Genomic DNA, 72089 nt, shown 5'->3' on the forward strand with positions numbered 1-72089 from the left:
TTTGGTAGAACTGGAAACATATTCTGGCCTGCCATTCGAGCTGATAAATATTTGTGGAAAAAGCTGCTTGAAATTTAATCTTCCGTTCGGCGCAGTCTTCGGTGCTTGGCAGTGTTAGGAAATGCGGAGGCCTATACTACATATCGAAAATAGATAGATGTAACTTTATTAGGGAAAGGGCTTGCTCAGAGGCCCATGAAGGTAGTCGGGCGGGCAAGGAGGGGGTTAAATTAAGTGCGGCTCAGAATATCAGGCTCGCAGGCGAAGTCCCAGAGGGAACGCGGGGCTCGGGCTGCGTGCGTGTGCTGTGCTGGCGAGATCTAGTACTCGTACGTCGGAACTTGGGGGCGATGGCGCGCGCGAATAGATTGAAAATAAAGTGTAGGCTTCACGAGGGGTTCGAGTTTAGGGTATGCGTGCGGGAGCACTGCCAGGTCATGTGGTAGAATGTGCAGGGCTGGGGAGAGAACTTGGAGGTGATAGAGTAAGAGGTGGGGAAGATGACATGGAGGGGGTGCCACGCTAGTATGTGTTCATTAGAAGGCGGCGGTGGGTCGCGGCTTCTTCTTTGGTCAGCTTGGCGTGGGGCGGTGGTAGAGTGCAGCGTCCGAAGCTGTTCTTGTAGTGTATGCTTATACGCCTCAGGCGCACCGCAGTCTTGTGAATCCAACGGCAGGGCGCTGGGAAGCAATGCTCATAGATATGCGTATGGGCAGCTGTATTAGCCACCGTATTCCCCTCCATAGACACGTGTCCCGGGGTGAGTTTAGATAATTGAAAGTTCAGGGAAGTTGGGGATAGATTGTGGGATGAGGTGTGTACGAGTGGAATGCGGTCGGTGGCATAATTCAGACATTCAACTTGAGAATCCTTCACAATGTTGAGAACGTATTGTGCTACAGCGGCTGCTAGGCCAATGGCGCGTTTGTGTTCGGTTGTAAATTCATTGCCGATGACCGCTGCGTAGGTCAGTTCGTTTTCTCGTCCGTCTGGGGGAGGGGGTTGGCAACTGTGAAGGCCGGGCTAATGGGAATTCTGGCTTCGTTGACGTGGTGGAAGTCTTGGGCGTAAACTAGAAGAATCTTGCGAAGCGCTCGGATGGGAGCTTGTCGGCGGCGTTGGTCTAGTACGTGGTGAATTCTCTTGGAGTTCGGAGTTGGAGCGGTATGACCTGGCGGGAGTTCCATTTATCCGGAATTTGGCAGTAGAGGTGACTGAGGAGATGGCAGTGTTTGTCAGCTTGAGCCGTTCAATCTGGTTACATGAAGGGCTTCGTAAAGTTCGTTTTAGGTTTCAGTAATTAGCCTCTGAAGATATTTGACAGTGGTGGTTGGTGGGGAAACACCCACAGGTAATTCTAGACTTGGCGGATAATGATGTAGAGTCTCTGGATTTACTTTTTGAGTGCCAGGTATGGTGTTCCCCACGTGACGCAACAGTCTAGTAGGGATTGATAGAGGTGTGTGAAGTCCTTTTCCCTGGGTTCTTGTCGACGATGAGCACTGCGCTTGATGAGGCATTGGATGTGTAATGGTGACATGCATGTGATAGATATGAATGCCTGGGCCGTTAAATTTATTTGGGAGGCCAAGAACTTGGATAGTAGGGGAGGTCAAGATGGGAGTATCACTTAGAGTTAATTCAGGGAATGGGAAAGAATGTCGTTTACCGTCTTGTGTGCGTTTATCTAGCGCAAAAGTGGCACATTTTTTTGGTTCCGCTGCTAACGACTGAGTGGTTATCGGAGGTGTCATTTCTTTATTGGAGGGCGTATTGTTCACCCCAAATGAACAATGCGGTGATTCAAACAGTGCGACCACCTGTGTGAATTGAATGTTGTATATGTCGAATTTGGTGTAGATATGGCAGAAGTTTACACTTGGTGGGATAACAGGAGCGGGGAAATGGTGGGAGCGGTCGGGGGGTAGGAGGGTACCACCAAGCTGCACACGAAAGGAGGTGGATCCAATGGAGCCCAAGTTGGCGGTTGCGGTGTAATTAGTGAGTTTTGTTTATAATATATTGTTTGTATTGCAGGGCAATGCAATCTAAAAAATCTACGCCATCCCCCACTGCGAAAGTGGGTGTCCAGCACAGCTGTTGTAAATTACTACCCATGCTGATTGGAGGGGGGGGGGGGGGGCGTATGAAATATTCCCTGTTGTCTAGGCTTGCTTGTGGCTTGCACTAGCTCTAGCCCTCTAGCCCTGCTCTAGCCCTCGAATAACATCCCCCGCCCTCCCCTTTCGAGAGCAGCTGCGAACCTAATCTCTACCAGAACACATAGAAGGGAGATTCCCATTGTCCACTGGCGCCTTATCATTCTTCCTGCGGTTTCTATGTTTGTTTTGTGGTTTTTCCTTTACACGAGTGTTGAGTTCTATGCTGCACGCCTGATTAGAGTGACGCATGCGCTCGGCGTCTTGGGAAAGAACTGCTGGGTACTGTCTGTGTTTTTTGTTTACGACAAAATTTTACAACCAATGAGGGGCTACCAGGTATACTGTAAGAATGGAACCTAATGCGCCGTTATGTATTGGAGAGCTGCGAGTATTTCCTTTGGTATATATTGAGAAAGGCTCGTTTATAACCAGTACTAATATTGCGCGTTTTGTTTTCGAGCTGGGTGGTGGGGCGACTTCCTTTTTTTTCGGTGTAGCAGGATGTATTGTGGTGATATAAGTTCGTGCGGATGGCAAACATGGTGCGAGATAGTAAGCTACGGTTTTAGAGTTCCGGTTTAAGCTGATTGGTAACTAGTGTTCATTTACCTTGCCGACACACGATGCTAGACAGTCGGGGTGATAATTTTCGAGGGTTCTGGCTTGGCGGAGTTGAGAATGAGTGTACTTTAGCTGTGTTTCCATTTAAGGGGTACGTGATTGGTTTTCCAGCAATGATTGAAGTAGTCAAGCAGTCGGCTCGCTTTTGGTGTCGAGTTTACCGACAAGATCGATGAATATACAGTCTCTGCCTAGTGGAGTGTAAGGAGCGATGTAGAGGAGGGTGAAGTCGAGTGCAGCGAGGGGAAGGATGCAGTAAGTTCCGGGTTTTCTTTTCCTTGGAAGGCGAAGCGGCGTAGTGTGGGTGGTTGCGTCTTTTTTGTCCATGTGCCCTTTGTGGAGTTGTTCATGGGCAGGTGTTTCACGGATGGGTGACTGTGCATTATGTGGTGGATGGTGCGGACCGTGTCTCCTCTGCTGGGCTTAGTAGCCAGCAGAGAGCGGAGGATGTTCCATTCGGATTTAGTGCTGAGACTGCCTTGAAGGCGGTCGCAGAGTAGTATGTAGTTTTAAAGTGCAGAGCACTTTTGTGGCTCGCCTTGTCGTCGTAGCCCATTCACTGTCACGCTGCTCGATGTCACGCAGCTGCCGGAATCAGGCGGCGCAGTGAGATAACGGACCCAAGCAGAGCACCACGGCATACCGTAAGACCGCAACACTGAGGCTTGGAAAAACAACTGGTTCGTATGGTCATAACCGTTCACAAAACTACTGAACCGCTGCTGCTTTTCACACATCTCCCCGGTAGTTAGTGAAAAGAAAACTGCACGTACATGTGAGGGAAAATCTGTGTATATAACCGGCAGTCCCCGTGACCATTGAGTTCGTTCGGAAGGTTTGCACTATACTAACCGAAAAAAGTGCACCCCGAAGGAAAGTTTGACATCCACCTCAATGCAGCAGTACAAGTACATTTACTAGACCAGGGTTCGAATCATGGAGATGGAGAGCTATTCAAGACGGTTCGAGTTCCGCAAACTCCACTTTCCAGCTGCTTTGTTTATGAAAGTAGCGATAGAGTAGCATTCGATACACCTGGAGCGAAACCACCAGAATCGCTCACAGCACGCCTGGCATATTCAGCGCGCTGTATTGGGACCACTTACCTTCAAATAGTAAAGCTTGTGCTATCTTCCGCATGTAGCCCCATCTGAAATCCCTCTGAAATGCTCATTCCCCAGCATAAACTAGCTAACCCCGCTGCTACTTTGATATCGCCAGCCTGCCTGTTGGCCACACCCGGCAGCGGAGGGTCCGTTTTAAATGCAAAGCATCTCTTGCTCGGAGCTATGTCCGTCGGTGTCCGTCCGCACCTTTGCCCCTCTCATCACCAGCTGTGGGATAACGCCGCTCTCCTTCTCACACCCTCTCTCCAGCAGCTGTGGGATAGCGCGCGCTGCTCCTGCACCCCTTCTTTCCGCGCGCCGCTCCCTCAATTGCTGCTTGTCCGTAAAACTGAATGGACGAGCCGCTGCGAAACATCGACGTCGCGCAGCGGATGCCAAACTTCGAGAAAGTGAAGCCGCATCAAAACGCCAGCGTCGAGCAGAGGATCCCACACTGCGAGAAAGCGAAGCCGCTTCGGCACGCCAACGTCGCCACGCGGATCCGGATACCGCTCCCCAGGCCCCATAGAAAATGTGTCCCAAGACCAGCCCGTCTATCGCCGCTTTCTGGCATGTCCGGCCAGCATCCAGGTTCTGGCAGCCACTGATCATACGATGAGCGGCCAACATTCGGCAACCGGCGCTTGGGTATTTCTCCGACCGCCCGTTTTTAGGCCCACAACAGCAGCTACCCTGCTGCCATATATTCAGTTCACTTTCGGCTGCTGATGTTGAGAAAGAGAACGGCGGAAGTACGGCTTCAGGGCATCCGTTTTTCCTTCGGGAAGTGGTGTTCAACCAAAGCACTGCAAAAGACTGGCCACTAAATATCCATTTCTTGTGGCAGTTGGTGTTCGAAAGGAGACCGGCGGGAGCGTGGGTGCCTCGCATTCGCTCTTTCAACGGCGAACCGCGCGTCCGGTGGCAGAATATTCGTATTCTTCAGGCAACCGCTGTAATACAGGAGACCGGCCGACGCATGCCCCCAGAATGTACATTTCTCATCCGGTTAGCGGTCGTCGGCAGAATTACGGCAAGCGAACGGCCGCAGAATTTTTGGCAACCGGTGTGCAAGAGGCGACCAGCCTACGCAAGGTCTCAGGTTATACGTCATTCATTCGGTAAACGGCGTACAGCCGAACAACAGCACGGGTCTGGCGCCGCGAATTCATGCACAGACGTGTTTGGCAGGAGACCCGCAGGTGTAGCACCAGTTTCTCCGTGGATGAAGACATAGCCGTTAGGGAGGCGAGTGACGCAGACACGTTTTTTTATCCGCTCGGTGTTTCTACGTTTTAAATGGACGAACTCGTTCGTCAAACAGTAATGAGTGTTCTAGGTGAACGGGCAAGGTGCAAGGACTCACTGGACACTGCCAGGGAACCTTTTAGGCCATTGGAATGTCATTTATTGCCACAAGAAGACTGTGCCACACCGACGGATGAGCTAAGCCTCGGGAGTCATAGGCGCTACCACGCCTCGCCCGCCGACGTCTTCGACGCATCAGCTCGAGGATATTCGCCCCCTCAAAAAATGGAGACCATTGGAGACATCGACCCGGAAGAGCTGTTTGAACCAAGGTGGCGGTGCTTCACCAAAATAAGTGGCCTTAAAGGGTGTCGAGAAAGCGGCCGCCACGCAGGAGATCAACCGGCGCCAACTATCCCCACCAAAAACAGGCAATGGCGCGCAAAAGCCCAAGTTTGCAGCTATTCTTCTTAAATAATACTGCGAAAAATGGTGGTGCACTATTTTGCTGGTGATAAACGTAGAAGAGGCTAAGCTTGTGCATTGGCAGGCTTAACGTCGGGCCCTGCTTCCCGGGAGTTTGGGACTGTCTATTTAGAAACACGTGTTATTTTAAATTTGCTATAACAACAGAGCCTTGTGAACGATGAAGCATGGCTTAGAGCACTGCACGGGCCCGGGCCGGGCCGCCCAAAGTCGATTATCAGCGGGCCCGGGCCGGGCCCGGGCTCAGTGCCGCGGGCCCGGGCCGGGCTAGGGCTCTGTGCCGCGGGCCCAGGGTGGGCTCGGGCTCGACGCCATGGGCTCGGGGGACGAGCTCGGGCTTGAACTCATAGGCTCTGCCGTAATAGTTCCGACGTGTAGTGTAGAAAGGAGCATAAAAATGAATATTCTGAGTTTACTTTTACGGGCTTCTTAATGTTAGTTGTACACATTGTTTTAAAAACGTGTTTTGCTAGGCCCGATAGTCACATACTGTAATTTTAATAGCATTTCATCTACTGCATCAAGATTTTATATTTGGTGTATAACATATAAAAGATACGGTTACGAGGAATGGCCTAGCGGGGAAGGAATTAAATAAGACACCCTGGAGCTGTGCACCTATGTCTGTGTACGTGTGTTTTAGATGTCGAACCAATCTAAATGCGGCTGTCATGGGTTGAAATCAAACTCGCGTGCTAGAGAAGCGCCACCGCTTAACAACCACGGCAGGGAAACTATTTCAACGCACGCACATACTCATGGATTCAAACGGGGAACCAGAAATTTCAGGAATACGAACTTGTAGAAGAACGGACAGTTGGGCTAGTTGGTATGTGTCTTCGTCTTCCTTCGTCCCTGTTTTTGAGCGCTTTTGTTTTCCACAAAGATGACCAACTTGTGACTGAGACAACCCCGTGAAGTTGCCAAGAGTCTGATTCTAAAAGGTGATGGTGTCTCTCGTGTAAGAACACGAGCTATTATTACGCCGATGTGGCGTGAACTGTAGACGGTGTGAGCGAAACTACGTGCACGTTTAAACCTTTATTTTTTGCGTTTCAATTCAGGACGTGCTTGTACAGACTAGATGCTCCGTCTGATTTCCCGCTACGAAGGCAATGGACCAAATATAATAAACAAATTTTCTTCAGCGTCTAAGACCGGGCATGATCCCACGCATGCGGGCCCTCCGTAGGCTCAAAAATAAATGACCGGGCCCGGGCCGGGCCCGGGCTAGGCTCCTTTATGAAAGCTCGGGCACGGGTAGGGCTCGGGCTTCACAAAGCGCGCTCGGGCCGGGCTCGGGTCTTAAAATCAGGCCCGTGCAGTGCTCTAGCCTGGATGTTAATTTAGTGGCGCTGCTTGAAGGTGAGCTCAGCTACACTTCGGAAATGACTCCTTTGTTTAACTATAATCGCCAGCATCCTAGCAAACACGGATTTCGTCGGGTTTTTCTTGCTCAACGCAGCTTATTGAGTTCTCGCACGATTTGGCCCTAGCAATAGATAGGCGTAAACTAATTGACTGTATTCTCTTGTACTGCAAAAAAGCATATGAAGGTGTCCCATATCAGCTTCTTGTTAGTACGTTGCGGGCAATCAACTGAATAAATCGGTTGTTGCATGGATAGCCGAGTATATATCTCTAAGACAGCAGTCGGTCGCTCTCAATGGTTGTTCGTCCGGATACGTTCCCGTGACCTCAGGAATTCCCCAACGATCAGTTGCGGGCCCTCTTTTGTTTCTGTTATATGTAAATATTCGTACTATTGGCCTCAAAACTTTGTTCAAATAATGCGCGAATGACTATGTAGTTTACAGGACTAAAGCGAATGAACGTGATTCCGAATACCTGCAGCATGATTCTAATTTAATAACATCCTGGCGTGCCGATTCAGAAAAGTCGTTTTATGTTAAAACGTGTGTTAACGTCACCTTTTCAAAAAATTCCCCGCATTTCCCCGAGGGGAAGAATGTGAAAGTGCGAATGCACGAGTTCAATTTGCGCGGTTCGGTAATGTTCGCGAAAGAGAGATCACACACACACACACAACTACAAAGAAAGAAAGATGCATTTATTCACAGACAGCTATTTGTGTTGTCGTTGTACTTGATTGCTAGAGCGGATCTCAGCTTTGAAATTTCGTGTCAGTACTCCTTTAAGCAGGTGCATTAGCCCTTCTCACGCCCGATTCTTGGCCAATCCCCCACGTGGGTATGTGCCATGTCAGCGGCCAGGCAGCGCGCGCCCATCTCCCCCCGTTGCCAAGGAAGACGAGGAGATTCCTGGCCAATCCCCCACGTGGGTATGTGCCATGTCAGCGGCCAGGCTGCGCGCGCCCATCTCCACGTGCGCGGACATCGCCGGTGGACGCAGGTTCAGGGTCGCTTAAGAAGTGCATTCGCACTTAAAAAAACCTTCATTTTATTGAATACGTGTAGCATAAATTACGATGCTTTAAAAATGGCCGGGGAGTATAAATAACTAGTAGTTTATTTAATGAGAGTTTAGAGGTTAAATATGCGCGTTCACAACACAAAAGCTACGGCTGCACGTGTTTTTGGCTTAGTGAGAGCAAATTTTAGCCAACCTCCGTCTACCTTAAAAGAACAACCTTGTTTTACTCATCTGCGCCTAATGTTGAAGTACACATGTGTTTTTTGGGATCCCTACAACAATGAGCTGGTTGATACGCTGGAAAACATACAGAATTGGGTAGTGTGATTCGTATTTGGTAATTGGCACTGTCAACTTAGCATGAGAGAAAGGAAAAGTAAACTTGAATGGTAAGAAGAAAAGGATCAGAGTCGAAACCTCCGGTTGAAATTTTGTCGTAATATCTATCATTCGAAGACTGGCATAGAAGGGGAGAAGTATATCCAAGCGCCATTCTACAAATCCCAAAGTGGGACCGCTGGTTTAAAGCAAATTATTAACTTTGCTTTAGAGGTGACGCCTTGCGCGATTTATTTTAGGCCGTAGCTAGAGTGTCGTCGGACGGTATTATAAGCACTCCACTATATCGACGTCCACCGGTGTTTCCTAACAAAATATCCGCGGCTGGCACTACAACGCTCTAGATAACGCAAAGCAAGCAAACCTAACCTAAACATAGGATAGCATGACCTAAACGCACACAACGAAAGCATTTAAAACACCCAAACTACCCTAAGCCATAAAAATTATACTTTAAGGTAAAGATAAACTAACAATTAAATCAGAAGCCCGTCTCGAACCACCGTCTTTGGGATCAAGAAGCTAAGACGAATCCTCTACACTACTGTGAGAGGCGCTTCAGCGAGTGCTAGTTTACTCTTAAATATTCGAATGTCGTCGGACGGCACTCTACCCATGCCTGTAGCCATCAGCTCTAGAGTGCCGTCGGACGGCACCCTAGATACTGGGTTCGTTTTTATCTCCGATAAATACGAGAGTGTAATTATCTTCCACGTAGGATTGTGCAAACTGTTTAAAATGACAATTTTCACCGCACTTTGTGGAAATATTTTGTTATTTGGTCACATATTTGATGCTCAGTGTTATGCATCTGTCTGCTGTAATGCATGCAAAGGCAACCGGTATCAAGTAAAAATATAAATAAATAAATAAATAAATAAATAAATAAATAAATAAATAAATAAATAAATAAATAAATGAACTGGTGGAGCCGCAACTCGCCTCCGAAGTGTTGAGAACCTTGTGCATTCAAACTTGACCAATGAAATATTTATTGCTTTATTCGTTGCAGTGTGAAAGGTTTGCTGTATGAATACTACCATTGCTATGCTATTGGTTTTAAATTAGTAACGATACTCTAGTCTTACGCCTTCCCTTGCGTGAACACAGAGAAATACAACTGCAGCCACTTAAAGCAAGGCCTTATTCGCAACACGTCTAGAATTTTTTACCGTAGTACGACATCAGAGGAAAATTAAGTTCTTTTGGAATAATAAGTGGTGTGCACGTAACTAATGAAAACAACATAAAAATACACTGCAAATGAAAGCACTTGTTCGATGTCTCCTAGTATCAGCCCTGTGAAAGATCATCAGAAAAGTTGATCCAGTAGAAAATTTCTTTGCAAGAAAAAGGGCAAATACTGGACATACTGTTTGTGTGAAGAAAATTATATTAATGCTCCTCAGTTTTTGTGGAGTACCAAAACGCTTCGTAAAGGCATCGCGATGATTTTATATACAACAAAACTGGTCAAGCAACTGTTGTAAAAACAGTTGATTTAGTCAGACCATGAAAGTGCTCAGGAAGATTGTCCTAAATGAAATTGACTAAAAGAGACACTTTCATCTTTGTGAAATTCAACAGCCTTCCGCACCCCCACTCCTCCTTCCCCGTTCATTGCAGGTAAGCCGCCCCACAGAAGATATGACGACATGGACACTACATCTATTACAGTTCTACAAAGAACTGAATATTTTCTGTATCCGACATGAGGCACAGCAATTAAAGGAACGAAGATTTGTAAGCACTGTTAATTAAATGAATTTTTGTGTCAACTGACGCTGGTAATTAAACAAGGCTCCGCTGAAGCCTGGACGGCTGGTGGTTGCGTGCGGGCTCACTTTGATGTGGCTGCATTGGACCCAAAATGCTGGGTTTGTGCTCCTGCACAGCGCGACTGAGTCATCTGCTTGCGCGACATGCAGTGACCGGCCTCAGTACAGTTAACGTACTGTGGCTGAACTCCAATGCCCGTAGCATGGCCGTATTTCCGGTAGCATTAGTCCAGCTGGAGTTCGACGACCGCATCTCGGCTGTCCTCCGGTGGCCGTACTTCGGCCGTACACGGGTGGCTTTGTAATGGCCGGAGCCCTACGGCTGGAATATGGCCGTATGAACGTAAGCCGGCCGACTGGCCGACGGACACGGGCCGTTGGACAGGCATGGGAGTACGGCTGTATACCGCCAAAAGGCCCATATTTGGACACGGGCCGAACATGGCTGCCGGAAAAAGGCCGGACAGAAAATCACCGGCCAAAATACACCGGCTTCATTTAAGCCGTACAATCCTGTGCTCCCAGGCAGCACCCCACACAGCACAGGACAGTTCAGCCTAACTAAAATCGGTGTACTTCGGCCGGTCATTTTCTGTCCGGCCATTTTCTGGCAACCACGTTCGGCCCGTGTCCAAATGTGGGCATTTTGGTCGTATACGGCCGTACTCCCATCGCTGTCCGACTGCCAGTGTCCGTCGCCCAGTCGACCGGCTTACGTTCATACGGCCAGATTCCAGGCGTAGGGCTCCGGCCATCCCAAACCCACCCGTGTGCGGCCGAAGTACGGCCACCGCAGGACAGCCGAGATGCGGTCGTCGGACTCCAGCCGGACTAAAGCTGCCGGAAATTCGGCCGTGCTGCGGGCTATCGAATTCAGCCACAGTACGTTAACTGTACTGAGGCCGGTGGACGACCACTGCAAGCAGCGCCAGCCGATGACTCCATCGCGCTGTGCAGCAGCACAAATAAAGCATTTTGAGTCCACTGCACCCACATCAAAGTGAGCCCGTGCGCAACCACCAGCCGTCCAGCCTTCAGCGCAACCTTGCTTAATTAACCGCGTCAGTTGGCACAAAAATAATTTATTAAACAGTGGTCACAAATGGTCGTTCCTTTATTTGCTGTGCCTCTTCTACTGTCGAATACAAAAAATATTCATTTCTTTGCCGAGCTATGTCCAGGTCCTATTATCTTCTCTGGGGCAGCTTACCTGTAGTAAAAAAGGAAGGAGGGGTGTGTGACGGAAGGTGCGCACTTTACTAAGTTGAATTAAACAAAGATAAAAGTGCTGCTTTTAGGCAATTTCTTTTAAGACAATCTTCCTGAACACTTTAATGCCATGTATAAATCAACTATTTTTACAACATCTGCTTCACCAGTTTTTTTGTATATAAAACTGGCGCGAATGGCTTTACAAAGCGTTTTGGTACTCCGCAAATTACTCAGCAGCATTCAATATAATTTTCTTCACACAAAAAGTATGTCTACTTTTTGCCCATTTTTCTTTCAAATAAATTTTCCATTCGATCAACTTTTCTGATGATCTTTCACGGGGCTGATCCAAGGAGAGATCGAACAAGTACTTTCATTTTTAATCTATTTTTATGTTGTTTTCATGAGCTTCGTGCACAGCACATAATAGTAAAAAAGAACTTACTTTTCTTCTAAAGTCGTACTAAGATAAAAAATTCTAGACGCGTTCGTTGCGAATGACGCCATGCTTCTGGTGGCTGCAGTTGTATTCCTGTGGGGTCACGCAAGGAAAGGCGTAATACCATAGTTTCATATTATCTTTCAAACCAATAACATAGCAATGGCAGTATGCATACAGCAAACCTTGCATACTGCAACGAATAAAACAATAAATATTTCATTGATCAAGTTTCAATGCTTAAGGTTCTCAACCCGTCGGAGGGGAACTTGCGGCTCCGTAACTTTATTTATGTGGTACCTGCTTGCCTTTGCATGCGTTACCGCAGGGAGAGACATCACACTAGGCATCAAATATCAGACCAAATAACAAAATGACTCTACAAATCGTGGTGAAAATCATTATTGTAAACACTGGATACAATTACACGTGGATGATAATTACCCTCTCGTATTGATCTAAGGTAAAATGAATCGAGCAAGGCGTAACCTTTAAAGGACAGTAATAATTTGCTTCAATGCTTCAAGCTAGCGGTCCCAATTTGTGATATGTAGAATGGCGCTTGGATATTCTTCTCCCCTTCTATTCCAGTTTTCGAATGATAGATATTACAAAAAAATGTCGCCCTGAAGTTTCGTCAGTGATCTTTCCTGTCTTAACTTTTAATTTTAGTTTTACCTTCCGTGATGCTACGTTGACAGTGCCAATTACCTAACACGAATGGAACTTCCCTATTCTGTATGTTTTTGCGCTTCTCAACCACCTCGTTGGTGTAGTTATCTCAGAAAACACATTTGTACTTCAACATTGAGCGGACATGAGTGAAATACGGTGTTTATTTTGGGTTAGGTAGAGGTTCGCTGAAATTTTATTTCAGAAACCAAAAACCCGGCCAGCCGTAACTTTTATGTTGTTATCGTGCCTATTTAATCTGAAACCTCTCGTCAAATAAACTCCTAGTTATTTATATTCCCCGGCCGTTCTTCAATCACTGAAGTTACGCCTACATCAAGGATTTCCTAATGAACAGACAAGTTGACCTTCACGCGGGCGAGATCGTCCTGCCCCCGAAAGGCCTCGGCAGTGTGGGCACCCCTCAAGGCTCGGTGATCTCTCCGTTCCTCTTCAACATCGTGATGATCACCGTAGCAGAAGCAATATACAGCGTGCCTAACGTCCATCACTCCATTTACGCTGACGATATAGCACTATGGACTACAGGCGGCCCCGATGCCGACATAGAACACCAGCTTCAACGCGCCATCTCTGCCATTGATGACTGCCTTAGAGGAACAGGTCTCCACTACTCACCTTCGAAATCAGAACTCGTTGTCTACACCCCTCGCACAGCGGGGAGACTGTTACTACCCCCAGGGCTTGCGATCCTCTCGCCCTGTGCACCGAGACTGGACAGCGCATTCCCGAAGTTTCGGAGATCCGCATACTCGGCATGCACATTCACAGCTCGGGCGACAAGACAAACCTCATGACGAAGCTTACACTCAAAACAACAAGTACCCTACGCCTTATACGCCGAGTCTCCACGACCCGAGCAAGAATGCGGGAGGATGGCATGATGCGATTAGTACAGTCTTTCGCCGTCAGCGACATTGCCTACACGGCGGCGTACCACACGTGGACCACGACCGAAAGGGACAAGATAGACGCCATGATACGCAGACTCTACAAACGGACACTCGGACTACGCGAGTCCACAGACAACGAGCGCTTCTCTAATCTTGGGCTTCACAACCGCGTCGATGAAATCATCGAAGCACAAATTGCTGCCCAGCGCGAACGCCTCGCAACCACAAGAACGGAACGCCACATCCTGGAGATCCTCGGCTATGGCCCCCAAGTCACGGGAAGACACCTTTCCAACCTCCCCGACACGATCCGAGCCAATATTCACGTCTGTCCTATCCCTAAGAATATGCACCCTGACCACAACCAGGAACACCGTCAAGCCTGGGCCAAGTTGCTTGTGGAGCAATATGGGGACGACTACCGCACCCACTACGTCGATGCGGCCAAGTACGGCAACGGCCGATACGTGATGGTTGCGATGAACGCCTCCACGGGCCAAGCTACCCAAGCCGCCAGTGCATGCTGCAACAACGCCACTGCGGCCGAAGAGTTGGCTATCGCCCTCGACATAACCGAACCAGACTGCGACACTATCCTCAGTGATTCTCAACAAGCCCTCCGCAACTTCGCAAGAGGACGCATCAACCCCGAAGCCGCCCGCATTATAGAGCGAACAGCAATCTCGCCAGGCCTCCGCAAGGAATTAAGATGGATCCCCGCCCCCGCGGGACATTGTTCACCGTATGCACCGAACCACAATGAGACGGCCCACAGGCAAGCGCGCGCTCTCACCCACCGCAAGTGCCCGTCCGGAGTAGGAATGGTGGACGGCGACTAAATACTCGCTGAGTGGATTCGTAGAAATCCTCAAGAACATAAGGGCTGCTCGCCAGCTATTCCCCTCAACCCACAAATCTCTAAGCAGGGAAGAAGCAGTACACCTACGACGCCTCCAAACTGCATTGGTCCAATGGTCCCCATTTCTTGTGGGGGCGATAGCATCGAGCTGCTGCGTTGACGAAGCCGGCGGGCGAGGCGTGGTAGCGGCTATGACTGGCGAGGCTTAGGTCACCCGTTGGTGTGGCACAGTCTTCTTGTGGCAATAAATGGCATTCTGATGGCATAAAAGGTCCCCTGGTGATGTTCAGTGAGTCCTTGCACATTTCCCGTTCACCTAGAACACTCATTACTATTTGACAAACCAAGTTCGTTCATTTAAAACGTAGAAACACCGAGCGGAGGAAAAACACGTCTGCGTCATTCGGCTCCCTAACGGCTCTTTCTTCACCCTGGAAAAAAACAGTCCTACAAGGTGGGTCTTCTTCCAAACACGTCTGTGCCTGAATTCTCGGCGCCCAGACGCGTGTCGTTGTTCGGCTGTACGCCGCTTACCGAAAAAATGACGTATAACCTGAGACCTTACGTAGGCTGCTCTCCTCATAAACACAGGATTCCGATAATTCTGCGGTCCTCCGCTTACCGTAATTCGGCCGAGGACTGCTAACCAAATGAAAAACGTACAATCTTGGGCCTTAAGTCCTCCGGCCTCCTTTATAATACCGGTTGCCCAAAGAAAACGAATATTGTGCTGCCGGAGGCGCGGTTCACCGTTGAAAGAGCGAATTCGCGGCAGCCGCACTCCGGCCAGTATCCTTTTGAACACCAACTGCGAAAAGAATACGGATATTCTGTGGCCGGTCGCTTGGCGTGCTTCGGCTGAACACCGCTTCCCGAAAGGAAAATGTATCCCTAAACTTGTACTGCGGCAGTTTTTTTTTTCTCAACATCCGCAGCCAAAACTCAATATCTGGCGGCTGGGTAGGAGCCGTTGTGCGGCTGAACACGGGCGGCCGGAGAAATACCGATGCGCTGGATGCCGAATGTTGGCCGTTCATCGTATTATCAGTGGTTGCCAGAACCTGGACATGCCGCTTGGACAGAACCTGGACATGGCCGGTTTCTGGCAGGACATGCCGGAAAGCGGCCATAGACGGGCCGGTCTTGGGACACACTTTCTGTGCCGCCTGGGACAGGACTGTTCGGCCCAAATCAAGCCGGTGTACATTGGCCGGTGATGTTCTGTCCGGCCTTTTTCCGTCAGCCATGTTTCAAGCCGTAGGGCTCCGGCCATTCCAAAGCCACCACTGTACGGCCGAAGTGCGGCCACCGTAAGACAGCCGAGATGTGGTCGTCGGAGTTGAGCCGCTCCAATGCTCCCGGAAATTCGGCCGCGCTGCGGGAATTCGAGTTCAGCCTCAGTGCGTTAACTCTACTGAGGCCGGTGGACCACCACTACATGCCGCGCAAGTTGATGTCTCAGTCGCCCTGTGCAGCAGCACAAACCCATCATTTTGGGTCCACTGCACCCACATCAAAGTGAGCCCGCGCGCAACCACCAGCCGTCCAGCCTTCAGCGCAGCCTTGCTTAATTAGCGTCAGTTGACACCAAAATTTATTTAATAAACAGTGCTCACGAATCGTCGTTCCTTTAATTGCTGGTCCTCTTTTATGTCAAATACAGAAAATATTCAGTTCTTTGTAGAAGTGGAATAGATGTATTGTCACTGTCCTGATATCTTTTGTGGGGCGGCTTACCTGCAATAAATGGGGAAGGAGCGAAGGGGGCGGGAGGCTGTTAAGTTTCACAAGAATGAAAGTGCAGATTTTATCCAATTTCATTTAGGACAATCTTCCTGACCCCTTTTATGCTCTGACTAAATCAACTATTTTTACAACAGCTGCTTGACCAGGTTTGTTGTATATTAAAACCGGCGCGAATACCTTTACGAAGCGTTTTGTACTCCAAAAAAACTGAGGAGCATTCAATTTAGTTTCCTTCACACCAAAACTATGTCCAGTGTTTGCCCATTTTTCTTGCAAACAAATTTTCTACTCGATGAATTTTCCGATGGTCTGTCACAGGGCTGTTCCTAAGAGAGTTCGAACAAGTGTTTTCAATTTCAATTGTTTTTGATGTTGTTTTCAGAAGTTACATGCACACTAATATCCCAACAGAACATATTAATTTTCCTTTAATATCGTACAAAGGTAAAAAATTCAAGACGCGTTGCGAATGACGCCTTGCTTCAGGTGGCTGCAGTTGTATCCCTCTGTATTCATGCAAGGAAAGGCGTAAGAGTAGAGGTTCATAATTTGTTTAAAATCAATAACATAGCAATGTTAGTATGAATACGGCAAACCTTGTATACTGCAACGAATAAAACAATGAATATTTCATTGGTAAAGTTTGCATGCCTAAGGTTCTCAACCCGTCGGAGGCGAACTTGCGGATCCGCAAGTTTATTTACTTTTTGAATGATTTATTTATTTAGTTATTTATTTATTTGATTTATTTTTTATCTTTATTGATGTATTTATTTATTTACCTATTTATTTATTTGTTTATTCTGATACCTGCTTGTTTGCATGCATTACAGCCGGGAGATACGTAACACTAAGCATCAAATGAGAGACCAAATAACAAAATATTTCCACAAAGCGTGGTGAACATCATCATTATAAACTGTTGGTACAATCATACGTGGAAGATATTTAAACTCTCGTATTGATCTAAGATAAAATGAATCGCACGAGGCGTCACCTCTACAGGGAAGTTAATAATTTGCTTCAGGCTAGCGGTCCCACTTTGGAATATGTAGAATGGCGCTTGGATATACTTCTCCCCTTCTATTGCAGTTTTGGAATGATAGATATTACGAAAAAATTTCAACCTCAGGTTTCGTCTATGATCTTTCCCGTCTTACCATTTAAGTTCACTTTGACTTTCCCTCATCCTACGTTGAGAGTGCGAATACCTAATACGAATCGCACTGCCCTGTTTTGTATGTTTTCGAGCGTATCAACGAGCTGTTTGCTGTAGGGATCCAATAAAACACATGGGTAGTCCTACATTGAGCGCACATGAGTGAAATACGGTTGTTCTTTTAAGTTAGGTGGAGGTTCGCTGAAATTTTATCTCGGAAAGCCAAATGCACGTGCTGCCACAGCTTTTGTGTTGTGAACGTGCCTATTTAACCTCTAAACTCTCATGAATAAACTCCTAGCTATTTATATTACCCGGTCGTTCTTAAACCAGTGCACTTTACGGTATAATAATTCAATTGGAATGAAGGTTTTTTTGTAAAGGTGACGTTAACCCTCTTTTTAACATCCAACGACTTTTCTGAATCAGCACACCAGGTTGGTATTAAATTAGAACCGTGCTGCAGATATTCGGAATCACCTTCATTCGCTATAGTCCTGTAAACTACACAGTCAGTCGCTAGAAGTCTGAACGAAGATTTGAGGCCTACAGTAATAACATTTATATATAACAGAAACAAAAGAGGGCCCGCAACTGACCGTTGGGAAATTCCTGAGGTCAAGGAAACATATCAGGACGAACAAGGATTGAGAGCGGCCGACTGCTGTCTTAGACAGATGTACCCGGATATCCATGCTATAACCGATTCATTCGAGTTTATAACCCGCAATGTACTAACAAGAAGCTGATATGGAACACTTCCAAATGCTTTTTTTTGCAGTACAAGAAAATACAGTCAACAGCTTTCAGCTTATCTATTGCTAGTGCCAAATCGCGCGTAAACTAAACAAGCTGCGTTGAGCAAGAAAAAACCGACGAAATCCGTGTTTTCTAGGATGCTGGCGATTATGTTTAAACAAAAGAGTCATTTCCGAAGTGTAGCTAAGCTCACCTTCAAACACCGCCACTAAATTAGCATCCAGGCTTCGTCATTCACAAGGTCCTGTTTTTATGGCAAATTTAAAATAACACGTCTTTCTAAATAAACAATCATAAAATCCCGTGAAGCAGGGCAGGAAGTTGATCCTATGAATGCACGAGTTTAGCCTCTTCTACGTTTATCACCAACAAAATAGTGCGACATTTTTTGTTGCAGTAATATTTTAACAAGAATAGCCACAAACTTGCGCTTTTGCGTGCCTTGCCTTTCTTTGGTGTGGAGTCCTTGACATGGTGCCCGTTGAGCTCCTGAGTGACGGCCGCTTACTCAACGCCCATTAAGGCAACTCATATTTCTGAACCACCTCCACCTTCGGTCGAACATCTCTGCCGGGTCGATGTCTCCAGTGGTCTCCATTTCTTGAGGGGGCGAATAGCCTCGAGATGATGCGTCGACGAAGCCGGCGGGCGAGGCGTGGTAGTGGGTTTGACTGGCTAGGCTTAGCTCACCCGTCGGTGTGGTTCAGTTTTCTTGTGGCAATAAATGACCTTCTGATGGCATAAAAAGTCCCCTGGTCATGTCCAGTGAGTCATTGCACATTGCCCGTTCACCTAGAACACGCATTACTGTTTGACGAACGAGGTTCGTTCATTTAAACCGTAGAAATACCGAGCGGATAAAAAACGCGTCTGGTCATTCGGCTCCCTAACGGCTCTTTCTTAACCCGTGGAAAAACTGGCCTACGCCGGCGGGGCTCCTTCAAACACGTCTGCGCATGAATTCTCGTCGCCCAGTCCCGTAGCGTTGTACGGCTGTACTCCGCTTACCGAAAGAATAACATATAACCTGAGACCTTACGTAGGCTGGTCTCCTAATTCAAACACCGGTTGCAAAAAATTCTGCGGCCGTTCGCTTGCCGTAATTCGGCCAAGGACCGCTAACTGAATGAGAAATGTACATTCTGGGGCCGTGCGTCGGCCGGTCTCCTGTATAACACCGGTTGCCGAAGAAAACGAAGATTCTGCCGCCTTACGCGCGGTTCACCGTTGAAAGAGCGAATGCGAGGCAGCCATGCTCCATCCGGTCTCCTTTTGAACACCAACTGCCACAAGAATACGAATATTCTGTGGCTGGTCGCTTGCCGTGCTTCAGCTGAGCACCGCTTCCCGAAGGAACAACAGATGCCCTAAAGCCGTACTGCGGCCATTCTGTTTCTCAACATCGGAAGCCGAAAGTGAACTGAATAGCCGGCAGCCGGGTAGCTGCCAATGTGCGTCTAAATACGGGAAGCAGGAGCAATACTGAAGCGCTGTTTGCCGAATGTTGGCCGCTCACCGTATGATCAGTGGCTTCCAGATCCTGGATGCTGGTCGGACATGCCAGAAAGCGGCCATAGACGAGCCGGTCTTGGGACAGACTTTCTATGCCGCCTGTGAAGCAAGCAAACAAGCAAATTATAAATAATATAACTAATAAATTAATCAATTATTAATAATTATAACTCAAACAAATAAATAATTAGATTTATTTATCCGAGTTCTCTGTTAAGAGAACTCGGATAAATAAGTCTAATAAGAGAAAAGAGAAAAACCCGAGCTTCTCTTCAATCTGAGTTAACTTTTCACTGGTTCACGTGGTACTACCGCGTTATCTTTATAGGCAATGCTCAACTAGAAAATCAAGGAAGAAGAATCCGTTAGCTAACTAAGCGAATTGCACGACAGCATACGTCTACCGATGACTGTTCGCATGTGCCTATTGCCCGAAGGAAACTAGACTTTTTCAATGGCAGAGCGTGTCATACCTTCCGGGGAACAAACGTTTTGCCTTCACAGTTCTCTTTACATTCGTAACTTCTAGCACTTGCAAAACACACGCTTCCGCATTTTTATGATTCCGTTAGGTACAGCAAGTTGTCTGCAAAAGACCGGTCGTGATGCTGCGTCCGAAGCTCCTCTAGGGACAAATCCTCATGCTTTTTGCTACTGTGTAGAACGTACGCTAGTTGCAGACCATAGTTCCCATAAAACAAACAAAAACCGGCAATAGCCTTGTGTTTGCGCTTAAAGCATTGGTCCTCACGAATAGTTATGTCTGAGCCACGCGTGGTGTTCATTCCAAGGAATTTGGCATGCTAAAGAAGGTTGTTGAGACGAAACCTGCAACAAGGCAGGTTTCGTACATGTGAGGGCCTTGTAATGCCGATTACCCCGTGCAACTGATTACCCCGTACCCTCATAGTAAAAATAATAAATGGGTTTTCCAATCACCTAAACTACAAGCAGTCAGCCATGAAGGGCAGGGCACGAGATGTATGTAGTTCTAGTATTTTTGAACGGGCTACTTCAAAATATATCTTTTACAACACAGTGATGAGTGCCGATGTCTCTTTAGTGTCCACCGCCCAATTTATTTAATTTAAGTTTCACCTTACGGCCGTGTTTTCGAGGTCAACAGCTGCATGTATTTTCCGTATATCTTCCCAACAACCGTATGCTCTAAAAATATGGTCGTGCCTATTGTTTTTCAACAAATAAAACAGCAATAATTTTTATTTGTTCATTTAGATTACAGCATGGACAATCTTGTTTAATATCGCTGTTGTTATTGCCAATTAGAACTTGTGGTGCAAAAACAGACGCACCACCACTGAAATCAAACGAGCTAGAAGGTTGTTCCCGAAAGCGACTAAGAACTTTGCTCTGGCGCATGTGTACCTGCACAGATTGCGCTGTGTTTATTTGCAAATGCGAAATAAGCACAATTTCGAGTTCCAGCGACCTATAGTTAAGGTATATTGGATGGTGGATTTTTGTGATTTGTCACTAGCTTTCCACATTTACACGCACAATAATTCAGTCTTCAAAAGATTTCCGCAGGATGCACCATTCTCAATCGCCTCCATCTTTGGCTCCCGGTTTATGTCCCTCCAACCCATACCAGAGCAAGCAACCTACGAAAGCCCATCACTGTAAGGCCAATACTTCCTTCTTAACGTGTACTCCATTACCTGCAACGGATCATATCCCGCGCCACTAGTCACAACGACTGATTACCAATCTCCGGGAAACGTCTCTACTTGCACGCACCCAGCTTTCGGCTCCAAAACCCGCACGCAAAAACTGTCATTGATTTACCATCCCCAAACTCGCGTGGCTCCCTCACCTTCCCCACTGACAACCTATCTGTGGGAGAAGATGCGGCCGTAGCTTCCCCTACCTAAAACACAACATCTTAAACAATTATCAGACCACTCAGCGACGCTTCCAAGCAGGTCATATCCCGTTTTTTTTCTCCCAAACTCTTTCCAATAAAATCCGCCGCCTACCCCACAGCTAAACCGCTAGCTCAAGAACAGACTACGCGAGCACGCCCTCCCTTTAGTCTTACCTATGGTGATGAAAGCTGCCATAACCGCTCCTAACCTTTCAGGCAATCACTTAACATTACCTGCACTACGAAAGAAATGTTCTCCTTCCACCTATCCCTCTCGGGAACAAAAGGCCGCATTTAGCGTAGCATTTAAATAGCCTCTCTCCCGTTCCTTTTGATCGACCACAAACTCCCTTCCCAATGCTGCGCTCAACGATGCACCGCCTGCGGCATCAGACACCCACAATAGTTACCTATGTGAGTGTCATCCATTCCTTTCCAATTATAGTGGGCAGCATCGAACTAGGAGGTGGCCTTGGGGGAGCTCAAGCCTTGTCACCGAACTCGTGCTCGTTACTACGGCTATGAAATTTGAGGGGGGGCTCCAGGTCCTCGCTCTCCATTCTAACTGGCTCTGGGCTTCTGTGCTGAATGAGGAGGTCTCTTGGTTCTCTAACCACAGGAGCGTCACCAGCAGCCGCAAAAAAACGCTGTAGCTAGACCTGGCACATGCACTCAGCGCCACTGTCATTTCCTTGCGTTTGTGTGCTTCAAAGAGTACTTCACAGCTCTAGATTTTACATAAATATTTATCAAAGACGGTAACAGCAAAACGTGGGGAAGGATGTGTTCGCTTGTCTGCATTCTTCTCAAAAAATCACATTACGGCAAGGTTGTCCTTCTGGACAAATGTACAAACTCATGTATATATATATATATATATCTATATAGAGATCATGAGGTTCGATGGGCCAGTATAAAAATAGTGAAAGAAGTCGACTGACACGTTTCCCGTTTTTCACCGTTTTCCCCCTTTCACTATATATATAAATATATATATATATATATATATATATATATATATATATATATATATATATATAGCGAATCAGAAAATGGGAAATGAGGGGCTCTGTGAAATAAGACAGAAAATAGGGGTTGGCAGTCAAGAAAACCTCGGAAAGCAAAGGGGAGGTTGTGGTGGGTCATAGAAAGAGATGATGAATTTTTTGAGTCGAAAAGAAAGTGGTGAAAAAATGCCCGCCGGGTGGGATACGAACCCACGACCTCCAGAATACCGGTCTGGTGCGATAACCACTACGCTACCGGCGGGGCTGTTTCCCCAGCACTTTCTCGGGTATATATATATATATATATATATATATATATATATATATATATATAACACAGAAATAAGGGTTGGCAGTCGAGAAAACCTCGGAAAGCAAAGGGGAGGATGTGGTAGATCATTGAAACAGATTAAGAATTTGGAAAGAAAGAAAGAAAGTGAAGAAAAAATGCCCGCCAGGTGGGATCCGAACCCACGACCTCCAGAATACCGGTCTGGTGCGATAACCACTACGCTACCGGCGGGGCGATTTTCCCATTCACTTTCTGGGGTATTTATGTTAGGTATGTTTGTTTCCTGTGCTTGGGGGTGGTAGCCAGCGCCATTCGGACTAATCGGGGTGAAGGGGACCTTCTTTTTAACCCCCGGGTCGTGACTCGAGTGTCTACGACATGTCCAGAGTGGTCGACCAGCTTTGAACCCTCTTAAGCTCCCTTTGGCAACAAGACTGCCAGAACAGAGGCCCTCGCTATGCATGTAGCGAATCAGAATAGGAAATGAGGGGCTCGTTGAAAATAACACAGAAATAAGGGTTGGCAGTCGAGAAAACCTCGGAAAGCAAAGGGGAGGATGTGGTAGATCATTGAAACAGATTAAGAATTTGGAAAGAAAGAAAGAAAGTGAAGAAAAAATGCCCGCCAGGTGGGATCCGAACCCACGACCTCCAGAATACCGGTCTGGTGCGATAACCACTACGCTACCGGCGGGGCGATTTTCCCATTCACTTTCTGGGGTATTTATGTTAGGTATGTTTGTTTCCTGTGCTTGGGGGTGGTAGCCAGCGCCATTCGGACTAATCGGGGTGAAGGGGACCTTCTTTTTAACCCCCGGGTCGTGACTCGAGTGTCTACGACATGTCCAGAGTGGTCGACCAGCTTTGAACCCTCTTAAGCTCCCTTTGGCAACAAGACTGCCAGAACAGAGGCCCTCGCTATGCATGTAGCGAATCAGAATAGGAAATGAGGGGCTCGTTTAAAATAACACAGAAATAAGGGTTGGCAGTCGAGAAAACCTCGGAAAGCAAAGGGGAGGATGTGGTAGATCATTGAAACAGATTAAGAATTTGGAAAGAAAGAAAGAAAGTGAAGAAAAAATGCCCGCCAGGTGGGATCCGAACCCACGACCTCCAGCATACCGGTCTGGTGCGATAACCACTACGCTACCGGCGGGGCGATTTTCCCATTCACTTTCTGGGGTATTTATGTTAGGTATGTTTGTTTCCTGTGCTTGGGGGTGGTAGCCAGCGCCATTCGGACTAATCGGGGTGAAGGGGACCTTCTTTTTAACCCCCGGGTCGTGACTCGAGTGTCTACGACATGTCCAGAGTGGTCGACCAGCTTTGAACCCTCTTAAGCTCCCTTTGGCAACAAGACTGCCAGAACAGAGGCCCTCGCTATGCATGTAGCGAATCAGAATAGGAAATGAGGGGCTTGTTGAAAATAACACAGAAATAAGGGTTGGCAGTCGAGAAAACCTCGGAAAGCAAAGGGGAGGATGTGGTAGATCATTGAAACAGATTAAGAATTTGGAAAGAAAGAAAGAAAGTGAAGAAAAAATGCCCGCCAGGTGGGATCCGAACCCACGACCTCCAGAATACCGGTCTGGTGCGATAACCACTACGCTACCGGCGGGGCGATTTTCCCATTCACTTTCTGGGGTATTTATGTTAGGTATGTTTGTTTCCTGTGCTTGGGGGTGGTAGCCAGCGCCATTCGGACTAATCGGGGTGAAGGGGACCTTCTTTTTAACCCCCGGGTCGTGACTCGAGTGTCTACGACATGTCCAGAGTGGTCGACCAGCTTTGAACCCTCTTAAGCTCCCTTTGGCAACAAGACTGCCAGAACAGAGGCCCTCGCTATGCATGTAGCGAATCAGAATAGGAAATGAGGGGCTCGTTGAAAATAACACAGAAATAAGGGTTGGCAGTCGAGAAAACCTCGGAAAGCAAAGGGGAGGATGTGGTAGATCATTGAAACAGATTAAGAATTTGGAAAGAAAGAAAGAAAGTGAAGAAAAAATGCCCGCCAGGTGGGATCCGAACCCACGACCTCCAGAATACCAGTCTGGTGCGATAACCACTACGCTACCGGCGGGGCGATTTTCCCATTCACTTTCTGGGGTATTTATGTTAGGTATGTTTGTTTCCTGTGCTTGGGGGTGGTAGCCAGCGCCATTCGGACTAATCGGGGTGAAGGGGACCTTCTTTTTAACCCCCGGGTCGTGACTCGAGTGTCTACGACATGTCCAGAGTGGTCGACCAGCTTTGAACCCTCTTAAGCTCCCTTTGGCAACAAGACTGCCAGAACAGAGGCCCTCGCTATGCATGTAGCGAATCAGAATAGGAAATGAGGGGCTCGTTGAAAATAACACAGAAATAAGGGTTGGCAGTCGAGAAAACCTCGGAAAGCAAAGGGGAGGATGTGGTAGATCATTGAAACAGATTAAGAATTTGGAAAGAAAGAAAGAAAGTGAAGAAAAAATGCCCGCCAGGTGGGATCCGAACCCACGACCTCCAGAATACCGGTCTGGTGCGATAACCACTACGCTACCGGCGGGGCGATTTTCCCATTCACTTTCTGGGGTATTTATGTTAGGTATGTTTGTTTCCTGTGCTTGGGGGTGGTAGCCAGCGCCATTCGGACTAATCGGGGTGAAGGGGACCTTCTTTTTAACCCCCGGGTCGTGACTCGAGTGTCTACGACATGTCCAGAGTGGTCGACCAGCTTTGAACCCTCTTAAGCTCCCTTTGGCAACAAGACTGCCAGAACAGAGGCCCTCGCTATGCATGTAGCGAATCAGAATAGGAAATGAGGGGCTCGTTGAAAATAACACAGAAATAAGGGTTGGCAGTTGAGAAAACCTCGGAAAGCAAAGGGGAGGATGTGGTAGATCATTGAAACAGATTAAGAATTTGGAAAGAAAGAAAGAAAGTGAAGAAAAAATGCCCGCCAGGTGGGATCCGAACCCACGACCTCCAGAATACCGGTCTGGTGCGATAACCACTACGCTACCGGCGGGGCGATTTTCCCATTCACTTTCTGGGGTATTTATGTTAGGTATGTTTGTTTCCTGTGCTTGGGGGTGGTAGCCAGCGCCATTCGGACTAATCGGGGTGAAGGGGACCTTCTTTTTAACCCCCGGGTCGTGACTCGAGTGTCTACGACATGTCCAGAGTGGTCGACCAGCTTTGAACCCTCTTAAGCTCCCTTTGGCAACAAGACTGCCAGAACAGAGGCCCTCGCTATGCATGTAGCGAATCAGAATAGGAAATGAGGGGCTCGTTGAAAATAACACAGAAATAAGGGTTGGCAGTCGAGAAAACCTCGGAAAGCAAAGGGGAGGATGTGGTAGATCATTGAAACAGATTAAGAATTTGGAAAGAAAGAAAGAAAGTGAAGAAAAAATGCCCGCCAGGTGGGATCCGAACCCACGACCTCCAGAATACCGGTCTGGTGCGATAACCACTACGCTACCGGCGGGGCGATTTTCCCATTCACTTTCTGGGGTATTTATGTTAGGTATGTTTGTTTCCTGTGCTTGGGGGTGGTAGCCAGCGCCATTCGGACTAATCGGGGTGAAGGGGACCTTCTTTTTAACCCCCGGGTCGTGACTCGAGTGTCTACGACATGTCCAGAGTGGTCGACCAGCTTTGAACCCTCTTAAGCTCCCTTTGGCAACAAGACTGCCAGAACAGAGGCCCTCGCTATGCATGTAGCGAATCAGAATAGGAAATGAGGGGCTCGTTGAAAATAGCACAGAAATAAGGGTTGGCAGTCGAGAAAACCTCGGAAAGCAAAGGGGAGGATGTGGTAGATCATTGAAACAGATAAGAATTTGGAAAGAAAGAAAGAAAGTGAAGAAAAAATGCCCGCCAGGTGGGATCCGAATCCAAATTCTTAATCTGTTTCAATGATCTACCACATCCTCCCCTTTGCTTTCCGAGGTTTTCTCGACTGCCAACCCTTATTTCTGTGTTATTTTCAACGAGCCCCTCATTTCCTATTCTGATTCGCTACATGCATAGCGAGGGCCTCTGTTCTGGCAGTCTTGTTGCCAAAGGGAGCTTAAGAGGGTTCAAAGCTGGTCGACCACTCTGGACATGTCGTAGACACTCGAGTCACGACCCGGGGGTTAAAAAGAAGGTCCCCTTCACCCCGATTAGTCCGAATGGCGCTGGCTACCACCCCCAAGCACAGGAAACAAACATACCTAACATAAATACCCCAGAAAGTGAATGGGAAAATCGCCCCGCCGGTAGCGTAGTGGTTATCGCACCAGACCGGTATTCTGGAGGTCGTGGGTTCGGATCCCACCTGGCGGGCATTTTTTCTTCACTTTCTTTCTTTCTTTCCAAATTCTTAATCTGTTTCAATGATCTACCACATCCTCCCCTTTGCTTTCCGAGGTTTTCTCGACTACCAACCCTTATTTCTGTGTTATTTTCAACGAGCCCCTCATTTCCTATTCTGATTCGCTACATGCATAGCGAGGGCCTCTGTTCTGGCAGTCTTGTTGCCAAAGGGAGCTTAAGAGGGTTCAAAGCTGGTCGACCACTCTGGACATGTCGTAGACACTCGAGTCACGACCGGGGGTTAAAAAGAAGGTCCCCTTCACTCCGATTAGTCCGAATGGCGCTGGCTACCACCCCCAAGCACAGGAAACAAACATACCTAACATAAATACCCCAGAAAGTGAATGGGAAAATCGCCCCGCCGGTAGCGTAGTGGTTATCGCACCAGACCGGTATTCTGGAGGTCGTGGGTTCGGATCCCACCTGGCGGGCATTTTTTCTTCACTTTCTTTCTTTCTTTCCAAATTCTTAATCTGTTTCAATGATCTACCACATCCTCCCCTTTGCTTTCCGAGGTTTTCTCGACTGCCATCCCTTATTTCTGTGTTATTTTCAACGAGCCCCTCATTTCCTATTCTGATTCGCTACATGCATAGCGAGGGCCTCTGTTCTGGCAGTCTTGTTGCCAAAGGTAGCTTAAGAGGGTTCAAAGCTGGTCGACCACTCTGGACATGTCGTAGACACTCGAGTCACGAACCGGGGGTTAAAAAGAAGGTCCCCTTCACCCCGATTAGTCCGAATGGCGCTGGCTACCACCCCCAAGCACAGGAAACAAACATACCTAACATAAATACCCCAGAAAGTGAATGGGAAAATCGCCCCGCCGGTAGCGTAGTGGTTATCGCACCAGACCGGTATTCTGGAGGTCGTGGGTTCGGATCCCACCTGGCGGGCATTTTTTCTTCACTTTCTTTCTTTCTTTCCAAATTCTTAATCTGTTTCAATGATCTACCACATCCTCCCCTTTGCTTTCCGAGGTTTTCTCGACTGCCAACCCTTATTTCTGTGTTATTTTCAACGAGCCCCTCATTTCCTATTCTGATTCGCTACATGCATAGCGAGGGCCTCTGTTCTGGCAGTCTTGTTGCCAAAGGGAGCTTAAGAGGGTTCGACGCAGGTCGACCACTCTCGTGATGTAGACACTCGAGTCAAGGCCCTTGTGTTAAAGAGCAGGTCCCCTTCACCTCGAGAAGTCGGAATGACGCTGGCTACCACCCCCAAGCACAGCCGGAAAAAATTACACTGACATAAATACCCCAGAAAGTGGACGGAAAAAATAGCCCCGCCGGTAGCGTAGTGGTTATCGCACCAGACCAAAATTCTGGAGGTCGTGGGTTGGGATCCCACCTGGCGGGCATTTTTTATCCACTTTCTTTCTTTCCAAATTCTTAATCTCTTTCGATTACCTGCCATATCCTCCCCTTTGGTACCTGGGGTATTCCTTACTGCCAACTCTTATTTCTGTCTTATTTCAACGAGCCCCTCATGTCCTATTCTGATCCGCTACGTGCATAGCGAGTGCCTCTGTTTTGGCAGTCTTGGCGCCATAGGGAGCTGAAGAGGGTTCGACGCTGGTCGACCACTCTCGACACGTCTTAGACACTCCAGTCACGGCCCGGAGGTTAAAAAGGAGGTCCCCTTAACCCCGAGAAGTCGGAGTGGCACTGACTACCACCCCCAAGTACAGGAAAAAAATACATTGACATAAATACCCCAGAAAGTTGTGGGGAAAAATAGCCCCGCCAGTAGCTTAGTGGTGATCGCACCACACAGGTATTCTGGAGGTCGTGGGTTCGGATCCCACTTGGCGGGCATTTTTTCTTCAATTTCTGTCTTTCCAAATTCTTTATCTGTTTCTATGACCTGCCATATCCTCCCCTTTCTTCGTAAGGTTTTCTTCACTGCCAACCCTTATTTCTTTCTTATTTTAACGAGCCCGTCATTTCCTACTCTGATCCGCTGTATGTATGTGTATATATATATATATATATATATATATATATATATATATATATATATATATACAAAAATACGTTAACATAAATACCCGAGAAAGTGCTGGGGAAACAGCCCCGCCGGTAGCGTAGTGGTTATCGCACCAGACCGGTATTCTGGAGGTCGTGGGTTCGGATCCCACCCGGCGGGCATTTTTTCACCACTTTCTTTTCGACTCAAAAAATTCTTCATCTCTTTCTATGACCCACCACAACCTCCCCTTTGCTTTCCGAGGTTTTCTTGACTGCCAACCCTTATTTTCTGTCTTATTTCACGGAGCCCCTCATTTCCCATTTTCTGATTCGCTATATATATATACAGGGTGTCCCAGCTATCATGCACCAAGATTTAAAAAAAGAGAAATTGCGTAACTCGAAGAAAACCTAGTGCATAATGTTTGCAGTACTGTGAAGAAGCGTAGAGTAATTTTTTCGTTAATGAGACTTAATTAATTAATTGTAATTAATTATCTAACTCGAGAAATACTGTCCTAATCACTAAAGTGTCAATGAGGCACTTGTAGATAACCACGAGGGGCATCTAACTGCGCTATTTTCAGCGACGAACTAATTGCGTACTCATTTATTCTGACTGATAAAGGAAACCCGCGAAATATGAAAAATACCACGTGACGACGCTTACGCGCACATTGTAAAGCAGCGTCCCCAAACAAAGCTGATGTAAAGCAACTGCTTCGCGTGTTACCCGCCCGAAGAGACAGCGCATCACCTTGATATTAGCATGCATGGAAGGAGCAGCAGCAGCAAGATGCGCGGGACGCGTGTGCAGATAAGTAACAAACTCGGTCGCATTTCTTCTTTCTTTCTTTTGTCTATATCATTCTGGCTAACTCAGAGGCAGCCTGTTTGAGGGCGTTGCTTTACGGTGCGCGCGGAGGCGCCGTCACGTGGTATTTTTCATATTTCGCGGGTTTCCTCTATCAGTCAGAATAAATGAGTACGCAATTAGTTCGTCGCTGAAAATACCGCAGTTAGATTCCCGTCGTGGTTACCTACAAGTGGCTCATTGACACTTTAGTGATTAGGACAGTATTTCTCGAGTTAGATAATTAATTACAATTAGTTAATTAAGTCTTATTAAAGAAAAAAATACTGTGCGCTTCTTCACAGTACTGCGAACATTATGCACCTGGTTTCTTTTGAGGTACGCCTTTACTCTTTTTTTAAATCTTGGTGCATGATAGCTGGGACACCCTGTATATATATATATGTATATATATATATATATATATATATATATATATATATATATATATATATATATTGAGAGACAGAGCTCCGAGATGCTGAAGGACCACTTTTAATTAGGCTCCCGAGCACAGGCCACCGAAAGACGGAACTGACCGGGGATGATGATGGTTATACACAGATGACAGTGGCGGTGGGTTTGGATGGGTAGAAGGGACAGAGGGATTGACCCTCCGTGTTCCACACTGGATATAACAATGTCATGTCGCTTCCACGCATAAATATCACAACAGTACATCCCCAATGCCCACACATTTCCCCCCGCTGCTGAAGGCGGCCGCCGGGCCGTACGGGGTTAGAGCTGGCGACGGGTGAACGGTTTTAACCGTGAAACGTGCACTATTTCAGTTCCACGGCACCGACGGTCCGGTGAAGTGTCCACTGGAGACACGCGATAATTAACTGGTGAGGTCTGTTCGATTATAACGTAGGGGGCCAGGTAGCGGTTAAGAAACTTTTCGCAGAGTCCTGGAGTACGAACAGGGGTCCAAAGAAGAACTTCGTCTCCTTTAGAGAATTGAACGGAGCGGTGTGATGAGTCGTACCGGGTCTTCCGTTCTTGCTGGCTGGATTCGGTGCGGTCTCTGGCCACACGTCGACAGTGAGCGATCCGTTGGGTGAACTGATCGTGAAAAGGCGAAATGGCGGGGATCGGAGCCGAGAAAAAGGCGGTGTCCAGAGCAAAAGAGGGGGGACGGCCGTAAACAAGAAAGAAGGGCGAGTAACCGGTGGTGCGCTGGACAGCTGAATTATATGCGAACGTCACGAAAGGTAGGATGATGTCCCAGTTGCGGTGGTCCGGGCTGACGTACATTGAGTTAATGTTGGACAGAGTGCGGTGGAAACGCTCGGTGAGCCCGTTCGTCTGGGGATGGTAACTAGAAGTCGTTTTATGGCCGGTGTCGGCAGCCCGAATCACTTCCGCAAGGACGTGGGAAAGAAATGTCTTGCCACGGTCGCTCAGCAGGATCCGAGGTGCGCCATGTCGCAAGATGATACTGCGTAATACAAAGTCAGCGACTTCTTGAGCACTACCACATTTAAGGGGAGCGGTCTCAGCGTAGCGGGTCAAATGATCCACAGCCGTCACAATCCAGCGGAAACCATCGATTGTTGGAGGTAGGGGCCCGTACAAGTCTATGCCTACGGCTTCGAACGGAGCGTAGAGGCATGGAACTGGTTGAAGCAAACCGGCAGGGGGTGACGTCGATCGCTTGCGGTGCTGGCACGAATCACAAGAGGCCACGTATTGTGCGACACTGGTAGAGAGGCCGGGCCAGAAAAATCGACCGCGAACGCCATCATACGTCTTCTGAAACCCGAGATGTCCAGAAGTGGCATCATCGTGAAGCGCCTCGAGTATGCGTCGGCGGAGTTGACGGGGAACAACAGGAACCCATTCATAGCCGGCAGGGTGGTGGTTTGCGCGGCAGAGAACTCCATTAATGATCCGAAATAGATGAAGTTGACGTCGCAAGCGGCTATTGGGTGGCTGGATGGATCCCTCAAGGCGGTCGATTAAAATGCGACAGTAAGAGTCTGCGCGCTGTAGCGTTTGCAGTTCGGTAGAGTCGGGTACGGAAGCGTGGTTGAGGGGGGCCATGGGTAAACACGGCTGACGGGAGTCGGAGGAGACTTGCGACACGTCCGGCTGCGGCGAGAAGGATAGGGGGCACCGCGACAGTGCGTCGGCATCCAGATGCTTTTTGCCGGATTTGTACGTGATGGTGAAGTCGTACTGTTGCAGATGCAGCACCCAACGGCCTAGGCGCCCAGACAAATTCTTCATTGTCGATAGCCAGCCGAGGGCATGGTGGTCTGTGACGATGGTAAAATGACGGCCGTATAGGTAGGGACGAAACTTCTGAATTGACCAAACAACTGCGAGGCATTCTTGCTCGGTGATACTGTAGTTCTGCTCTGCTGGTGTCAAGGCGCGACTGGCGTACGCGACCACCCTTTCACGATGATGAGCGTCTTGCTGCAGGAGAACAGAACCAATGCCGCAGCCGCTGGCGTCACTGTGCAGTAAAGTGGGTGCTGTCTCGTCAAAATGGCGCAGGACGGGATCGGACGTAAGGGTGTCTTTGAGGGCTTGAAAAGCTTCCAGGCACTCGTTCGTCCAGACGAACGGCACGTTGGCTCGTAAAAGCTTGTGCAGAGGGGAAGCGAGCGTTGCAAAATTGCAAATGAAACGCCGGAAGTATGATGCGAGACCAAGAAAGCTTCGCAAATCTTTCTGTTGTAGCGGCCGAGGAAAACCGATAACGGCAGCAGTCTTATCCGGGTCCGGGCGTATTCCATCCTTGGAAACCACATGTCCCAGCACTTTGATGCTCTTACTAGCGAAATGACACTTTTTAGTATTCATTTGCAGGCCGGCACTAAAAAGGCAAGTTAGGACCTGATCAAGGCGCTCGAGATGCTGCGAAAAGGTGGATGAAAAGATTACCACGTCGTCTAGATAACATAGACACGTTTTCCATTTGAGGCCACGAAGCACAGTGTCCATCATGCGTTCGAATGTCGCCGGGGCATTACAAAGGCCGAACGGCATCACATTAAATTCATAAAGGCCGTCTGGGGTGGTAAATGCCGTCTTTTCTTTGTCCGCTTCGTGCATCGGGATTTGCCAGTACCCCGATCGAAGATCCAAGCTTGAGAAGTACTCAGCCCCCTGTAAACAGTCTAAAGCGTCGTCTATGCGGGGCCTAGGATATACGTCCTTTCGCGTAATCTTATTAAGCGCCCGATAATCGACGCAGAAACGCACAGAGCCATCTTTTTTCTCGACCAGCACAACGGGCGATGACCATGAACTTGTAGATGGGCGAATGACTTTGCGCTTTAGCATATCGGCCACATTATCTTCAATTATCTTCCGCTCAGACGAGGAGACACGATACGGTCTGCGACGGATCACAGCCGAACCATCTGTTTGAATTCGATGCTCTGTGGCAGTGGTCTGTGTTGGGCCAGGCGAATGCACGTCAAACGAAGCCCGGTGCTTGGACAGAAGATCAAGCAATAATTTGGTCTGGTTTGGCGTTAGGTCAGGACTGAGAGTGGCCGCGAGAATTGACAAATCACCAGGTGAAGCAGACGCGGGCTTGTTTGAAGAACGCTGGCCAGAGGAAACGACTGCTGCAGTGCGGATGTCGGCCATTGAAGCTATAGTAGTTCCATGTGACAGTAGTATTGGTAAATGTGTGGTGTCACGGGCAACCAAGGCTGCGGACCCACACACGAATCAAACAAGGCAGGTGGCAATAGCAATGCCTTGCGGCAAAAGTCGACGGCACGGAATTGCCACCACGTCGCCGTCGACAATTTCGTCTGATGTGACCGACAGAATCTCTTCGCAACCGGCCGCCAAAACGTGATCGGCATTCAATTTTAGTGTTTGCCGTTGTACGTCCTTATAATTTGGTTGTTGGGTGTCGGCGATGTGGATAGTTGGTTGACGGCAGGAGATAACAGCCGAGGCAGAAGAAAGAAAGTCCCAACCAAGGATGAGTTCATGGGCACCGGGAAACAGAACAGCACACTAAATGTGGTGGCGGACTTCTCCGATTAAAACACGCACGGTACAATATCCCAAAGGTGTGATGTCATTCCCATTAGCGCCACGTAAGCAATGACCAGTATACGGAGTCTTTACCTTGCGAAGACGTGAACACAAATCAGCATGAATTACAGAAATACTTGCTTCGGTATCAACTAACGCTTCCACTTGAATTCCTTCGACGAAGACAGACAACATATTAGACGGAAGTTCGGGAGGACTTGTGGACGTTCCAGGTGATGCAGTTTTACCTCCAAAAACTGCAGCATCTAGTTTTCCTGGTGCTGGTTGGAAGTATTGGAAACGGGACGAAGAGGAGACAAAGCGCGCTGGAAGGGCGAAGGGGAACGACGGCGAGAGGGCCGGGAGTCCCGCGGAAGGTCCCTGGTGTCAGGAGGCGGTGATCGGCGGCGAGGAGATGATGAATACGCATGCTGACGAAGAGAGTAGCTGTAGTAGTCCCGCTCGTAAGGGGCGTAGCCGCGTCTCTCGTCTTGCTGCCGTCGACGGCAAAATCGAGAAATGTGCCCCCGGATGCCGCAGTAGTAGCAGGCAGGCCGGTCATCTATAGGACGCGGTGCTCGCCACGTTGAACGAAAAAACGGTGGAGCGGAAGGCGTAGAAATGGCAGTCAAGTGGCCGTGAGGAGTTGGAGGTGCAATGTGCTCTGTGGACACAGGTTGCCTTGAAGCAGCTTCCGAGTATGTAGGCACGTGAAGTAAAGCAGACTGGCTGGGCTGCGGAACGGTTGTCACAGCTGCGAGCTCCTCTCTAATTATGTCACGCAGCCCTTGTCCGTGGACGTCATTGACCGGACTGCTGTGATGACAGGGTGCATCGCGCTGCTGTAACTCTTCGCGAATGATGGCCCGAATCAAAGAACGCAGCTCTGTACTCCCCGAAGAGCCGATGCTCCAGGGATCGGGTGGGAGTCGGATAGCCTGAAGTTGGTCAAGGCGCTGACAAATGCTTCGAACATCGGCAACGGTAGAGGGATTTTGGATCGCCATAGCGTTGAAAGCAAAAGAGGAGACCCCTTTAATGATGTGCCGCACCTTGTCCGTTTCGGGCATATCTTTATCAACTCGACGTCACAGCGCGAGGACATCCTCAATGTAGGAAGCATATGTCTCCTCCGCGTGCTGCACCCGAGCGTCAAGTTTCTTCTTGGCTGCCAAGCGACCAGACGATGTACCAAATACCTTGCGTAACTCTCGGGTGAAACCTGACCAATCATCGAGGGTGTCCCGATTGTGGAAGAACCACGTCTTCGCTACTTCAGTTAGGGAAAAAGCAACTATGCGGAGTTTGAACGTGTCATCCCACCGGTTGTACGAACTCACTCGATTGAAGTGGTCGAGCCATTCTTCCACATCATCGCCCCGTAGGCCAGCGAAGTCCGGAGGATCACGCTGGGGAGTGGTGATAGTGAAGGCAGGCTGAGCAGGAGCTGCTGCGTTGGAAGCACCACGGCTGCTTTCCTGCTGCATGGGGATGTCTACCTCCGGCAGTCGCCGACCTGATCGAAGCTCCAGCGGTGTAACCGAGGGAGGTAAACCGAGGAATCGAGCGCACCCTCCACCACTTCAGAGACAGAGCTCCGAGATGCTGAAGGACCACTTTTAATTAGGCTCCCGAGCACAGGCCACCGAAAGACGGAACTGACCGGGGAGGATGATGGTTATACACAGATGACAGTGGCGATGGGTTTGGATGGGTAGAAGGGACAGAGGGATTGACCCGCCGTGTTCCACACTGGATATAACAATGTCATGTCGCTTCCACGCATAAATATCACAACAGTACACCCCCAATGCCCACAATATATATATATATATATATATATATATATATATATGGAGGATGGAGGATGGAAGATGGAAGGATGGAGGGATATGGAGGATGGAAGGATGGAGTAGTGGCAGAAAGAACCGCCCATTCACTTGTTCCGCTTAATCCTGTAGCTTGCAGGTTTTACTTGCTGCCAAAAATCCACAAAAAAGATAATCCCTGCCGCCCAATCATCGCGGGGATAGGCATCGTCACGGAACACCTTTCGCGGTACGTGGACTCGATAACTAGCATCATACCGCCTAGTTTTCCTTCCTACATTAAAGATACTAACCACTTCCTTTCGGACGTTTTAGATTTGGATATTCCCAGCAATTCCCTCCTGGTTACAATGGATGTTGCGTCACTCTACACAAATATTCCGCACGACGATGGAATCCGAGCAGTAACTCACGCTTACAGAGAAGCAACCTTTGACAAACTTGTTGATGGCTCTACACTAAGCACTCTTCTTCGGCTAATTCTAGAGCTTAACAATTTTGAGTTCGATGGAAAACACTACGTCCAAATAAGTGGCACATCTATGGGAACGCGCGTAGGGCCAAACTATGCCAATATTTTTATGGGCGTCCTAGAGGGTGAATTTCTGAATAGCCAGAGCTTAAAGCCCCTCTATTATAAGCGTTTCATTGATGATGTATTCCTGATTTGGACCCACGGGCAGACGAACCTGATAAACTTCATAGACGCGTTCAACTCTGCGCATCCCTCCATTTCTTTTTCTTACCAATACTCCCCGTCTACTGTTAATTTTCTTGACGTAAACGTCACCGTCTCAGAGGGCAAACTGATCACTAAACTGTACCGAAAACCGACCAACAAGCAACAGTACCTACATTTTCAAAGCAGTCACGTTAAACATTCCAAAACCGGAATTCCCTATAGCCAAGCTCGTCGTTTTCGTCGAATTTGCTCAAAGGAAGAGGACTTCAATGATAATTGTAAGGAGCTACGCAGTGCACTTTTGAAACAAAAATATCTTGTTAAAATAATTGACAAGGCTATAGACAGAGCACGAAACCTGAATCGCGCAGACATTCTCAGAGGCACCAAAACCTCCCACGACAAACCGCAAACGAACTTGGTCTCAACACATTCCGCATGTGTTCCCAAAGTCTCGTCTATACTAAAAAAGCACTATAACATTCTTACCCAAAGTGAGCGCCTAAAACATATTTTTCGCGAACCCCCACACGTTGTGTACAGGAGAAACAAAAACATTAGAGATGTCCTGACCTCATCCAAAATAAGGACTCAAACGACCGGCGGATGCAGTCCTTGCGGGAAGCCTCGATGTCAAATATGCACGCACATGTCCACCGCGGATACCGCGGTCAGTTCAGCCTCCGACTTTCGTCTAAAAATCAAAAGAAACCTTAACTGTGATAGTTCCAATGTGGTATATTTGCTCGAGTGTACGGTGTGCCACCTACAATACATCGGGCAAACACAAAAGTCGTTCAGATCTAGGTTTAATAATCACAAGTCACATTCCAAAACTCTGCCATCTCTCCCGTTGTCAAAACACGTTAACCTTCCTGGGCACTCTTTTGACCACCTCAGAGTCACGATATTAGAATCTGGGTTTCGCTCTCACCATGATCGACTAATCGGCGAATCGTATCTCATTTATAAGTTCAAATCCGCATCTTCAGGCATTAATGAGAGTTCGGGGAAATTATCGTCTTTGGTGGGTACCTAAGCCATTTTCACTGTTTTCCTTTCACCGTTTGTTTGTTTGTTTGTTTGTTTGTTTGTTTCATTCGCCCTACCGAACACTGTCAGCCACCACACGTCCCCCCCCCCCCCTCCCAACCCTTGTCTGTCTCCCCTTTTTTTTTCGTGGAATAGTAGCTGCATTCCCAGTACGCCTCCGCTCCCGCGGTTGGCAGCCCCCTCTGGGGGGTTAAATTTGTTATCGCGAACGCGCCGTCCGCGCGGTCACTCACCATCGTCTTCCATGTTGCGCGGATCCCCACCCCTCCGCTTCTTGGACTGTCAATCATTACTCACTTCTTTGCATGCCTCCATCATGCTGTGACATGCTTTTATTGTATACACAGAAACTTCTTGACCCTTACTGGCTACCGATTCAATAGTTGCTTCCACGCAGGACACACCTAGTTACTTCCTACCTGGCTAAATAATTGGTTGCGTTGCTGGCACGTGCGCTCTTCTGTGACTTCTGTGAACTTGTAAAATGCCGTGACGTTCCCCACGCCACCGGTAATTGGTGTTTTCAGGAATGGATGCGTCACCGGCGGCTTCTGTTCTGTATTTATTTGTTGTTCGTGTACTTTGCATTTCGTGTGTCGAGACGTTCCCTGCACCATCCATTCATTCGTGTAATCCGTATGAAAATTGTATTTGAACAGCTGCCTACCCTGTTTTTTTTAATGGATGAAGTTGAATATTGCTGGGCTTTTTAGAAAAGAGTTTGTCATCATGTATAGTGCCACATGTATAACGCCCTCCATTCCCTGCTCCCTCGCCCCAAACCCGCCAATGTTGTTAAAAAAAGGGTACACTGCAGCACACCCTCTGCACCTATATAAGCGTGCGCGCTCCAACGTTGTATGTTACACAAGATGAAGACTGGTCCCGCAGTCGAAACGTCAGTAAACCACTGTTTTTGGTTTTAATCGTGCGTGTACCATTTTCTCAAGTATATATATATATATATATATATATATATATATATATATATATATATATATATATATATATATATATTTACAGAAAGAAATGCCAGAAGTTCCTATGCCTCCTCTGGCATTTCTTTCGGTATTACCTAAACGAGCAACTCATTTCAACATCACACACACACACAGACACACACACACACACACATATATATATATATTGTGAGCTTTGTTTGATTCTATAGCTTGTCTCCCACCATAGGTAGCAATTGCTCACTATCATCACCACCGGCTTGAGGTGATCACTTCTTCATTTCCTGTACATACTCATCATCATCGCCGAGCCCGCTTCTTTGGAGATCATCATCAGTGCTGGGTTTGATCGTCATCATCTTGCGTTCTCGTTGACTCGCCTCCGAATAAAGGAGCTACGAAGCCATTCCGCCTGCTACCTACGGCCTCACAATATATATATATATATATATATATATATATATATATATATATATATATATATATATATATATATATATATATATATATATATATATAGTTAGTAAGTAAAAAATGGGTATAGCTTCTACCAAAACTGTTTATTGGTCGACGTTTCGATCGGATGCCGATCTTTCTCAAGACAACATTTCGCATTTCTGTGCACGTATTTATAAGCTCGTCGTCCAACGACGCCGAAAAAAGAGAGAGGGGGGATTTGGGGAGAAAGGTAGCAACAAACACGCTCTCGGTGAGGTGAGGTGAAGGTTTGCAAAAAAGAGATAGAGAAAAAAAAAGAAAAGAAAAAAAACGCAAAACAAAAACAAACCTAAACATGCAGAAAAGAGAGAGGAGTACACAACTCTTTCAAAAACACTGTCCTCCGTCGTTCGTCAGCTTGTAGAACGAGTGACAGGTAGCGCCCGCTTCAGAGGGGGCCGTTCTGCTTAAGAAACGAAAGCGCAAAGCAGTAACAGGGACGCTCTCACACCATCACTGGGAGGCACAGAATTTTAGTGGTCACTGACCTTACGGGAAGAGTTTACAGGAAGCGGTCGCAGCCGCACACATATCTCAGTGACTCCAACCCCACAAAACAAACAGGCAGGCTCGTTAAGAGTGTAGGTACGATCTCCGCACTGTGGCTCAAAGCATGCACGATTCCGCCTACCGGCAGGACGGGCGAGCGCCATTCATCAGTTTTAGCTCTATTCTTCTGCCCTGCCCGGGCAGCCGACAGGGTCGTCCCTGACCATGAACCAGGGAGAAGGAGCTTAACTTATCCTCTAACCGCACGCGGGAGTCGCGCGGGTCCTTTGTTGGAGTAAACGGCGGCGGGCGCCTCGATGTTGTTTGTGGCATATTCCGCCTTTGCGGACACCCCAGGAAGGGAATAAATAAAATAAGAATAGCTTGATTACTTGTTTAAACAACACAGAGACTTACAATTTAGATAGGGGATTATTCTGCAGCCAGATTATCAACAGCATGTATAGACGACATAATGCCCGGGCCAATATTCATTCCTGCCTTTACGGTGTTGAATTTGTAAATAATGTAAGATTCACGTTGTTCGCGTTCTCTTGTAGTAGAAAATCCACTCTGTAAAAGTGTGACCCTGATGGAGTCGAACGGGTGGTTTTTGGAGTTAATATGGCGTGATAAGGGTAGATCCGGGAGTGAACGAACATGTGCGCGATGGTTGTTGAAGCGCATGCGGAATGCCGTGTCCGTCTGGCGAATGTATTGGATGCCACAAACACCGCACTCCAGAAGGTACACCACATTAGAAGAGTCGCAGTCGAGTGTCGCGTGAATTAGATGCTTGAAATTTGAGTTGGTGCTTTCTGCCACCGTGGTTGTCTGCATGTGTTTACATACGCGGCACCGTGCCTTTCCGCATGGTCGACACCCACCCTTGGGTGCCCTCTCAGTTTTGGTGTGTACAAGGTAATCTTTAATATTGTTGGGGCGCCTGTATACTACCCGAGGAGGGGTGGGGAAGATTTTCGAAAGCCGTTCACTCTGTTGTAGCATGTTGAAGTGCTTTTTGAAGTGTTGAAGTGCTCTGAGGGCGGAGGAGCTCGTGCTAGGAATAATATTGTCCTTTCTGCGCTGGAGGCCAGCGAACTGGAACTTTTCGAGAAAAAGAAGACAAATGAAATAATGAGAATCAAAATTAAAAAATTGTCAAGGGATAAAGTTCCATACTCAAACGAGTTTTCTCAAATCAATTCAGCTCCGCACCACACAGACATTGGAAATTCCAAATTTACACCCCCAATTCCACCCTGCAAGTCGAAAGAAATGTCAAAAACTCAAAAGAACATAGATGAAAACATAAATAACGTCTCCGGGGTACAGCTTACTATTTATGAGCGGTCGTTAATCTCGCGCGGGTTGACATTTTGCCCAAGTACCGGCCGATACAATGAGTTTAGCTTGCTCAAAGATCTGGACAATTTTCCACGAAATTTACGCCTAGAAGAATATTTTTTCGATAAGCCGGACAAAGAGCGCACTGCCCCAACCTCCGTCAATGTAGGGCGGCAGTGGACACCGAAATCAGAGCGGGAAAAACACTTGGACTCGTACATTGAGGCCATTCAAAGAGACGTCCTGCGGGCTTATAACGCTCGCAAACCAGGGGCCCAGAACCTTTCTAAAGAGGAGCGCGAGGCACTTAAGGAACTGGGTGATCGAACAGACATTGTCATAAAACCGGCCGATAAAGGTGGAGGCCTTTTAATACTTAGTAAACCAGACTACATTCAAGAAGGCCACCGTCAGGTAAATAACGAATTTTTCTACCAAAAACTTGACGTGGATCCAACTGTTGAACATCAGGAAATAATAACAACACTAAATAATCTTGTCAAAATTGGGGAAATAGAGCCACGCCTCTGTAAAGCACTTACAGCAGCACACGCAACGCCAGGAAGGTTTTGCATGCTGCCTAAAGTTCATAAAGAAGGGAACCCTGGTAGGCCGATAATTTCGGGAAGAGGCACTCTCACCGAACCAATATCAAGCTACATAGACTCCCTGATTAAGCAAATACCCGCTACCCATTCGTCGTATCTTCGTGATACCAACCACTTCCTACGGGAAATCGACAACATAAAAATCCCTGAGGGCGCCTTCCTTGTAACTCTAGATGTAACTTCTCTGTACACAAATATACCTCACCGAGATGGGATTGAAGCCCTGGTTGAATCCTATAGCATACATCGGGACCATGAGTCGCCAAGCCCACAAGTCATTGAAACTTTGACCAAGCTAGTGCTGGAATTAAATAGCTTTGAATTCCACAATCAGTATTACCTACAAATAAACGGCACTGCGATGGGTACTCGAATGGCACCCAACTACGCAAATATATTCATGAACGATCTCGAAACAAAACTTCTATCAACCCGTGAAATTAAGCCGTTCTTTTACAAACGCTTTCTGGACGATGTATTTCTTATTTGGACCGGTACGGAGGATGACTTAATCGACTTCAGCGAGTGTTTCAACAAGGCCCATCCAAGCATCGCATTCACTTATACCTATTCAACCACGGAAATCAATTTCTTTGACGTGCATATTAATACAGACAAAGGAGAACTGATCACTACCGTGTACAAAAAACCTACCGATAGGCAGCAGTATCTGCACTTCGACAGTTGTCATCCGCGCCACTTGAACAAAATCTTGAAAAAGCACTTCAACATGCTACAACAGAGTGAACGGCTTTCGAAAATCTTCCCCACCCCTCCTCGGGTCGTATACAGGCGCCCCAAAAATAATAAAGATTACCTTGTACACGCCAAAACTGAGAGGGCACCCAAGGGTGGGTGTCGACCATGCGGAAAGGCACGGTGCCGCGTATGTAAACACATGCAGACAACCACGGTGGCAGAAAGCACCAACTCAAATTTCAAGCATCTACTTCACGCGACACTCGACTGCGACTCTTCTAATGTGGTGTACCTTCTGGAGTGCGGTGTTTGTGGCATCCAATACATTGGCCAGACGTACACAGCATTCCACATGCGCTTCAACAACCATCGCGCACATGTTCGTTCACTCCCGGATCTACCCTTATCACGCCATATTAACTCCGAAAACCACCCGTTCGACTCCATCAGGGTCACACTTTTACAGAGTGGATTTTCTACTACAAGAGAACGCGAACAACGTGAATCTTACATTATTTACAAATTCAACACCGTAAAGGCAGGAATGAATATTGGCCCGGGCATTATGTCGTCTATACATGCTGTTGATAATCTGGCTGCAGAATAATCCCCTACCTAAATTGTAAGTCTCTGTGTTGTTTAAACAAGTAATCAAGCTATTCTTATTTTATTTATTCCCTTCCTGGGGTGTCCGCAAAGGCGGAATATGCCACAAACAACATCGAGGCGCCCGCCCCCGTTTACTCCAACAAAGAACCCGCGCGACTCCCGCGTGCGGTTAGAGGATTGGTTAAGCTCCTTTTCCCTGGTTCATGGTCAGGGACGACCCTGTCGGCTGCCCGGGCAGGGCAGAAGAATAGAGCTAAGAATGATGAATGGCGTTCGCCCGTCCTGCCGGTAGGCGGAATCGTGTATGCTTTGAGCCACAGTGCGGAGATCGTACCTACACTCTTAACGAGCCTGCCTGTTTGTTTTGTGGGGTTGGAGTCACTGAGATATGTGTGCGGCTGCGACCGCTTTCTGTAAACTCTTCCCGTAAGGTCAGTGACCACTAAAATTCTGTGCCTCCCAGTGATGATGTGAGAGCGTGCCTGTTACTGCTTTATGCTTTCGTTTCTTAAGCAGAGCGGGCCCCTCTGAAGCGGGCGCTACCTGTCACTCGTTCTACAAGCTGACGAACGACGGAGGACAGTGTTTTTGAAAGATTTGTGTACTCTTCTCTCTTTTCTGCATGTTTAGGTTTGTTTTTGTTTTGTTTTGCGTTTTCTTTCTTTTCTATTTTTTCTCTCTCTCTTTTTTGCAAACCTTCACCTCACCTCACCGAGAGCGTGTTTGTTGCTACCTTTCTCCCCAAATCCCCCCTCTCTCTTTTTTCGGCGTCGTTGGACGACGAGCTTATAAATACGTGCACAGAAATGCGAAATGTTGTCTTGAGAAAGATCGGCATCCGATCGAAACGTCGACCAATAAACAGTTTTGTTTGAAGCTACACCCAATTTTTACTATTTGCTACGGCAACCAAAGACAGCCCTTCGCGCAATAGATATATGTATAGATGTATATGTTCTAACGAAGAAGAAAGGTCCGGGTCAAGGGATTAAAGCTCAGGCCGAAATTCAAGCTGGAGCAGTGCAATCCCCACGGACAATCTCCACGCATCAAGTGCGCAGCATACGCAGCGTGATCGAGTTCAGTTCTGGCTGCCCCTGCTTCTTCGGCTCCTCGAGTTCCTTCGGTCTCCGTCGCTTGAGCCCCTCGGTTCCTCGGCTGTCTAAATAAACCCCACTACATTTTGGTGGAGGGTGCGGGTTCGAGTTTGGCTCCTATCACCCTGGAACTTCGAAATCGGTGGCTTCCAACCCCAACCATGCCCGGTAACGACAACACCACTCAACCGCAGCCGGCACCCTCGCCTGTGATCTGCTCTGGCGCGCTCCGGGAACGGGATCCTGCCAAGTTCACCGGCACTGGCGACTATGACGCTGACGATTGGCTTTCGTCATACGAGCGCGTCAGCAACTACAACAGATGGGACGACCCGATGAAACTCAACAACGTGAGTTTTTTCCTCGAGAAGGTCGCAGAGCTGTGGTACAACAACAACAAGACCGACATTCATACCTGGACGGACTTCAAAACGCGCTTTTTAGAAGCGTTTGATCGCCCTGCCGTGCGTAAAATTCTCCCCGAACAGCGCCTTCGTGGACGAGCCCAGCAGCTGGGAGAAAATTTCACCAGCTACATCGAAGACGTTGTGGACTTGTGTAAGCGGGTCGACCCCGCAATGACTGACGCCGAGAAGATCCGGCACATCTTGAAAGGCATCGACGACGGTGCTTTTCAGATGCTCATTGCGAAAGATCCGACCACGGTGACTCAAGTTATAAGTCTATGCCAGAGCTATGACGAGCTGCGCAGGCGCCGGGTCGTGGCCCGTCAATCTTTGGGACCAGTGAATACCATGTCGGGCCTCGCTCTCCCTTCGGAAAGCCCGTCCCTTTGGGCAAAAATACAAGCTTTTGTGCGAGAAAAGGTGGCGCGCCAAATATCTTGCGTGCCCCACGTTCAGGAGACGTCATCATCTCTAGCTCCTGCTCTTCAAACTGCTATTAAGGAGCAAATCGCCGAAGATCTTCCGACGCCTGAACTTTCTGCTGAAGACGCCGCACAGGTCACTTACGCTCAATTAGCGGCCCGAGCTCCACGCCAGTTCCCCGCAATTCGTCGTCTGGGGCAAACGTTTTCTCCGCCCCCTTCTCAGATGACGCCTACAGTCACCACTCTTTGGCGAACACCTGACAACCGGCCTATCTGCTTCGCCTGCCGCATACCGGGCCATGTTGCACGTTATTGCCGCCGTATGCCACTATCTCGTCCCGACGCACTTCGTGCACCTGCCTACTCACCCCATCCCATGTCGATGTATGAGCCGCCGCCGCTTCGTCGTGGCGCACATCCTGGTCCAACTTCTGATCAGTTTCCGCCCAATCGTGCCGTTGACGCCAGCCGCCGTTCACAGTCACCACGCCGCCGCTCACTGTCGCCCATGCGTCGCCGCCCCGAAGATGTCCAAGAGGAAAACTAACGTGCGCAGTTCACGAGGCACGAACTGTGCACCCATCGAAATGCACAAGACCTCGATCGCCCCCAAGAAATGTCATCGACGTAACAATTGACGGCATACACACAGTCGCCCTCGTAGATACAGGAGCCGCTATTTCTGTCATAAGTGAAAAACTTTGTCGCTTATTGAAAAAAGTTACAACACCCCTCACAGGCCTTTCGCTTCGTACAGCAAGCGCTGAACAATTCGAACCTTATGCGACGTGTACAGCGCGTGTAATTATTCAGGACGCCATTTACCCCATTGAGCTCGTCGTCCTGGCCTCGTGTTCCCACGACATTATCCTGGGCTGGGATTTCTTGTCTCGTCATCACGCGATCGTCGATTGTGCCCGTGCCGAGGTCGAGTTGTCTGCTCAATATGATGAGACTTTGTGCGATGTTTCCGGTTCGTCCTCTTCCAGCGACAAAATCATCTCCGAAGACGCTCATATTCCGCCGTACAGCTCTATTCTTGTACCTCTGTCTTGCTACTCTATCTCCGATGTCACGGTTCTGTTTACTCCTTCCGAAGTATTCCTCCGCCGGAAAAACCTACCCCTTCCTTTCGCCGTTTTGGAGCTCCAGTCTGGCGGCACGTCAATGTGGATTACGAATCCGACCCCCTGCCCTTTGAGTTTGCTGTGTGGCGAATCCCTCGGCAATATTGAACCCATAGCCTCCATTTTCTACTTCGACGATGCCGAATTCAGTACATCTGCCCTGGACATCAACGCTCTCACCACTCCGTCCTGCCATGTCCATCCGCTACCGGCCGACGATTTCGCCTCTTCATTAGACAGCAGCTTGACCTCAATGCAGCGCACACAATTGCTCGCACTGCTAAGCGCCTTCCATTCGTCCTTTGACTCGAACCAAACTGCCTTGGGTCGTACGTCAACTGTCGCCCATCACATCGACACTGGCGCACAGCCACCTTTGCGCCCGCGTCCGTATCGCGTATCACCGTCTGAACGCCGCGTCATTGGTGAGCACGTGGAAGACATGCTTCGGCGAGGTGTCATCCGACCGTCGCAAAGCCCGTGGTCATCGCCGGTAGTGCTCGTCACTAAAAAAGACGGCTCCATACGTTTTTGCGTTGACTATCGGAGGCTTAACAAGGTGACCCGCAAAGATGTCTACCCTTTGCCCCGAATTGACGATGCCCTTGACTGCTTGCACGGTGCGGAATTGTTCTCTTCATTAGATTTGCGATCCGGCTATTGGCAGGTTTCGATGGCCGAATCTGACCGACCGAAAACAGCCTTTGTTACTCCCGATGGCTTATATGAGTTTAATGTAATGCCATTTGGCCTTTGCAACGCGCCCCCAACGTTTGAACGGATGATGGACAACATCTTAAGAGGTCTCAAGTGGAACACGTGTCTCTGTTATTTAGACGATGTTGTCGTGTTTTCCCCAGATTTCGAGACACACCTCATCCGGCTCAAACAAATTCTGACCTGCCTGACGGCCGCTGGACTACAGCTAAACTTGAAAAAGTGTCGTTTCGGGGCCCGAAAATTGACAATCATAGGCCATGTGGTGTCCAAGGAGGGTGTTCTACCTGACCCGAACAAGCTGCAGGCAGTCACGGAGTTTCCCAAGCCGACGTCACTCAAGTCCCTCCGCAGCTTCATTGGCCTCTGCTCCTATTTCCGCCGGTTTGTCCGAAATTTCGCTTCCATCATAGCGCCCCTAACAAGACTACTCGGCAGCGACAATGGAATAATTTCGTGGTCGCCAGACTGTGACGAGGCTTTTTCTACTTTACGGCGCTTGCTGACATCACCACCCATTTTGCGCCACTACGACCCCAGCGCCCCAACCGAAGTGCACACGGACGCCAGTGGTGTCGGCCTCGGTGCTGTTCTCGCACAGCGGAAGTCTGGCTACCCGGAATACCTCGTTGCATATGCCAGCCGGACCCTCACGAAAGCGGCGTCCAATTATTCCGTAACGGAAAAAGAGTGCTTGGCCATTGTTTGGGCCTTGGGAAAATTCCGGCCTTACTTATACGGCCGCGCATTCGACGTTGTTACCGACCACCACGCCCTATGTTGGTTGTCGTCTCTCAAAGACCCCGTATTATTCCGTAACGGAAAAAGAGTGCTTGGCCATTGTTTGGGCCTTGGGAAAATTCCGGCCTTACTTATATGGCCGCGCATTCGACGTTGTTACCGACCACCACGCCCTATGTTGGTTGTCGTCTCTCAAAGACCCCACGGGACGGCTTGCACGTTGGGCCCTACGTATTCAAGAATACGACATTCGCGTCGTTTACAGATCAGGGCGCAAACACTCTGACGCCGATGGCCTATCTCGCTCGCCTCTGCCAGATTTGACGACGTGCCCCGATTCACCGGAGTCCATCGTCTCTGCGCTCACGCTTACTGACCTGACCCTTCACCAGCAACAAGACCCTTGGGTCTCTTCTATTATAAAGTACCTTACCGCCCCGACGGCCACCTCCCAACCTCGAGCACTACGACGGCAAGCAGCTCATTTCGCTGTGCGGGAGGGTCTTCTATACCGTCGCAACTATATGACCGACGGAAGGAAATGGCTGCTCGTAATACCACGCCATCTACGAGCCGAAATATGTGCAGCTTTCCACGCTGACCCCCAATCCGCCCACGCTGGCGTCTTGAAAACTTACGCTAGGCTTCGTCAGCGGTATTACTGGAAGGGAATGTATAGTTTTGTGCGCAAGTACATCCGTGGCTTTGAGGCCTGCCAACGACGCAAGCAACCCCATCCAAAGCCTGAAGCAGACTTGCAACCTCTACCGTGCCCTTGACGCCCCTTTGACCGGGTTGGAATTGACCTTTACGGACCTTTACCATTCACGCCTTCTGGGAACAGGTAAATTATCGTCACCGTAGACCATCTCACGCGCTACGCGGAAACGTCCGCGCTTCCCAGCGCTACGGCACGCGACGTCGCCCTGTTCCTTCTTCATCACTTCATCCTACGTCATCGTTCCCCCAAGGAGCTTCTGAGCGACAGAGGACGAGTTTTTCTATCCGAAGTCCTGGAAGCTCTCCTGAGTGAATGCAAGCTCGTTCACCGGACGTGTACTGCCTACCACCCGCAGACAAATGGTTTGACAGAACGATTCAATCGCACGCTTGGTGACATGCTTGCCATGTACATAGCTTCCGACCACTCTAACTGGGACGTGGTGCTTCCATTCGTGACTTTCGCGTATAATACCGCAACGCAAACCACCACCGGGTTTTCTCCCTTTTTCCTTCTTTACGGACGCGAGCCCTCATGCACCATGGACGCCATCCTCCCATACAGCCCCGATGCCTCGGAAGGCAAGCCCGTCTCCGAGATAGCGCGACACGCTGAAGAATGTCGCCAGTTAGCTCGTGCCTTCACGTCCAGTGAACAAAGTCGCCAAAAGTACCAACAAGACCTTGGTGGGTCATCTCCGCCCTCTTTCCCCCCTGGATCCCTTGTTTGGCTATGGATACCGCTCCAAACGCCTGGCCTGTCTTCGAAGTTCCTCGCCAAATATCATGGCCCATATCGCACCATAGAGCGCGCATCACCGGTAAACTACGTCGTCGAGCCGCTCACACCATCTGACGACCTTCGTCGCCGTGGCCGCGAGACTGTCCACGCCAACCGTTTGAAGCCCTACCACGAGCCCATCGTCTCGCCCTCGCCATGAAGTCGCCAGGATGGCTCCTTGTCACCCGGGGGCGATTGTAACGAAGAAGAAAGGTCCGGATCAAGGGATTAAAGCTCAGGCCGAAATTCAAGCTGAAGCAGGGCAATCCTCACGGACAATCCCCACGCATCAAGTGCGCAACATACGCAGCGTGATCGAGTTCAGTTCTGGCTGCCCCTGCTTCTTCGGCTCCTCGAGTTCCTTCGGTCTCCGTCGCTTGAGCCCCTGGGTTCCTCGGCTGTCTAAATAAACCCCACTACAATATGTATATATGTATTTATATATATATATTTATATATATATATATATATATATATATATATATATATATATATATATATATAGCGAATCAGAATAGGAAATGAGGGGCTCGTTGAAATAAGACAGAAATTACGAATTGGCACTCAAGAAAACCTCGGAAAGCAAAGGGGAGGATATTGTTGGTCAACATAAAGAATTTGGAAAATAAGAAAGTGGAGGAAACATGCCCGCCAGGTGGGATCCCAACCCACGACCTCCAGAATACTGGTGTGGTGCGATAACCACTACGCTACCGGCGGGGCTATTTTTGCGCTCCACTTTATGGGGCATTCATGTCAATGTAATTTTTTCCTGTGCTTGGGGGTGGTAGCCAGCGCCACTCTGACTACACAGGGAGAAGGGGACCTTCTTTTCAACCCCCGGGGCGTTACTCGAGCGTCTACAGCCTGTCATGAGCGGGTAACTGGCGGGAAGCCCTCTTATGCTACCTCGGCATCAAGGCTGCCAGAACCGAGACCCTCGCTGGGCTTTCGCAGGATAATATAGTAAGGAAATGAGGGGCTCGTTGAGGAAATACAGAAAGATAGGGCAGCAGTCTTCAACGCCAAAGCAGGCATAGGGGTGTGGTTAGGCTCTTCTTTTTCACTACGGTTAATGAAGTAAACATTTTTTTAATATACAGATGAAAGAAAGAAAAACACGTGCCCAGAGTGGGGACCGAACCCACGACTTTCGATTACATGTCGAATGCCTTACCAATTCGGCTATCTGGGCGACTGTGTTCTCCTTCACTTTCTAGGCTATTTATATTTACTAGAAGTGTATCTGACGCTTGAGGATGGTAGCCAGCGCACTTTGACTACACGGGGAGAAGGGGACCTTCTTTTCAACCCTCGGGGCATCACTCGAGCGTCTACAGCCTGTCATGAGCGGGTAACTGGCGGGAAGCCCTCTTATGCTACCCAGGCATCAATGCTGCCAGAACCGAGACCCTCGCTAGGCTTTCGCAGGATAATATAGCAAGAAAATGAGGGGCTCGTTGAGGAAATACAGAAAGATAGGGCAGCAGTCTACAACGCCAAAAGAGGCATAGGAGTGTGGTTAGGCTCTTCTTTTTCATTACGGTTAATGAAGTAAACATTTTTTTAATATACAGATGAAAGAAAGAAAAACACGCGCCCAGAGTTGGAACCGAACCCACCCCTATGCCTCCTTTGGCGTTGTAGACTGCTGCCCCATCTTTCTGTATTTCGTCAACGAGCCCCTTATTTCCTTACTATATTATCCTGCGAAAGCCTAGCGAGGGTCTCGGTTCTGGCAGCCTTGATGCCTAGGTAGCCTAAGGGGGCTTCCCGCCAGTTACCCGCTCATGACAGGCTGTAGACGCTCGAGTCACGCCCCGGGGGTTGAAAAGAAGGTCCCCTTCTCCCAGTGTAGTCAGAGTGGCGCTGGCTACCACCCTCAAGCGTCAGATACACTTCTATTAAATATAAATAGCCTAGAAAGTGAAGGAGAACACAGTCGCCCAGATAGCCGAATTGGTATGGCATTCGACATGTAATCGAAAGGTCTGGGTTCGGTCCCCACTCTGGGCGCGTGTTTTTCTTTCTTTCATCTGTATATTAAAAAAAATGTTTACTTCATTAACCGTAGTGAAAAAGAAGAGCCTAACCACACCCCTATGCCTCCTTTGGCGTTGTAGACTGCTGCCCTATCTTTCTGTATATATAACTATATATATTTATATAAAACTTTATAAAATTCTCAGCCTTCACGAAATTCAGTAAGATACCGCATATAAATTTGAATACGATAGCAATTCAAATTGCCTAAAGCATTAGTTCCCGACTACCCCAGCAGTACGGTCATCTTGGCTGCGGCCTGCACCATCCATTCCATAGAGGCTGACCCTCTCCCCACGTGCCTTATCGCCGTCGCGTCCGGCCTAAATTGTTTCAATGCCGATGTGTCCGCTACTCATCGCGACTATTCCTATGAAGCGCACCTGATGGGTGGTGTTACTTATGTGCTTACACATACCGCTCATCCAGCCTCATTAATTCCATAGCGTCGCGTGAAAGTGGTCGGAGAAGGGAATTAATTATTAACTCCCTTGCAACGAGACCTGCGCAGCTAGCGCAGCACCCACGGCATTTATCTGCGTATTCAGTAGCCATTTCGAGCAGAAAAAAGTTATCTAACATAACCCTAGGAGAAGGCATCTGTTCATTCTGGGTCAAAAGAAATGTCGCATCAGCTACCAAAAAAATTGATGCTCAAGCAAAATGCCGTCAAATCCGGGTAGAGGTAGTCCTTGGGACTTTGGCAGAATGCCTTTTCCTTAGAATTACCAGAAGTTCACTTTGATATCAACACTAACTGAGTATTTTTTCGTACTGTATGGCGAACAGGGACAGAACAATGAAAAATTGCCAGCGATGTCATCAATACAACAAGCAAGTGGGCCAAAAGGTTTGTTGTCCTCATAAAAAGGCCTGCATGCCCCACACGTGATTCGCTTTTTGTTGCGTCGCTTCGGCGGTTTTCTTTCTAACTATGATTCTTTTTCCCGCTTTTTGACGTCGCGTTTTTTCCGCGTTTCTGGTGTATTTTGATTGAATAGCCGGAGTTGCCATAGGGTTATACCGAGAGCGGCAAAATGTGAGAACTTTGTTAGCCTTGCTTGTACTTAATACGTTTTGTATCTGAACGGCCCGCTTCTTTCCCAACGCGCGTGTCACGCCGTGAGGCCCTCATCGTAAATCTTCCCGCATCCGTCTTATTGAGAGAAAGATCATCTGTTTCCGTCAGCCAGAATCAAAACACACCCGCTCTGTTTCAGAGGTCACAACGTCGTGATTTATCTTTCTGAATGAAGCTGCAAGTTTCTGCACTGATTCACGCCGATGTCTGTCGTAGCTAGCAGTGCTAAAGAGATAGTTTGGTTCCGGGATCATATAAGCCTCAAAGTGTAACATTTATGTTACGTAAAAAAAATATCGCACAAATTTTTAGGGTCTTTTATTGAACCCATGTAGGGTAATTGTTGTTCGCTTAAGGCATGTTTTTAGATAATGAAGTATTTTTATAGCACATTTCTTTATCCAGGTTTCCCGGAAACTTAGGGTAGGGGTAGTAGGGGGAATTGAATGCACGACACACTCTAAAAAACGTCTAGTACCATACAACGCTTCGGCTCTTTTTGCTAAGGTTACAAATGTTCATAACTGCTCGAAATAACGGAATGGATTGCTACTATTCCTTCGTACGCGCGTGTATGGTGTCAACACAACAACAAGTTCGGCATTAACACAAAGGAGTAGTCATTGGTTCGGAACGCATGTACGTCCTCACTCTAGCAAAGTTTGATGCGATTCCTTAGTCACTCGTGCACCTACTTTGACGCCCATATGTACCAACACATGTAGCTGCCACTTACGCGCGGTGACAAGGTCTTTCTCTTTTCGCGCGATGTTTCGGCGTGATGTGTAAGTGTAAAAGTACCGCCTCATTCCTTTCGTCAGCTTTTAAAGCCGTGAGCGGAGTGCATGATTCATAAGCAGATTGATAAAAAAATGGCGGAAACGGAACACAGAAAGTTAGACGGCACCATCCCAAAGCGATGCTAAGGCGCATAATATTACAGTAGCAGGTGCGAGCCACCGGATGTGTTTGCAGACGTCACAGAGAAGAGAGGCATCATTGTAAGTCACGCCCGCGATTTGCGAGAGATGCGGGAAACGAGAGATAATCGGGGCGTGGGCGGAAATGCGATATTTGGATTTAAAATAAATCCACAAATACTCCCCGCTTTAACAAAGTTCTTGAAGGAGTTGATTGATTTTTTCGAAAATGTGAATACCCGTGTATCGGCGAAAACTCTTTCAGGGCCCCTTTCATGTAGTCTTTCGGGATCAAAGTGTACCGTCGTTAAGTTCAAGCCGCTACCAGTAACAAAACTTAGGTTGCCCATTTACAACTTTTGTGAGGCACCTACATTACTCGAATTGCTGAAAACCCAGAACATTCTAATTAAACGTTTAGAGAGCAAATCAATATTACCGTTTCCCACAGCAGTCGTCTGTACAACAAACTACATGATTTTAAAAACAGTGTTTGGGTTTGAAAGAACACTTCAGGTTGGTTGCGGCAACGCACGTCACAACTGTACGAGAAACGTTCGCGAGAGAATGGGATTTTCTAAGCCTTAAGATGGCTGATCTCACCCTCATTGTTATTGATGATAATTACCTCACGTTTAATTATTTATTACTATGAATGTTGTTAATAACGATTATTAAAGAATACGTACGCATTAGTCAAGAGATAAACGGAGCACAGGAAAGGTGGTCGGATTGGAACGAGGTGCTGCTGGATAGAATGCCTGCCCAGCCTTCAAGTGCACGGGGGGAGCCACGTGAAAAGAGTGCTTTATTCTCTTCAATATTTACTACGCTAAACTGGCGGATGTAGCAGATTTTCCCTCAACTTCTCCTTCCATGGAGGGTACGGTTCAAACCGAGAAGGAGGAATTATGCCCCGGCCACTCTTGCTTTGAGAATGGTCACTGCTTGTGCACACTGTATTTCCCGGAACTCTCTCTTATTGCTGCAACTCGTTGACAGGCTGAGGCATTGCGACCAGATGAGTTCTGTTGCGCCCAACAGATCCCTAACCCGTGTCGATTCAGTAGGACCCTGGCACCTCAGTATGCCGTTGGACCGTGCCGATTTTTCCAAGGTCAAGGATTCAGACGCAAGTATGGGGTCTGAAAGGTCTCGTACCCCGTGCCGGGGGTCGAAGTGGCGTTGTTGTTTCTTCCTGCTTTCAGCCTCGTACATCCTCGGCTTGTCTCTGTCCGTGAGGGAGCGACTAGGCTGTCTGGAGAAAGTGGCAAAGTGGTGCATAGTCTCCTACTCAATAGGAGTTCAGCGGGAGAGTAGTCGTTCTTGAACGGGCTCGTCCTGTACGCCAACAGCGTTTTGTAGGCATCCACCAATTTTTCGAGGGAGCCCTTCATAACTTTACGGCTGCTTCTTCCGCGAGCCCGTTGCTTTGAGGCTACCGGGGACTCTATGTCACATGTGTAAAGCCGTATTCTTTGGCGAAGGCCCCAAACGGTGAGTCTGGTTCCTTTGTAAATTGTGGATGGTTGTCAGTGACTACTACTTCTGGGATACCATGTCTTGCAAAAACTGGCTTGCACCCGCCGCGTTGGCTCCGTGGCAAAGGAGTGGCGCTGCTGAGCACGAGGTCGCGGGTTCAATTACCGGCCATGGATGGAGGCGAAAAGGAAAAACGCCCGTGTGTACGAGATTTCGGCGCACGTTAAAGATCCCGGGTGGTCAAAATTAATCCGCAGCCCTCTCCTACGGCGCGCCTCATCGCCTCCGTTACTTCGGCGCGTGAAACCCTACAATCATTCCATCAAAAATTGGCTTGCAGTCATTTACTACTGCCTTCACAATCAAGCTCATGAGTTTGGCCAGCTCGGGGTACTCGAGTAGTGGTCGAGCCACCATGCTCCTTCAATGAAGAAGAGGTCCATGCGGACTCGCTGCCAAGGCCATTCGGGAAATTCTGTCGGCTGCAGAGGCATCTTCCGGTTAGGCTTGTGCTGGTGGCAGATCTAGTAGGGCTTTCGAGATTCTAGATGTCAGTGTCAGTGCCACCAGACAGTTGCTCTTGCTTTAGCACGGCACTTGTCGATGCCGAAATGACCTTCGGGCAGTACGGGAAATGCTGGCGTCTGTAGTTTTTTCGGCACGACTATCCTAAAGCCATGCATCAGCACGTCGTCGACGTCACTGATGCTGCCTTCATGCCGCCAGAGTTCGTTTAAGTTTTGCTGTACGTTGCGACGGCTAGGTCAACCCTTCTGCGCGAATGCACGGAGCTGGCAGCAAAGTTCGTCGCGTTGTTGCTCCTGTTTTATTTGATCTAAGAAGGGTGGTGAAACTCGGAGCGTTGATAACAGCTGACCCACATGTCCTTCGAACTCGTTCTCGAGCTCATTCGTCTCGTTGCGGTATACGGTAGACCTTGATAGGGCATCTCCTGCCGTCAGTTCTTTGCGGGGCGTCAACGACCTGGTATGTGCAACGCATTAAGCGCATCCGCATCCTCTGTAGAGGAGCCGTCAAGTCGTCGAGGGGCTTTGAGCCGAAAAGCGCAATTAGGGGATTGTGATAGGTCTGAATGCAAAACTTCATCCCGAAGACGCATTCATGTTACTTCTCGCACGCTCAGACAAGAGCGAATCCTTCCTTTTCAATCTGAGCGTATCGACGTTCGGTTTCTTTCAGTACTCGAGAGTCATAGGCGATTACAAGGAAGTGGCCATTCTCTTGCTTTTGGCGCAAGACGGCACCGAGGCCGTAGGATGACACCCTGTCGTCACTGTACACGGCTAGAACTGGGCTTGATGAGAGCAATGTCTCACATTTGCCCAATGCATTCTCTTGTTCGTCCTCCTAGGCGAACTCTTGCTTTGTAGACAGCATGCTGGACAGGAAGGGCAGAAGTTGGGCCATGTTCCGTACGAAACGGCCGAGTTACCTCACCATGTTCATTAGCCGCCGTAGTTCAATCTTGGAAGCTTGGCAAGGCATTTCTGTTAGTACTATGTGTTAGCAATCATCAGGTTGACCATCGTTGTTTTCGTTGACGTGCCCTATGTACAAGATCTTCGTGATGCCAAACTCATGTTTTTTTCTTCTTGAGCGTTACGTACACCGGCTTGTCGAAGCCGCTCGAGAGTACACACCTGATCGGAAGAGAGTAATCATATGGTCGGACCCCAGATGAATATGTCGTCCATGTGACAGGCCTTGCAGAATGTCTCTCATGAGGTGGGGAAGTATTCAGGCGCAGAGGAGATGCCGAATGCTAGACGGTTGAAGCAGAAACGACCAAAGGCGGGATTAAGGTGGTGATCAATTTGCTTCTCTTGTGAGGGGGATCTTCCCAAAACCCAAGGTTGTGTCGATTTTCCAAAACCAAGTGGCACCTCCAAACATGCCAAGGTTGTGCTAAACAGCCGGGATCGGATCCCACTCACGCAGTAATGACTTGTTTAGTTCTTTGTTGTCTACACAAATTCCGAGCGCTTCGGACGGCTTCGCACGACCACCACTGGCGGGCACCATGCTGTGGATTGTGCGCAAGGTGTAATAACGCCAACTTCCTGCATTCGCTGAAGCTCTGCCCTGGTCTTCTCGCAGAGTGGAAGTGGTACCCGTCGGGGGGACATCAGAGCAAACGGAGTTGCGTCAGGTTTGCGCACGATGTCATACCCCTGTTGCAGCTTTGGAAGCCCTTCGAAGAGGTCAGGAAAGTCCCTTTTTACGTCTAAATCACTGACGAGAACAATCCAAGGTAGGTGATAACTGGTCTTCCAAGTAGGGCTGCGCGTATACCAGGTAGGAAGTAGACATTTTCAACGCTTTCTCGGCAATGAGCGTGAAATGAAGCCTTTGTAGTCCCTAGAGGCGCAAGGTCCTTACATTCGGAAGCTGAAGCCCCCGGTCAGTGGGATTTAGAGCGACGTGCTTCAGGAGATGTTGGAATTGTCGCACCGGGATAACAGTCTCGTCCGCTCTCGTGTCGATGTTGAAGACTGGGGTCTCTGACTCGACGAGCGGCGAGACCTCCCACCTGGATGAGGTCATCGTCGCTCTGAGGCCCAGGACACCTGGCTCCTGCTGGATGGTTCGTTGAGCATTTGATGAGGGGCAAACGGTTGAAAAATGACCCCTTTTCCTGCAGCTCTGCCAGATGCGGTCTACAGATACATGTGGCAATCGCGTGACATTCTTTGCCACACCAGCTACACTGTTGGACGTTTTTCTTGATGCCTCTCGTATTGTGTGCGGTTGGCGGTGGTGTTGCAGCGGGGCCTTTACCGAGTCTATTACATCGTGCTTAAGAGCATCGGGATTGACTGTCTCCTTTGGCGTGGCCGAAAGAAGTTCTGCCTGCTGTGGTTGTAATGCCTCATTCTAACTAGCGATGGTTAAAGCCACCTTGAGGTCTATGCTGGGGCCAAAGTGCAGAATGTGCGACATTTTGTGGTTCTTGAGGCCCGCTACTAGTCTCTCATGAATTAACTCTTCACGGACCTTCCTGTAGTTACAAGTCTTTGCTAGTGCGTGCAGGGTTGTGGCGAAATCTTCGACAGACTCACCACCCATCTGCACTCGGGTGTTGAATTTTGCCGGTTCGTAGATTAGATTTTGGTGAGGTATGAAGTAGTTCTCGGAGCCCTTAGGTACAGCGTCGAAGTTTTTCTGCTCGTCAGAGGTCAATTTGAATATACTAAAGATGTCTTCTGCCTGGGGTCCCATGAGGGAGACCAGTGCGTCCACCTGGCATTCTTCGGTTCGATCACGTAGCCCTGAAGCAGCGCGTAGCGCAGAAAACGTCTCTTCCATTGGGGTCAGTCTGACGATGACGAGAACGAGAAGGTCAATGGGTCAGGTGCCGTGATCTGGAACAAGACAGCGCCGCCGTTGGCCATCGAGGATGAGTCGCCCGAGAAGGTCGCAGGCTCGTCGCTAGTAAAGAAACGGCCCATAGACGAGACTAAAGCGGCCGAACGAGGTTAGCCGCGGCTTCAGGACGACAGGTGGTCGGGTGTGCTAACGTGTATAAACCATGCGAAAATGTTAAGTATATTCTAAGCCTGTGCGTCGTTAAATGTGTGCTCACACACGCCTTATAGCAAGAAACAATGAAATCTAATATGAAACCACGGAAAAATACATGATGTGCAGTTGAGGAAGAAACGTAATAGCTCTAATGGAAATGAAAAAAAAATACAGTGCAGCTTCTGACATGCTAAAAACGTTCATCAAAACGTAAGCCAGCTAGGGCTCACCAGACCAACTATACGCGAAATGCACTGCTATTTCGGGAGACAAAGCTGGGGGAAACGGAGGGGGACGCTGTGTTCAAATGAGGTGCGGAAACAAGCACTGAACGTTTTATTGATCACGCACACACACAGAAATCTCCCGTTCACTGTCTAGTTGTTTTTCGACATGAACGGACCGCTGATCGTTCGGCGGAAGCATTTTGGGAAGTATGTAGGGTGGGCAGTTTACCAGCGATGAATGTTGTTGTTGGAAAAGTGGGGTATGTAATAATGCACCCTGATATAAGTTTCTCCTTTATTCTGAAGACTCCCTGTGCCACGTGACAATATTTCGAAGAAGCGTTTAGTTGCGGACGCCGAATATATTCTAATACCATCTGTGCGGTGCTCTCAGAGGATATATGTAGCAGATGAATTCTTGCGGGCGCTCACCTCACGACAAGACGACTCTTTGTAGTGTCCTCATCCCCGAGTATAATTCTGCATTATCCATCATTCTTACGTTGAATATTCCCGAAATTAAAAAACACTGGCTTATAAATGGTGGTTATCAATATCTGAGGTATTTTACTGGCAAACGTAACTGGCCTGCTGTCAGGCATGGGTGTTCCGCTTAATATGTAAGCGCACACAACTGATTTACATCATAGTGTATACCATTAGCATGAACATCTGAGGAACCGGTGATTACGAAGACACTGCTAGTAAATTCAGGGCAGTGTAACTACAATCAGGTCCATGCATACGCCGGTTCAGCGACGCTGACGTGACACACACCTGGCGCTTATACAGACAAAATATACTACACTAAGATCGCGTCAGAAACATTTACAGCGTCAGAAACATTTACACTCTCGGAAACACACCCCATTTGCGAACAGAGTGACTGCTCTACATAAACATGGATTTCCAACGCCCGCAAACGCTAAATCGCAGGCGGGAACATGCCGCAAAAGCAACGGTGACAATGGCGAGCGGGACGGGAACTCCCGTGACTACGTTTGAAACGGGCCCCTATGGATTTCAGGGGCGCCCCTACAGGCCGCTCTCGAGGCGTATAGTATAGAAAAAAGTAACCACTAGCTTTTTTTCAAAGATGTGCGTCTGCCTCGGGAAGTTTCTGCAGCAACATGCCAAGTTGCGGAAGCTGTGATATTAGCAAGAAAAGTGTCCCGGATTACAAGAATTTTGACACGGCGACTCCTCCAGCGACGACAAAGAGCGCTGCCTGGGAGTACTAGTTCTTTGTGAGAATGGATACGACGACTTTCCCAGTCCGCGTGATTTGGAATACGTGCGATGTCCTTAAATAACAGGATGACAATGGAATGACCCCTGCTTTATTTCTGCATGTGCCGTGCGTGGGTCTTCGAGATTGTGCTGCGCCAGTGGCGTTCGGGTTTCCGCAACTGGATACCCTTCCAGGTTACGCTGTACGGATGGGTTTTCAATGGCTCAAGATTCGCGAAAACAGGACATCAAGCTAAGGATTGACTTTGCATTTAACTTCACTCGTTCTGCTTCTTAAAAACAGGTTGCAGATATGTTTTTGCCGCTTGAGGTTATTCCTAAAGAATATAACGAGCTAATTATTGAGCCATTTTCTATCAATTCCGATTTAACATTTTTTTATCCAGGAGAATAAATTTGCTTTCACTTGGCGATTGAGTTTCCCTGACGTAGTGAAATGCTACAGCAATGCAGTCAGCAGTACGAAATCAGCGGAGTATATTGCCCAATTGATTCTGACTAAATTTTGTAGCGCCGCTTACGTTTTTGTAAAGGAAGGGTGTCTTTGTTTCGTCTTAGCAGCTATGTGGGTTTGCAGTTATATAGCAAATATATAGCGGATATAGCAGATAGAAAATATATAGGTGTTATAGCTGTATATATATAAATAGCTGTTATAGCAAATATATAGCAGATATATCTGTTGAGAGAAAAGAAATAGCGCGAGTATCGGCCACGTTATCTGCTATAGACGTCGTGTTGTCCTGCTTGTTCCAGCTCGTGAAGGGTAATGTAGTACTGCCAGTGAGGCCCGGAGAAACAGTTTCCGAACTCTTCCAGTGAGTTCAGCACGGCTGCATTAAAGGAATACTATGATTCTGAGACAGAGTTAGATAACCATTCTTGGGAAGGCATAGCAGGACTGTGGTCCAGCGTTCCGTAACTCCATGGCTTCTGGAATACCCAAATCGTGGAGGGGGGGAGAGAAGGGGGGGCGTATCTTCTTCAGTGCTGCTTCAGAGGGCGCCTGGCAACTCCTCTGGGAGTACCTTGAACGCCCCCAAGAAAGTCAGGGGAATCCCCGTCGAAGGGTGCGGCTATGCTGGGCTTAGGTACCTCGATGCGTGCCCGCTCCGCTGAGGGTGAGGAAAACCGCGTCGTCTGCTAGAGCGACCGCTATTTTCCTGCATCCGCTGGACGCGGGGCGCGCGTTTGCTGCGTGACGCACCTTGATAGTGCTGGTATCACTAACAGTTAGCGCTTAACTTGGCTTTACCTTTAATATACATTCCTCTCCCAGGGTAGATGAACAGAAAGGTAAGGTTTTGGTGAAGGATTCTCTATTTTGAGATGATTAGCGAAGGTATGGCGAATGCCTTTCTTTTTTTACGTTAGGTGACACGGCGGGCAACTTCTCGCCGTCGTTGTCATACCGGCGCCGTGAACTTGCTGTCTTTGCGTTTAGATATAAACATAGCGCAAAGTAGGCAAAACACACGAAGGAAGGGAACTGCTACATATACAAGTACAAATGTCCGGCACGCTTACGGCCACTGAAACTATTATGTGGTACTTACATATATAAGATTGTCTGGCGGCAAACTATGTCATGCTTGCACTTTGCAATCTAAACATAATTGGTTCATTGATTGATGAGGTTTGACGCGCCTACGCTACATAGGCGACGAGGCGCGCTGTAGTGGAGGGCTCCAGATTACTATTGACCGCACCTAATGAACTTTAACATGCGCCGAAATCTCGAACACACGGGTGTTTTGCATTTTCGCCTCCATCAGAAAAGCGGCCGCCGCAGCCGAGAGTCGAACCAGCGTCCTTGGGCTGCAATATAAACATAAAGGCTTACGCGGATGTAGGAATAATCATTTAATACCTTGAAGCAAAAATACACTATGTACAAACTGATGAACGACATCCTCCACTGCTGATACATAATACATTATGTACAAAATGATACAAACACACTTCGCGGCCGTTATAATATAGGTAATGATTACACTTGAATATTTTCGAACTTGCTTTTTGAGGTGTTTAATTGCGTTCTTAGCATGTGTGTGATGTTCTTGAAGTACAGTTTATCATCTTTCCAGGTCTGCCAACTGCTTTTTTAACTCAGCACAATTCCTTTGTGTCACGCTAGTCCTGAGAGTTTCATTTGCCGAGTTTCGAATTACGACATTCAAAGCGTCGACACCTGGGCTCTAGAGTTGGACGTTTTCCGATGACGTCTCTTGTGATACCGTGTGAGTTGATTCGAGGAGCATTTCCGCTGTCTCTGATGATGCGTGAGGTTCTTCAGCGGTGCTGTCCAACTCTTCATTGTTGGATGTGGGCTCAGGCTGCTTTCTGTATCTGGGTGGCTTTCGCTGCTTCGGAGCAATTGGAAGCACAATGATATGCAAACTAATGATCAAATTAAGCAGTAAGTTCAGGGAAATCGCGGTAATCAAGGGAACGGGAAATCAAGACAAAGAACAAAGCGGAAACACTGCATGGCAAGCATCTCAGCATTTACATTTGTAATAACTAACGAGGTAGAGCTATTCTGCCTTTTATAGTGGAAATGAAATACGTGGATGCGTGAGGTTAAGGTTGTTGCCTGGGCGGATCGACATTACAATTGAATATCTGGAAGTGACTCCCGTTAAGAGCAGGAGAAGTAGCATCGATACATATGCAAGCTTACCTACATGCATGCGTAACAAGTGAAAATAAGTGAAGCATCCCAGACTGATGGCGCAAATGCCACTGGAACATTTCCCAGCGGCCACCAACGATTTGTTAAGTAATGTACGCGCTCATACGAAAACACGGAGTGAATCAAATGGTAAATGCCTACCTCTGATTGGAAAAGGAGCGGGCACAGCATTTGGCTTCAGCTTCTGCCATCCATCTGCCCGGTTTTGTTCAAAACAGGATCCTTCAAAGTGAGCCTGCACAATAAATTGGCAATGTAGGTGCTTTTTTCTCCCCAGAAATAAGAATAAATGACGTGAAATTAAGCAAATCGAACAAACAGGCATCCACGCGTATCGGCTGACATCCGCACAAGATTCACAAAATAGACTTGTAATTGACACATTTCTTTTTACCTCCATGCGCTACTTTTATCGCATAATAAGCGAGAATAAATGTTTTAAATATTATAATTCTGCGCACAACGAGATTTATAACAGACCTTAAGTTGAAACAACGCGGAGAAACACGAGCATAACGCTTCGCATGCAGTTTTACGATTCACACTGCCAAAATGGGCTTTTGGTGAAGTAAGCGTGATGCGCTGGGATGACAATTCGGGGCTCAGAAAGGTCGCACACCTTCTTTCAACGAGCGGCTTATTTTGTGATACAAAGGGAAATTACTGAGGATGCAAAGCGCCACACGTTTTATATCGGCCCCCCGCTTTAAGAGGTAACGTCCGTTTGCATCAATCAAATATAAAACGGCCACAAAAGCTTGATGACACGTCGAACATAAACACGTAAAACCATACGTGTGGTATCTAGAAACAGCCACACAGACAAGCTGACAATAGCCCCTAATGGATTTGGCACTGCTGAGAAGCCGGGCACTTACACTGCATATGCAGGAGTGTTTCGTCGGCTGCCTGTACCGCTTGATCACCGCCCATAATGCAGCCTTTTTGGGTCTCTAGGAAACGAAAACATCCTCCAGACATTTTTAGCACTGTTACAACACTGGGGAACGCAGCACCCAGGAATTCTGCAAAGAGACTTTGTGAAGAACGCCGGTTTTCGCGCGCATAGCACGGGGGTCGCGGGGGCGGCATAAAAGAAAACGGCGGCGGCGCCACCCTCAGCGGAGTGGCGCCACCCTCAGCGGAGCGGGTGCGCATCGAGGCACCCTAGCTAGGCTAAGAGGAGTTACCTGGTGCTTGAAAAAGAATTGTATATGAGACAAGCATTTCAACTACCTTGAATAGTTGATGATGTTTGAAGGTTAATGGCGCAAGGCCAGCTAGGGCAAAGACCGCCAAGAAAGTGGTTTGATGAATTGGGGACAACTAAAAGGTTAGTGGGAACACGAATAAAATCAATTAAAGACTATGAGCATGGCTGGTGTAAATGGCCAGAATGAAGACCAAGCGTGGTTAAAAAATAAATGAGATGGCTGGTGTAGAGGACCAGGGGTAAAATTATGGGTGGTATGAGATGAGGTGTAAGAATTGAACTTCTGAGAGAAACTTGAAGGTGCGCTGGACAGAAAATATGGCATCGTCTCCTAAAAAGTATGAGGGATGTAATTGAATATGTTGTTTGTAGAGTTCCCTGAAGGGTTTGCGTCTTGTAGTATCGAGTGCCTTGCATTCAATGAGGATGTGTATCACGGATAGGCCCTCCCCACACCTGCTACACAGGAGTCTTGGAGATCCTGTGAGCAGGTGCGAGTGCTATACATGCGTATGGCCTATCCGTAACCTAGCCAAGGTAACTTGAATGTTCCTGTTGTGTGCGTCAGTACTGTATTGTCCCAAGTGTGGTTTTATTACGTGTAGTTTGTTGTCTGTCTGTTCGCTCCAGTCTGCTTGCCAAGTTTTACGGAGTTGTCTAATGTGTGGCTTGAGGTCTGTGTAAGGTAGTGTTGCTCTTTCTACTGTGTTTCGGAGTGCAGCATTGGCGGCCATTTCATCCGCCACTTCATTACCGCAATGCCAGAGTGGCCTGGCACCCAACACACAGTCACCCCAAGGTTTGAGGAATAAGCTACCATAATTGTTTTGAAGACAAGAATAATGACATGGTTTTTTGATGACTTTCCGGATGATAATGCACGGACGACGCTAAGCGAATCTGTATAAATGATGGATGTAGGAATATGATGTTCAACTATGTGACTTACAACCAGAAATATGCCATATGCTTCTGGCGTAAAAATGCTTGTCTTTACATTCATTGTTCTACATGCTTCGAAATTGGGACCATGCGCAGCACAGGACACTGCAGTGAACGTTTTATATGCATCACTGAAAAACACTGCAGCCCTGTATTTATTCTGCAGATGAATGAAATGCTGCAACATCCCACTTCTTGGTGTCCTGTTTTTATTGTATTGTAGGCAAAACAAGTCACATCACAGGACGAAGATGCGATGGTGCTACAAGATCAGTTTGAAATGATTTGAATGTGTCTAAGAGCGAGACCTCACGAATAGTCATCTCGTCCCTCACTCTCTGCGAGAAAGGAACAGGAATGGATGGGCGGTTTAAAAAGAGTTTAGTTGTGGACGTATCATTAAAAACCGGTTTAAAGGGATGGTTATTCATTGATGAGATTTTCGAGGCATATAGGAGGTCAACATAAGTTCGCTGGTACGCTAAGCATCATTTGTCGCACTCTGCATAAAGAGGGTGGACAGGACTGGTACGGAATGCCCCACAAGACAGGCGAAGCCCCAAGAGAAGCACTGGGTCGAGCATTTTAAGTGCTTTTTTTGCGGCTGACCCATACACAACGCTTCCGTAGTCCAACCGTGACCCTACCAACGCGGAATAAAGTCGAAGCAGGAGTTGTTTGTCTGCACCGTATGATTGGTGAGACAGGACTTTTAGAATATTCATTGTTTTTAGGCATTTTTGTTTGAGTTGTTTATGTGGGGTATGAATGTGAGTTTCTTGTCAAACACCACACCCAAAAACTTGTGTTCTTTTTTTTCTGGAATTGAATCACCAAAGAGTTTTACGTCGGGATCGGGCAGGATGCCCCTCCTTTTTGAGAATACAACACAGTTACTTTTAGAAGGATTAAGTTTAAATTCATTTTCATCTTCCCAGCGAGAAAGTTTGTTTACCCCAAGCTGGACCTGACGTTCACAAATGAATATGTTACATGGTTTGAAAGATATTTGAACGTAATCTACATACATCAAGCAGGATATGGTTGGCGGCAGTGCCTTTCGGAGAGAGTTAATCTTTACTATAAACAAGGTGCAGCTCAATACGCCACCTTGAGGCATACCGTTCTCCTGCACGTGAACGTTTGAAAGTGTCGAACCGACTCTGACACAAAATGTTCGTTCAGACAGGTAACTGAAAAGAGTATTCAGCATGTTACCTGTTACACCATAGGATTTTAGTTCTGCAAAAATGCCATAACGCCATGCCGTATCATAAGCTTTCTCCATATCAAAAAATATGGTCATGCAGTACTGTCTGTGTATAAAGGCATCCTTAATGTAACATTCCAGTGCAACTAATTGATCGTTTGTGGATCGCCCTGCCCAGAAGCCTGCCTGGCACCTCTGGAGAAATCCCTTGTACTCAAGAAAGTGCACGAGCCTGCGGTTTATCATCTTCTCCAAGAGCTTGCACAGGCAGCTTGTCAAAGCAATGGGCAGGTAAGTAGAAAGAGAGGAAGAGTCTTTCCCTTCTTTTAGGAAGGCCACTACTATCCCTCCAAGAGCGAGGAATGTACCCGGAAAGCCAAATCTTGTTATATAGGTGGAGGAGTGTCAGAAGAGTGTCTGAGTGTAGGTGCTGTATCATTGTATATGTGATGTTGTCTGGGCCTGGAGCTGAGGGTTTACAAGTGCTCAGAGCGGCCCTGAGCTCATGAAGTGAAAACTCCGAGTTATAAGAGGAGGTTGACTTTTCATTATTAAGTAAAGATTTCTTTTCAGCCAATTGTTTGTGTTTCATGAAAGTGCTAGTGTAGTGTGCTGAACTGGACACGTGTTGGAAGGGTTGTGCGAGTGTGTTAGCCTGGTCTTCCAGTGTGTCCCCTGTTGTACTAACCAGGGGCAGGCTGCTTGTCTGTTGTCCTTTTAGTTTGCGTATTCGTGTCCAGACTTTGCGAGAGTCAGTGTAAGAGTTTATGCATGTTACGAATGAGCGCCAACTCTCTCTCGTTTTGCCTCACGGGGCACACGTTTTCCCATCGCCTTAGCCCTTTTGAACAATAAAAGGTTTCCCGACGTGGGGTACCGGCGCAGGATACCCCACGCCTTGTTCTGGGCCTCTCGCGCCCGCCTACAGTCCTCATTCCACCACGGCCTCGTCTGGTGGCGGGGGGCACCAGAGGCGTGGGGAATAGTCTTTTCGGTGGCGTCGAGGATGTGTGCCGTGAGGAGTTGGGCGGCTTCAGGTACGTGTAGGTGTGTTATAGATGTGTAGTGTAGTTTGGAGATTTCTGTAAATGGATTCCACTTTGCTTTTGCTTCATTGAACCTATTATGGGAAGATGAACTGATTCGGCATTTACCTATATATGTTCGTGAGGTGAGGAAGTGGTCACTGCCATATGGGTCAGTTCCCACACCCCACTCGAGAAGAGGAAAGAGAACTGCGGAGCCAATAGCCAAGTCAAGATATGAGTATGTGTTGTGTGCGATGTTATGGTATGTAGGCTGTTTATTGTTGAAAAGGCATGCTCCCGACGATATTAAGAATTACTCAATGAGGCGACCCCGGGCATCGGTGCGGAAAGAGCCCCAAAGAGAATTATGTGCATTCAGGTCCCCTATCAAGATGTAAGGTTCAGGCAACTGATCTACCAGCCCTTCCAAATCCGAGCTCGAGAGCTGGAAGTCAGGCGGTATATAAAGGGAGCATACTGTTATTAATCTATTAAATATTATTGAACGAATCGCAACAGCTTCAAGGACAGTGTTTAAGGGGATGGTATTACATGCAATGCATTTTTGAGTGACAATAGCCACACCGCCCGAGGAGTGTGTGCATCCATCTCTGTCATTTCTAAATACCATATAATTATTCAGAAAGTTTGTGTTTTTGCTGCTCAGATGAGTTTCCTGCAGGCGCATTAAACTTGGTTGCTTGGTGTGCAGTAACTCATACATCGTCAAGATTTTTGATGAGGCCTCTACACTTCCATTGTACAATATTTTCCCTTCCCATTATTTGCAATAGCGACTGGAAATGTGTGAGAATGTGTGTTTATGGATCGTCTTTCGGTGCTCTGACTCTTGGTTTTTTTGGCTTATCGGATGGCTTGGACGATGGTACTCCTTCCCAGACAGGTAGGGTCCAACGTCTATGTCTTGGTTGGACATTCTCGGAGTGCCCAACAGATTGGGTTCCTTGGACCTGGCACCCTCACGGGGGCTGTTTTCTGCAACCGGCGCCACCGATGGCATCGGCACTGCCAGAAGTGGCACAGGTGGTGCGGCAGGGGCGGGAGCTGCTGCGGGCTCCCCCATCTCCATCTCCTCCGTACCCTCACTTGAGCTTTAAGCAGGTGGAGGAGAAATGGTTGACTGAGTTGCCACCACAGCCACTGCTGACTCAGCAGGCGGTGTGGTAGCGGGTTCGGCCGCCGGAGGCAACCCGGGGGGGGGGGGGGGCGGGGGCAGGACCAGGTCCGACTCGCGGTACTGGGTCCCCGCCGAAACTAGACGCCGCTCCGCCCCCCCGGCGAGCTGCGTCGGCATACCTCCCCAGGGGGAAAGAGGCGAACCTCTTTCGCGCCTCCGGGAAGGTGATGTTTTCCGTGACTTTGACGTTGATGATTTTCTTTTCAATTTTGAATGTCTCGCAGGCTCGCGAATAGGCGCCGTGAGGGCCTTGGCAATTCACACAAAGCAATTGATTAGAGGACAATTATCAGAGTGATGAACTTGTTGCGCGCACTTGGCGCAGGTTAGTTGGCCCCGACACGAGTTGGTACCATGCCCGAACCACTGGCACTTGTAACAGCGCCGCGGATTGGGGATGTACGTTTGGACAGAGCACCGGATGAATCCTGCATTAATATGGTCTGGATGAGTTGAACGGTCGAATGTGAGAATGATGTGCGTGGTAGGTATTTCCTTATTATCTCGTCTAATGGATATCCGCCTGACTGCCGTCACACCCTGATTTCTCAGGCCTGCTAGAAGATCGGCTTCCGTCTCGTTTGCCAGATCTGACTCTGAGATCACGGCCTGCGAGCTGTTGAGGCTGCGGTGGGGCGTGACCTTGATGCCAAGATCGGCAATACGGGTCTGGCTCATTAGATTTGTGGCCTGTTGCTGGGTGTTGACTTCTACCAGCAATTCTCCAGTTCTTTGCTTTTTGGCTTTTTAGTGTTTACCGAATATTCCTTCTATGAATTTTGTATTGAGAAACACGGACATTGAGGCAACTGGCTTGTCTTTTTCAAGGGATTCGATAATCAAGAATCGGGGATAGTTATCAGGTTTTCGGAGAGTGAAAGTTAGAAGGGGTGGGTACGTAACATCGGTGCGGCCCCTTTTCAGGGACCGATTGGGTTTACGGAGGGGGGGGGTTGATTTATCCATGTGGCATTGGAAAAAAGTAGGGGATGGGGGTACTTTCTTCTCAAACCTTACCCTAATAGCTTGAGAGGTCCCGGAGCTCCCTGCCTGGTAAAGAGACAGGGAGCCCATCCGCCGGAGCTTGACCTGGGCTCCGACGGCCACCGTTTGGGGTTTGTGCCCTTCACCTTAAAACTCGTAGCCACGGTAGATTACAGGAAGAGTATGGGGGCTCGGGGTCCGCTGTATCGCCAGTACCGTCACCAAGATTGCTCAAGGTGCCCCGTCCGGGGTACCTTGAATAGTTACCCGGGCTCCTTTAGTAATTAGAGTGTAGGGAAGGTGTGGCGTGTGCTAGTCTGCATGGGGACGTTATTCGCGCCGTAAGGCTAAGAAACAAAAGCAAACAAACACGCATATACCGTGTAGCAGAAAAAAAAAACTCGTTGAAGTAAGCCACGCCGAAAGATAAAGGAAAGAAAGATAGGCAAGCACTATGTAGCCGTAGAGAAGTTGTCAATAAGTACATCCAGGATAGCTAAATATGCATTGACAATGTAGCAGTGAAGAAATTGTTAATAACTCCAACCAGATTTCGCTTTCAAAAAGGGGAAAACAGACTGAGGGACCCGTGCAATTGTATTGCTCATTTTCAAGTCATCTGCATGCCGTGAGTGTTGTGCGACGCTGTTACGCAACCCGCGTTCTGCGCTCGGGTAAACCACCCAAAACCTGCTTTCAATCTTTGCTCATGGACATTCCATGACCCGACGTGTTCACAGTGGCGAACTAGGCGGCTACTTCACAATAGCTTTTCAGTGACCTCATTGCTCCTCAAGCACCAACCGGCCAGCTGCGGTGCTGACATAGAGTTTTAGCATACCGGGTACCGTCCGCTGACGGTACAGCGGTGGGTAGCGGGGCCCGACTGGTAAGGTAAAAATTAGTTCCGGTGGGGGGATTAGTTCCGCCGCCCGGCCTTCGACATGCCCGTTCCTTCTCTCCACTGAGGGGCAATCTCCGCGCCCTCCCCGCGCGCGCATGCGCGCTCGGGTTCCGTTAACCCGCCACGGTAGCGTGAGCCTCCGCTAGCCGCTATGCTAAAACTCTCAATAGCGAGTTTTAGCATAGCGGCTAGTGGAGGCTCACGCTACGGCGGCGGGATAGCGGGACCCAACTGCGCATGCGCGCGGGGAGAGGGTGAGGAGGATAAGGAGGATGAGGAATGCGCGTACATGGCGAAGGCTGGCTCGCGGAACTAATCCCCCTACCGCAACAAATTTGCGCCTGCCCAGTTGGGCCTCGCTATGCTAAAACTCTCTAATAGAGAGTTTTAGCATAGCGGGTACCGTTCGATAACGCTACGGTGGCGGGTAGCGGGGCCCAACTGGGAAGGTGAAAATTCGTTCCGCTGGGGGGATTTGTTTCGCGCGCCGGCCTTCGCCATGCCAACGCACTCTCTCCACTGAGGGGCAACCGCCCCGCCCTCCCGCGCGCGCCTGCGCGGTCGGGTCCCGGTAACTCGCCACCGTATCGTGAGCCTCCGCTAGCCGCTTTGCTAAAACTCTCTAATAGCAATGCTTGCCGCCCTGCACTGCAACCTTCGGCGGCGTGCCCGCGCCTCATCGTCATGCCCATTTTGAGGCGTGTTTGACGACGCTAGGTCTTCAACAAGCCACCCGACGAATATCACGACAGAGGGATGCAAGATATCTTCATGGTGGTGCAACATCGCCAGGACAAAGGGGTGGCAATCTAGCGCTCACCTGCGCAGGAGAGGAGCGGGTCTCTCTCGTGTGTGTGTGTGCGTGCGTGCGTGCGTGCGTGTGTGTGTGTGTGTGTGTGTGTGTGTGTGTGTGTGTGTGTGTGTGTGTGTGTGTGTGTGTGTGTGTGTGTGTGTGTGTGTGTGTGTGTGTGTGTGTGTGTGTGTGTGTGTGTGTATTTATGCGTCCGGGCGCTACAATCACTGCTATGAATTTTGTGATTGGTGCGTCCTGACGTCAGCCGAGAAAAAGGGTAAGGGGAACGGACCCAAGGCGCCTATTTAATCTTTCGCGAGCAACAGCGCACGGCCCGTTCTCTGATACCGAGATGTAAATACCTGTATATAAAGTTTTCTTCTGCGTCAACTTCACCATCATGACTGCCCCGGCACTACACCAACCTCGGTCCATTTCGACCTGCGCCACTTTGCGGCCGTGGCCGCCGTCTGCACAGCGACCATGCGGCTCGCTCAGTGGGCTTTCCCTGTCTACGGCACGTTTTTGCGTCCAATGTAAATAAAAAGTAATAAAAAAAGAGTGCCTAGAATCGCTGTAAAACTTTGGTCACGGCCAGCTGCCCGATGAGCGGACGAAATCACGGCGCCTCCGCCGTCAACGGTCGGGTCGTTCGTTCTCGAGAGCAAAAGCTCCGCCCTGCGTTTGGAGCGGCGAGCCAGCGGAAAACGCAAGCAGCGCGGAAGCCGCAAAGAAGAACTCGTGACGTGTTTGGATGTTGTTTATTTACAAAATATCCAGGAGTTGTCGATTGCGCGAGGTCCTCTGCTGGCTGCTCGGTTGCGTTTCGCACACTTTAAAATTGATTTTAAATATGTTCTAGGTTATATTCGCCGCGATACTTTGCTGATGATGTATGTGTTCACACTCATCTATCTCCGAAGTTACCTCGCCTTCAAAAGTTTGTGTCAGTACCCCTTTAATCTAATCCGCTACCGATAGGTCTAGTGCGTGCCTCGCACGTTTCTTACACCCAAAGTGCGATGTAACAGAACAACACTGAGAAACGCAACTTGATGAAAGCGTGTATACGTCCAGGTAGATACAGAACACAAAATATGCGCCATAAAAATTAGATTGACGAAAGCTACAATGAGACTTGATAACCTAATGAATGCGTAAAACAAGAATGCGAAGCGAATATGTACAGGGGATGTCCACATATTGCTACAAACTTCACCAGAGATGTTTTCAAACACACCCGAAACAAGCAATTCAGCTTTCAGAGCAGGTGACACAAGACGTCAGCAGGTGACAGTGGGTGACACGACACCGGTAGGAATGAAAATTTTCTGAACTTTGTTTCCCACCGTAAACAAAACAGGTTGAGCTGAGTGTGATAAGCCCTTCAAAATCAATTTCTTTGTTTCTTTTCTGCCCTGCAAGCCCCCTGTGCGAATTCCGAACAAAGCGAGGCCAAAAAAGGTTTTGGTTTGTATATACGTTTGTTGGTACCAAAATCATTTGTATTCGTTTGCTGATTCAAGGCTTCAAGCGGCACGTACCGCGAGTGGCGTTGCTTAGTTGTTGTTTTTTTCTGGGCGAGAAATCTGCGTGACACACACGAGAATGGGTGGTCGACCGCACCATAACGTTTAAGAAGCATTACGCTCGTTTCTTTTTCTTGAGAAGGTTGCAAATGCGGCCTGCGTGAGAGCTAAACACGAAAGTACCGGCCCTGGCCCATGGCGTTGGTTGGCGGCGTCCACTAACGCTGACAGATGGAACTGCCTGGTGACGTCCATTAGTCACCGGCGTCTAGGTCTGCACCGACACATCCAAGTAGTCGCGCGAATGCCCGGCGCCTACGGGAACCTACAGCGCCTCTACGCGGCGAGGGGGCTCAGCAGCGTAAGTTGCGTACTCACCGAGCTGTGAGAAGCGTACATGAGCGGAGGTTCTTTTATGAGCGAGCAGAGACCGTGTCCGTGAAGTCTGAGTGGCAACGAGTAAAAGACGAAGCGTGGTGGCAGTCCTTCAACCTTGATAG

General features: G+C 48.3%; 3 non-coding genes across 3 annotated transcripts; 1 reads left to right on the plus strand and 2 right to left on the minus strand.

The window, feature by feature from the left end:
* Positions 1 to 22487: 22487 nt before the first annotated feature.
* On the minus strand, positions 22488 to 22560 carry Trnat-ggu (transfer RNA threonine (anticodon GGU)). The gene has a single exon. It is a non-coding gene; the product is annotated as a tRNA-Thr (tRNA).
* A 2036-nt stretch (positions 22561 to 24596) lies between these two features.
* Trnat-ggu (transfer RNA threonine (anticodon GGU)) lies at positions 24597 to 24669 on the minus strand. Its single transcript has one exon. It is a non-coding gene; the product is annotated as a tRNA-Thr (tRNA).
* A 3540-nt stretch (positions 24670 to 28209) lies between these two features.
* Positions 28210 to 28282, plus strand: Trnaf-aaa (transfer RNA phenylalanine (anticodon AAA)). Its single transcript has one exon. It is a non-coding gene; the product is annotated as a tRNA-Phe (tRNA).
* Positions 28283 to 72089: the final 43807 nt, after the last annotated feature.

The sequence above is a fragment of the Haemaphysalis longicornis genome, unplaced genomic scaffold (genome assembly GCF_048455015.1).
Source record: "Haemaphysalis longicornis isolate Haplotype H1 unplaced genomic scaffold, Haemaphysalis longicornis Haplotype H1 scaffold_4, whole genome shotgun sequence".
Lineage (NCBI taxonomy): Eukaryota > Metazoa > Arthropoda > Arachnida > Ixodida > Ixodidae > Haemaphysalis > Haemaphysalis longicornis.